Consider the following 72,089-nt stretch of genomic DNA (forward strand, 5'->3'; position numbering starts at 1 on the left):
TGTCTAAAAGAAGGTATAAGGTAGTGAGAAGGAGGGGAAGAGAGGAGAGGGGTGGTGGCAGTTTACCTCCTGGGTAAAGCAGGGCAATGGAGGTGGACTCTTAGACATATCAGTTCATTCGTTAGAGTGACAGCTATAAGGTGACTAGTCGGCCATCTTGAGTCAGATTGTCTCAGGAGACATCGTTCCCACTTCCCAGGAAATCACTGTCAAATAACTTCAACCCCCCTTTCCTCCCGCTCTCTCTCCCTCCCTCAGCCCTCTTCATCTCCCTTTCTTCCCTCTCTCTCGCCACTAGTGTAATATGTCTTTAAGCCCCACGCCAGAATGCAATATCTTTCTTTCTTTCTTTCTTTCTTTCTGTCTGTCTGTCTGTCTGTCTGTCTGTCTGTCTGTCTGTCTGTCTGTCTGTCTGTCTGTCTCTATCTTTCTCTCACTCTCCCTCTCTGACCCATTTCAGTTGAAGGCATTCAGTTGTACAACTGACTAGGTATCCCCCCTTCTCTCTCTCTCTCTCTCTCTCAATTCAATTTAAGGGGCTTTATTGGCATGGGAAATATATGTTTACATTGCCAAAGCAAGTGAAATAGAAAATAAACAAAAGTGAAATAAACAATAAAAATGTACCTTAAACATTACACTCACAAAAGTTCCAAAATAATAAAGATATTTCAAATGTCATATTATGTCTATATACAGTGTTGTAATGATGTGCAAAATTTGACATTTGAAATATAGGTTGTATTTACAATGGTGTTTGTTCTTTACTTGTTGCCCTTTTCTTGTGGCAACAGGTCAAGAGGTTACTGCTGTGATGGCACACTGTTGTATTTCACCCAATAGACATGTGAGTTTATCTCGCTCTCTCTCTCTCTCTCTCTCTCGCTGTCTGCTTTGTGATATTTTTTAAGTTGAAAGTCAAACACTGCAACTGCCACAGGATTACAAAGGATACTTTACATGTCATCATATAATTGGCTGTGTATGACCCAGGCCATTGCATTGTTATTTGGCTGCGTTTACACAGGCAGCCCAAATCTGATCTTTTTTTTCCACAAACTGGTCTTTTGTCCAATCACATCAGATCTTTTCACCTCAGATCTTTTTCAGAGCTGATCTGATTGGTCAAAAGACCAATGTCACAAGCGTCGTTGTAGGGAGCGGACCAAACTGCAGCAGGTATGTGAATGCTCATCTTCCTTTTATTGAAGAAAAACCAAACAAAACACTTACACAAGAACAAACGACGAAAACAGTCCTGTAAGGTGCTCAGACTATACACGGAAACAACCACCCACAAACACAAGAGAAAATAAACCCACTTACATATGGCCTCCAATTAGAAGCAACAACAACCTCTAATTGGAGGTCGTTCCCAAAACTAACATAGATATAGAAAAACTAGAAAACCCACATAGAAATAGAAAACATAGAACATAAACCAAAACCCCTGAAATACACTAAACAAACACCCCCTGCCACGCCCTGACCACACTACAATAACAAACAACCCCTTTTACTGGTCAGGACGTGACAACCAATTAGTGAAAAAAGTACCAGAATTGGGCTGCCTGTCTAAATGCAGCCTTACTTTCTCTCTCTCTTTTTCTCTCTGTTTCCTATATACGCTGAGTGCACAAAACATTCGGAACACATTCCTAATATTGAGTTGCACCCCCTTTCACCCTCAGAACAGCATTCAATTCATCGGGGCATAGACTCCACAAGGTGTCGAAAGCAATCCACAGGGATGCTGGCCCTTGTTGACGCCAATGCTTCCCACAGTTCTGTCAAGTTGGCTGAATGTCCTTTGGGTGGTGGACCATTCTTGATACACACGGGAAACTGTTGAGCGTGAAAAACTCAGCAACGTTGCAGTTCTTGACATACTCAAACCGGTGCACCTGGCATCTACTACCATACCCCGTTCAAAGACACTACAATCTTTTTTATTGTCCATTCAACCTCTGAATGGCACACATATACAATCCAAGTCTCACTTAAAAATCCTTCTTTAACCTGGCCAGTCATGGAAAGAGCAGGTGTTCCTAATGTTTTGTACACTTAGTGTAGTTTTCCATATAATAAAAATAACCCAAGGGCATACTAAACAATAACACAAGGCAATGCTAAAACACAGGAAAATACAAAAACACTTCCCAGTAGCATAGGCAGGAAGTTGAGGGATGAGTCAAATATATAAACCGGGTTCTCATGGTACTGTTCCTGCCAAATCCAGATATATGAACATAATTAGTACAACTTTGGCCACATGGGATTGATAGATAGGCAATACTTAAACAAGTAATGGAGGGTACAGGTCAGTGTTTCCCAATCCCAGTCCTCTGAGAGAAGAAGAGGGAGAAGGGGAAGGAACAAAGGAGGAGCGAGGAGTTGGAAAAAACATGTTTTGTTTTGGAGTTCCTTGACATTGCTGTTGTTTGTGTTTTGCATTGTGTGTGTTTTGTGTTTCTGTTGTAGATTTTCTGTTGTTGTTGGTGACTGTCATACATTTAAATTATAGAAGTAAAATCTTTGAAAAGAAGGATAATCACATTCATGTGCTATGCCAATAAAAATGCAGTCTGAGTGCCAGTCTGTTTGTGCTATCATGCCAACTCATTGTCACTCAATGGCTGCATTTACACAGGCAGCCCAATTCTGATCTCTTTTCCACTAATTGGTGTTTTGACCAGTCACATCAAATCTTTTCACTTCAGATCTTTTTCAGATCTGATCTTATTGGTCAAAAGACCAGTTAGTGAAAATAAGATCAGAATTGGGAGGCCTACATGAAAGCAGCCATTAAGTCACATATATAAACCAGTTTTTCATGGTACTCTTCCTAACATTTCCATTGTCGGTTCACCACAGAGGTTTGAAGTAAATCCAGACATATGAATATAATCAGTAAAACTTTGGCCACAAGGGGCCACAAGCATAAATCAACTGATGGGGGCTAAAGGTCAGTGCTTCCCAATCCTGGTCCCGGCCATGAGGACCATAAGGGGTGAATATTTTTGTTTTTACCATTGCACTAACACATTGAAACAAGTAATCAACTCATCATAAAGCCTTTTATCATGTCATAAAAGGCTGTGTTGGTGATAGGGCAAAAACTAAAATGTGCACCCCATTGGTTCCCCGGGACCAGAGTTTGTAATTTCAGAAACAACTGGTGCATGTGCTTTATAAGGATTTCAACTTGTATGTGACTTGTCTAGGCCCAACTGCAGCAGACAGTAGTGGTTGTACCAAGATGGATAATCTGTGGTTGTGGTTATTTCCCCTGGAAGGGCTGGATACTGTATGTCTTCCAGGGGAAACTTGATAGGTTTCTGTGCATCTGGATCCCCGTGGTTCAGTATATGGGAAAGGATGCAGTGTTGAGAGGGGTTGGCTAGACCGTAAGAGAAGAAGACGAGGGACAAGGGAAGGAAAGGAAGAAAGAGTGATGAGTTCAAACATAGTGACAATGCTGGATTTTTCTTCTTCTTCTTTTTCTAGTAGGTTTTTGGAGTTCCTTGACATTGTTGCTGTTGTGTTGTGTTGTACATTGTGTTTGTGTTGTATGTTTTCTGTTGTTGTTGGTGACTGTCACGTGTTTAAATTATAAAAGTAAAATGTTTGAAAGGAAGGATAATCTCACATTCATGTGTAAAAAAGTCATACAAATTTAGCATGAGTGTCAATCTGTTTGTGCTGTCATGCCAACTCCTTATCGCTCATTATCATGCCAAACATGTTTGGCTTGACAATGAGCAATGGGGTTTGGACCAGGCCAATGCCCACATTCCACCCTGACAATGATCTCTACTTCGGCCACAAGGGTGTGACAGAGGGCCATAATCAATCATCTAATGGAGGGTATAAATCAGTGTTTCCTAATCCCAGTCGTGTGACCCTATGGGGTGGGTATTTTAGCTTTTGCCTTAGAACTAACACATTTTATTAACTTGATTCAAATCATCATCAAGCCTTTGATTATTTCAATCAGGTGTGTTGGTGATATGGAAAAAATTATAATTTCGGGTTCCCAGGAAAAGGAAATGTAATTTGGGAAACAATTATGTATTTATTTAACTAGGCAAGTCAGTTAAGAACAAATACTTATTTACAATGACAGCCTAGGAACAGTGGGTTAACTGCATTGTTCAGGGGTAGAACAACAGATTTTTCCCTTGTTAGCTCGGGGATTCGATGTAGCAACCTTCCACTTACTAGTCCAATACTCTAACCACTAGGCTACCTGCCACCCCGTGTATGTGCTTAAAGGATATTCAAATGTGTTTGGCTTGACAAGCACACAAACATAACTGGGACCAGGCTAATAAAAATGACTGGAATACATGTCCATGCAATATTGTATGTCTCAAACAAGATGAAACGACCACATGCTGGTAGAGGAATCAATTTTCTATGATCTTAGTTCATTAGTGTCTGACACCCAAACCATACAACCATTCATCTGTCAACATAAAACAACATGAAAGCATTCCTTCCCAGAAATCACAGCCGTGGGTTTATCCTATGGGAGAGAGTCTCAAATAATGAACTCTGTATTAGGAATATAGCCAATATAGTGATATAAACATCTTTCCTCTCAAATGAATGTCTTAGTCCTAGCCTAATAAAAACGTATCCTTTTTAACAAAAGATTTTAAAAAATTAAAAAAGTTAAGACTGATATTTGGAAAGGTGTAAATAAAGTTGATAATGCTAAAAACAGCTGCTGTGCAAAGATTGAATCAGTCAGCTTGGTCTCATAGAATAGACATAACATAGTAAACGAAGATCAGAGAAACTCAATTTGTATGATATGTTACATTTGTTATGGTGACATATATAACGCGAATGTCTAGCACCCCAAAGGTTGCGTGTTCAAATCTCATCACGGATTTTAGCACTTTAGGTAATTAGCAACTTACTAATGAACTACTTACTACTTTTTAGCTACTTTGCAACTACTTAGCATGTTAGCTAACCCTTCCTCTAACTATAACACTTTAACCTAATGCCTAACCTTAACCCTAACCTTAACCACCTAGCTAACGTTAGCAACAACAAATTGGAATTCGTAACATATCATACGCATTGCAAATTCACAACATATTGTACGAATTGCAATTCTTAACATATCATACGAATTGTAATTCATAACATATCATACGAAATTGATGATAGATATCCACAAATGTATAAATACCATACCAAATGTAACATATCATACTAATTTGAACATCCACGATTGTCCTTTAATATGTTACGTCTAACCCTGAGTCCAGGTTGCATCAGTCCTATTGCCTTAGCTTGTGCAACAGGTGAGTACTGTATGTATGGCTTTATGGTGGATCAGTAGCTATTGGTGAGAGACCTGAACAGAAGAATAGTGACGTTGTCACGTTATTGTGATATATAAATACCAGCGCAGCAGCCAGCCTCCCTCTCCAAAAGGACTAGCCGAAAAGCTTCAGATGAATTAACTGCATTCCCACCTTCAAATGAATTCTGCACTCCGCAGAGCTGGAGCTTGCTGTTTTACTTTGCTAACAGTAAACTACCCATTCATCACAATCAAACAAGATACTTTGATTTGATAAGAAAATGTATCTTAGTTTACATAACAATAATGATTAGATTGTAGGCGTTTTGAGATCAGCAAAGATGCAAAAACGGATTATTGAGTGTGTGCCGCTCCCGCTTGGAATTGAGACGAGGACTTGAACGTTGACTTTATCGTTGTGTGACATAGTCAATTTCTTCAAAACATTTCGTTGCTTTGATACAAGTCTTTAACAGCACCACGTCGATAAAGGCACGCGTGTGAAGTGTAAAAAATATGGAAATGCGCACTGCGCGAATGGCTAAACTCGGACGTGCCATGGACAGTGTATGAAACGCTCAGGTAAGTCTTTCAATAGAAATGAATAAAGCGAGCAAATATGTTAGTTTTTTCATGGGAATTATTAAAACAAGATTAAAGTTACATGGTTTAATATGTCCCTAAGCAATGTAATATTAGATTTGAAGGATTGGTGTGCTTGGTGAAAGCAAGACTACTCTAACACTCTTACAGAAGAGCTACTGTACACCTGGATGGCGCGTACCCAAACTGTGAACAGGACGTTAGTGCAGTAATTTTACACGCTACACCAGAGAGGGAAACAGATGCGTGCGTGGAAGCAGAATCAGTAGTACTAGATCTCTTCTGCAAGGAATCTATTGATTTTGGGTCCAATCTGGGTATATGACTATATGACGACAACCATATTTCTCATCACATCAAAAATAAAGTTGAGTAAAAATTCTACAACCATCTGCAGTCAATTCATTAACCTCATTCATTAATCAATAATTGAACAGTTGCTGGCTAGCTGCAGTGGTGGCCTGCCCATTTGGGCGTAAGGGGCAGAGCCCCACATGTGATTGGTCAAATTGTAAATATATATATATATATATATATATATATTATATAATTCATGATTATGTTTTAAATGGTTCATAAAAGTGTGGCAAATGTGTACATTTTCCTGTTTAAAAAATATATTGTTCAAAACAAGGGGTGCAGTTACTTACTACTCTGCCCCTCATTGACTTTGCCAGCAGCAGCAACTCCGTGGGCGTATAGGCTGTGCGAACATTGCTTGGATTGTTTTGCCACCTATTTGATATGAGGGAGAACTGCCCCAATGAAATCACTGAATTTTATAGCATACATTTTTACAGCACTAAGTAAATGGACCACCCTGGAGCGCTCAAATGTTCACTCAGAACTTCTGGGTCTGCTCTAGTCTTCCTCCCAATGAGTCTCTCACACCAGACAGCTTACTTCTGCTTGAGACTAGATCTGCTCTATCAGGTACAGATGATGCTAAAGCAAAAAGCTAATTGTATTTAACTTGTAAATAAATAATCATAATAGTAATGGGAGCTTGGGACCTGATAAACCGTACATCTACATCCAGCAAGTCGAAGGACAGAGGGATACACTAGCTAGAACCTTCTCATCGCAGATCTGGTAGGGCAAAAAAGCATGACTGTGACTGGTCAATTGTATTGTTTCCCCCATGGTGTTTATCAGGCGACATGTTGTGTGTTGACTTACGCAGCATAAATCTGGGTTCATCACAAAGCATGATCAAATTAGTTAGCTAGCCATAGTAACTTTGAGAAACATTGTGAACTAGTTTGGTAGTATCATGACACAAGGCGAGACCCAGATGCAGACACAGGAGGCAGATGGTTGGAGTCGTACAATGTTTATTAATCCAAAAGGAGTAGGCAAGAGAATGGTCATGGACCGGCAAAAGGTCAAAACCAGATCAGTCCAGGAGGTACAGAGTGGCAGACAGGCTTGTGGTCAAGGCAGGTGGGTACAAAGTCCAGAAACAGGCAAGGGTCAAAACCAGGAGGACTAGAAAAAGGAGAACGGGAAAAATGCTGGTTGACTTGGAAACATACAAGACGAACTGGCACGGAGAGACAGGAAACACAGGGATAAATACACTGGGGAAAATCAACAGCACCTGGAAGGGGCGGAGGCAATCACAAGGACAGTTGAAACAGATCAGGGCGTGACAGGTAGATTTTTGGGTCAAATGAACCCTCTATCTACCTTTGATAAGCAGATAGCTAGCTATAGCTAGCTGGTAGCTTGTTAGCTAATTAGCTCCCATGGCAATTTCAAGTCTTTCTAAACTAATATCTGACTAACTCGGAAATAGGAAGTTATTTCAGAATGAAAGTTACCTTGCTAGCGCTTCATGCTTTGTGACATTATGTTAGCCATCCCCAGTTAGATCATGTGTTTTCACTTATAGCATCTGCATGCTTGTTGCATTCTCCCTGGGGCACTTGTTCATTTGTGAGCTGGCTGCTCATTCTAAATAGACCCACACCCCTGGGTTTCAACCAATCACAGCCGCCACTGGCTAACTGTCTGTACTTTGCAGGCCAGAACAAATGCACATCAATTGATTTTGTTGACAAAACATACCTAGTTCTCCGAGGACGGTTGCTACAGCATTCCATGCTTTTTCTTTGGACAAAGCGTCCTTGTATTTGGGGTTGCTGGGGTCGTACAGCAAAGGGTGCTTCTCAACTTCGATGATCAAACGGGTGTCATCCATTTGGCCAACTTTGTCCTGTCAAATCAGAATAACTTCCAAGGAGGGTTGGGGGAGGGGTCTACTCTACAGCATCCTCTGCCTCAAAATATAATATAAGGTAGACCATCAGCTCTGCAACTGCCTTTCTGTTCATCAGCTGGTTTGAATGTTTAAATGTTTCTAAAAAAAAGTATTGCTACTATACATATAACAACCTACCTCCAGTTATGAACTAGGAAGACTACAATCAATCAATCAAATGTATTTATAAAGCCCTTCTTACATCAGCTGATGTCACAAAGTGCTGTACAGAAACCCAGCCTACAACCCCAAACACCAAGCAATGCAGGTGTAGAAGCACCTAAAACTACAGTTTCATTTATATTTGAATTTTATACAGGTAGCCTTCTACTATTGTATTGATGTAGCCCACTATTATTATTCATGTTTCTATTACATTTTCACTATGAAGCTGAGTGAATATGTTTTTAAGTGTCAAAAAAAGATTTAGGCACTTTGTATGGTGTTTACGCATGTGGATCTGAGAAAAATAGACTCCAAACCTAATTTTAGGTTGCTGCTACAGCAGCTGCACAACACCTATGCTTTATGCACGTGCTGATATAGCAAGTAACATTGACAACAGAATGACTCTTATCAACTCCGTATCAAGCAAGTCTCACGGAAATCCACACGTGGCATAGCTGGGCCGTTACATGCTCTTATTATTATTAGTGTGCTTGCTGAAGGCAAGACCACTCTAGATCTCTTACATAATAATATGAATAATATTTTTGGGGGCATAAATTAACGTGGGCTTGAATGAGAACAATTGTAATACATTGGTAGCTATTCAACATTGTCCTGCTCCTCAGCCAATTAAGCAACAAGACCAACTTTAAAATGTTCAGGCTATCCTAACTACAAAATTCTCTAAAACCTTTCTAAACTATATAAATAAATGTATTTGCATAAATGTGAATAACACTTAATGGATTCAATGCCAGCCATAAGAAGACAGTGGTGGACATTTTAAAAGCTACCGCTCTTTAACCATTTCAGCTACAAACATTAAAACAACTTTAAAATTGTAAAAACTGTATAAATTATAACTATTGACATTTGCATAAATTACCATAACATTACCCATCTAAAATAGCAGTAACTCTTGAACCGTTCAAGCTAGAAACAACAAACCAACTTTTACATATTTAGGCTATCAATCAATAAATCAATTAATCAATCAATTAGCCTTCCCTGTAGCTCAGTTGGTAGAGCATGGTGTTTGCAACACCAGGGTTGTGGGTTCGATTCCCACGGGGGGCCAGCACAGGAAAAAAAAAAAAAGTATGAAATGTATGCATTCACTACTGTAAGTCGCTCTGGATAAGAGCGTCTGCTAAATGACGTAAATGTATAAATGTATAAATGTAATCAATCAATCTTTCAATCTACCTACATTTTCAACTGTAACTGGCCACTACCATTACTACTGCAGTCACTAGCACTACCATAAATACTTCATGACAAGCTAGCAAGCACACACATATTTTTTAGGAAATATACTTTTCTAGTATATATGTGTTATTTTTTTCACATGGCTGAACCAACTTTATATGTATTATACAATTGTAAAATGTGAACAATTCAAAGCATGAACATTTTTTGCCTGCAGGCTTTTGCATTGATATGCAGCATTGCCTGTGTCTAGTTTTTTTTATTAGTTCAATGACTGACTGTGAAACTATCTGACTTGACGTTAGGTATCTGCCCAGGGTCACCTATCATAGCATTTTACTGACAGAAGTCACCCGGAGATGAGATGATTTATTGCCAGGACATGCATGTCCTTAAAGATAAGAATGTTCCAATGTGGTTAGCTAAAAATGTCATAAGATAGTTCACAAGGCCATCATCCAGAGTTTCAAATGAACAGATATGCCACTTTTCCAGTTCGTTCTTGTTGCAGGGTGCGTTGACAGGAATTAGAATTTGACTATAGAAAACCATGCCTTTGTTATGTGTGACATGACAATTGGAGAGAAAGAAGATTACACAGGCAGCCAAATTCTGATCTTTTGCCCAATTATTGTCAAAAGACCAATAAGCAGCAAAATATCAGAATTGGGCTGCCTGTGTAAATGCAGCCAAAGAAGAAGTGTGGAAAGAATGTCACCATGCAGGTTTGCAGATAGTTGCCACGTTTCCATCCAACCATTTTTCTGTGTAAAAGGTAAGTGGTATGTAGGAGGGCAACATGATGGTATTCTATTAATAGGCTATTTGCTCCAAAAAAGCATTTTCATCGCCATGTGGATTTACACAAGTGATCACATAACCTTTCACATGTGAAATCATGTGAAACCATGTGGTTTTGGAACACTTCACATGTGATGATATTTCACATTATGTCACGTTCTGACCAGTAAAGGGGTCATTTGTTATTGTAGTTTGGTCAGGACGTGGCAGGGGGGTATTTGTTTTATGTGGTTCGGGGTGTTTGTTTAGAGTATTCCGGGGTTTTTGGGTTATGTTCTATGTGTCGTATTCTAGGTTCTATCTATGTTGTGTATTTCTTTGTGTTGGCCTGGTATGGCTCTCAATCAGGAACAGCTGTACATCGTTGTTGCTGATTGAGAGTCATGCTTTGGTAGACTGTTTTCACCTGTCCCTTCGTGGGAAGTTGTATTCGTGCACGGCTATGTTTAGCCTGCAGTTTTTCGTTTTGTTGTGGTGTTCGTAATAAAATAAATATGAGCATTCACGTACCCGCTGCATTTTGGTCCACTTCCTACGACGGCCGTTACACATTAACCTTCACATGTGAATTAAAATGTTCACATAATGCACTGCAAGCAAAAATTTGTCGTTAGGATGTCCCCGGAACATCCTGAAATAGCCACAGTGTTTTCAACTTACAAATGTGATGTACATGATTACATTGTGTATGTATATTTATACAGTCATTATTATTCAACATGTTCTCACCCGGGATTTGAACTCATAACTTCTTAGTTCCCGGTATTCTGATCCTTCTGCTACGCCACCATGTCTGTGTGAATAACTGAGTTCACCTGTACACTGAGTTCAATTCCTACACTTTGGACTTCAAAGTAAATCTCAGCATTGTATGAAGAAAAATCAAATAGTTTATCATAGTGATTCAGGAGTAGCATTTAAACATAACATTAGACAACTATACAAAAAAAAAGATCTAATTGCTGAAATAAGTAAATAGAATCAATGATGAGAGAATAGTCAGATTAACTGATAACTAAAATAGCAGTGCAGATGGCACTCTTTTGCTAAGTGCAGAGATGTTTTCTAGGTACTGAATGTGATGGGCCTTCTGAGAATGTTACAGACTTTGTGGTGCAGCAGAAACATCAGCATACCCAGGTGGGGTCATATTGAAAAGTCACTACTACGTGATCATGCCAAATGTAATCATATTGTCAATGATACAACATTTGTACACAATTTTAGCTGAACAGCATACCACTTACCTTAAAACCTCCATTTCATTACTTCTCTTACAAAAAAGAAATCACATGAAGAGAATAACATGTTTTCACTCATTTCAATTTTCACATGTGAAAAACTGTCACTTGAAAATCTAATTAGCACTTTAACGGGAAACACTTTCAAAAGTTGTCACATAGTTTCATGGTATTACATGATGACATTTTACATCCCCATGTTGTCACATTTATTTCACATGAGATCATGTTTTCACATGTGTAATTTCATGTTGTCACATGTTTCTTTTACATGTTGTCACATGTTATCACATTAACTTCACATAAGATCACATGAAATTCATATGGTTTTTCCTGTAAGGGTACTGCAGTCACTATCACTACTATAACTTATTTCAAAACTATAAATACTTTAGGACAAGCTATCAAGCACACAAATGTTCTTTAGGAAATGTACTTTTGTAGTTTGTCTATTTATTCCACTCACTCTAGCACTTAAACCGCTTACGCATTCAACACTAAACAAACTATAGAATGGGTAGACAGCCCCGACACGCATTCAACACTAAACAAACTATAGAATGGGTAGACAGCCCCGACACGCATTCAACACTAAACAAACTATAGAATGGGTAGACAGCCCCGACACGCATTCAACACTAAACAAACTATAGAATGGGTAGACAGCCCCAACATTCATTCAACACTAAACAAACTATAGAATGGGTAGACAGCCCCAACACGCATTCAACACTAAACAAACTATAGAATGGGTAGACAGCCCCAACACGCATTCAACACTAAACAAACTATAGAATGGGTAGACAGCCCCAACACGCATTCAACACTAAACAAACTATAGAATGGGTAGCAGCTAAACAAACTATAGAATGGGTAGACAGCCCCAACACGCATTCAACACTAAACAAACTATAGAATGGGTAGACATCCCCAACACGCATTCAACACTAAACAAACTATAGAATGGGTAGACAGCCCCAACACGCATTCAACACTAAACAAACTATAGAATGGGTAGACAGCCCCAACACGCATTCAACACTAAACAAACTATAGAATGGGTAGACAGCCCCAACACGCATTCAACACTAAACAAACTATAGAATGGGTAGACAGCCCCAACACGCATTCAACACTAAACAAACTATAGAATGGGTAGACAGCCCCAACACGCATTCAACACTAAACAAACTATAGAATGGGTAGACAGCCCCAACACGCATTCAACACTAAACAAACTATAGAATGGGTAGACAGCCCCAACACGCATTCAACACTAAACAAACTATAGAATGGGTAGACAGCCCCAACACGCATTCAACACTAAACAAACTATAGAATGGGTAGACAGCCCCAACACGCATTCAACACTAAACAAACTATAGAATGGGTAGACATCCCCAACACGCATTCAACACTAAACAAACTATAGAATGGGTAGACATCCCCAACACGCATTCAACACTAAACAAACTATAGAATGGGTAGACAGCCCCAACACGCATTCAACACTAAACAAACTATAGAATGGGTAGACAGCCCCAACACGCATTCAACACTAAACAAACTATAGAATGGGTAGACAGCCCCAACACGCATTCAACACTAAACAAACTATAGAATGGGTAGACAGCCCCAACACGCATTCAACACTAAACAAACTATAGAATGGGTAGACAGCCCCAACACGCATTCAACACTAAACAAACTATAGAATGGGTAGACAGCCCCAACACGCATTCAACACTAAACAAACTATAGAATGGGTAGACAGCCCCAACACGCATTCAACACTAAACAAACTATAGAATGGGTAGACAGCCCCAACACGCATTCAACACTAAACAAACTATAGAATGGGTAGACAGCCCCAACACGCATTCAACACTAAACAAACTACAGAATGGGTAGACAGCCCCAACACGCATTCAACACTAAACAAACTATAGAATGGGTAGACAGCCCCAACACGCATTCAACACTAAACAAACTATAGAATGGGTAGACAGCCCCAACACGCATTCAACACTAAACAAACTATAGAATGGGTAGACAGCCCCAACACGCATTCAACACTAAACAAACTATAGAATGGGTAGACAGCCCCCAACACGCATTCAACACTAAACAAACTATAGAATGGGTAGACAGCCCCAACACGCATTCAACACTAAACAAACTATAGAATGGGTAGACAGCCCCAACACGCATTCAACACTAAACAAACTATAGAATGGGTAGACAGCCCCAACACGCATTCAACACTAAACAAACTATAGAATGGGTAGACAGCCCCAACACGCATTCAACACTAAACAAACTATAGAATGGGTAGACAGCCCCAACACGCATTCAACACTAAACAAACTATAGAATGGGTAGACAGCCCCAACACGCATTCAACACTAAACAAACTATAGAATGGGTAGACAGCCCCAACACGCATTCAACACTAAACAAACTATAGAATGGGTAGACAGCCCCAACACGCATTCAACACTAAACAAACTATAGAATGGGTAGACAGCCCCAACACGCATTCAACACTAAACAAACTATAGAATGGGTAGACAGCCCCAACACGCATTCAACACTAAACAAACTATAGAATGGGTAGACAGCCCCAACACGCATTCAACACTAAACAAACTATAGAATGGGTAGACAGCCCCAACACGCATTCAACACTAAACAACTATAGAATGGGTAGACAGCCCCAACACGCATTCAACACTAAACATACTATAGAATGGGTAGACAGCCCCAACACGCATTCAACACTAAACAAACTATAGAATGGGTAGACAGCCCCAACACGCATTCAACACTAAACAAACTATAGAATGGGTAGACAGCCCCAACACGCATTCAACACTAAACAAACTATAGAATGGGTAGACAGCCCCAACACGCATTCAACACTAAACAAACTATAGAATGGGTAGACAGCCCCAACACGCATTCAACACTAAACAAACTATAGAATGGGTAGACAGCCCCAACACGCATTCAACACTAAACAAACTATAGAATGGGTAGACAGCCCCAACACGCATTCAACACTAAACAAACTATAGAATGGGTAGACAGCCCCAACACGCATTCAACACTAAACAAACTATAGAATGGGTAGACAGCCCCAACACGCATTCAACACTAAACAAACTATAGAATGGGTAGACATCCCCAACACGCATTCAACACTAAACAAACTATAGAATGGGTAGACAGCCCCAACACGCATTCAACACTAAACAAACTATAGAATGGGTAGACAGCCCCAACACGCATTCAACACTAAACAAACTATAGAATGGGTAGACAGCCCCAACACGCATTCAACACTAAACAAACTATAGAATGGGTAGACAGCCCCAACACGCATTCAACACTAAACAAACTACAGAATGGGTAGACAGCCCCAACACGCATTCAACACTAAACAAACTACAGAATGGGTAGACAGCCCCAACACGCATTCAACACTAAACAAACTACAGAATGGGTAGACAGCCCCAACACGCATTCAACACTAAACAAACTACAGAATGGGTAGACAGCCCCAACACGCATTCAACACTAAACAAACTATAGAATGGGTAGACAGCCCCAACACGCATTCAACACTAAACAAACTATAGAATGGGTAGACAGCCCCAACACGCATTCAACACTAAACAAACTATAGAATGGGTAGACAGCCCCAACACGCATTCAACACTAAACAAACTATAAAATGGGTAGACAGCCCCAACACGCATTCAACACTAAACAAACTATAGAATGGGTAGACAGCCCCAACACGCATTCAACACTAAACAAACTATAGAATGGGTAGACAGCCCCAACACGCATTCAACACTAAACAAACTATAGAATGGGTAGACAGCCCCAACACGCATTCAACACTAAACAAACTATAGAATGGGTAGACAGCCCCAACACGCATTCAACACTAAACAAACTATAGAATGGGTAGACAGCCCCAACACGCATTCAACACTAAACAAACTATAGAATGGGTAGACAGCCCCAACACGCATTCAACACTAAACAAACTATAGAATGGGTAGACAGCCCCAACACGCATTCAACACTAAACAAACTATAGAATGGGTAGACAGCCCCAACACGCATTCAACACTAAACAAACTATAGAATGGGTAGACAGCCCCAACACGCATTCAACACTAAACAAACTATAGAATGGGTAGACAGCCCCAACACGCATTCAACACTAAACAAACTATAGAATGGGTAGACAGCCCCAACACGCATTCAACACTAAACAAACTATAGAATGGGTAGACAGCCCCAACACGCATTCAACACTAAACAAACTATAGAATGGGTAGACAGCCCCAACACGCATTCAACACTAAACAAACTATAGAATGGGTAGACAGCCCCAACACGCATTCAACACTAAACAAACTATAGAATGGGTAGACAGCCCCAACACGAATTCAACACTAAACAAACTATAGAATGGGTAGACAGCCCCAACACGCATTCAACACTAAACAAACTACAGAATGGGTAGACAGCCCCAACACGCATTCAACACTAAACAAACTACAGAATGGGTAGACAGCCCCAACACGCATTCAACACTAAACAAACTACAGAATGGGTAGACAGCCCCAACACGCATTCAACACTAAACAAACTACAGAATGGGTAGACAGCCCCAACACGCATTCAACACTAAACAAACTATAGAATGGGTAGACAGCCCCAACACGCATTCAACACTAAACAAACTATAGAATGGGTAGACAGCCCCAACACGCATTCAACACTAAACAAACTATAGAATGGGTAGACAGCCCCAACACGCATTCAACACTAAACAAACTATAGAATGGGTAGACAGCCCCAACACGCATTCAACACTAAACAAACTATAGAATGGGTAGACAGCCCCAACACGCATTCAACACTAAACAAACTATAGAATGGGTAGACAGCCCCAACACGCATTCAACACTAAACAAACTATAGAATGGGTAGACAGCCCCAACACGCATTCAACACTAAACAAACTATAGAATGGGTAGACAGCCCCAACACGCATTCAACACTAAACAAACTATAGAATGGGTAGACAGCCCCAACACGCATTCAACACTAAACAAACTATAGAATGGGTAGACAGCCCCAACACGCATTCAACACTAAACAAACTATAGAATGGGTAGACAGCCCCAACACGCATTCAACACTAAACAAACTATAGAATGGGTAGACAGCCCCAACACGCATTCAACACTAAACAAACTATAGAATGGGTAGACAGCCCCAACACGCATTCAACACTAAACAAACTATAGAATGGGTAGACAGCCCCAACACGCATTCAACACTAAACAAACTATAGAATGGGTAGACAGCCCCAACACGCATTCAACACTAAACAAACTACAGAATGGGTAGACAGCCCCAACACGCATTCAACACTAAACAAACTACAGAATGGGTAGACAGCCCCAACACGCATTCAACACTAAACAAACTACAGAATGGGTAGACAGCCCCAACACGCATTCAACACTAAACAAACTACAGAATGGGTAGACAGCCCCAACACGCATTCAACACTAAACAAACTACAGAATGGGTAGACAGCCCCAACACGCATTCAACACTAAACAAACTACAGAATGGGTAGACAGCCCCAACACGCATTCAACACTAAACAAACTACAGAATGGGTAGACAGCCCCAACACGCATTCAACACTAAACAAACTACAGAATGGGTAGACAGCCCCAACACGCATTCAACACTAAACAAACTACAGAATGGGTAGACAGCCCCAACACGCATTCAACACTAAACAAACTACAGAATGGGTAGACAGCCCCAACACGCATTCAACACTAAACAAACTATAGAATGGGTAGACAGCCCCAACACGCATTCAACACTAAACAAACTATAGAATGGGTAGACAGCCCCAACACGCATTCAACACTAAACAAACTATAGAATGGGTAGACAGCCCCAACACGCATTCAACACTAAACAAACTACAGAATGGGTAGACAGCCCCAACACGCATTCAACACTAAACAAACTATAGAATGGGTAGACAGCCCCAACACGCATTCAACACTAAACAAACTATAGAATGGGTAGACAGCCCCAACACGCATTCAACACTAAACAAACTATAGAATGGGTAGACAGCCCCAACACGCATTCAACACTAAACAAACTATAGAATGGGTAGACAGCCCCAACACGCATTCAACACTAAACAAACTATAGAATGGGTAGACAGCCCCAACACGCATTCAACACTAAACAAACTATAGAATGGGTAGACAGCCCCAACACGCATTCAACACTAAACAAACTATAGAATGGGTAGACAGCCCCAACACGCATTCAACACTAAACAAACTATAGAATGGGTAGACAGCCCCAACACGCATTCAACACTAAACAAACTATAGAATGGGTAGACAGCCCCAACACGCATTCAACACTAAACAAACTATAGAATGGGTAGACAGCCCCAACACGCATTCAACACTAAACAAACTATAGAATGGGTAGACAGCCCCAACACGCATTCAACACTAAACAAACTATAGAATGGGTAGACAGCCCCAACACGCATTCAACACTAAACAAACTATAGAATGGGTAGACAGCCCCAACACGCATTCAACACTAAACAAACTATAGAATGGGTAGACAGCCCCAACACGCATTCAACACTAAACAAACTATAGAATGGGTAGACAGCCCCAACACGCATTCAACACTAAACAAACTATAGAATGGGTAGACAGCCCCAACACGCATTCAACACTAAACAAACTATAGAATGGGTAGACAGCCCCAACACGCATTCAACACTAAACAAACTATAGAATGGGTAGACAGCCCCAACACGCATTCAACACTAAACAAACTATAGAATGGGTAGACAGCCCCAACACGCATTCAACACTAAACAAACTATAGAATGGGTAGACAGCCCCAACACGCATTCAACACTAAACAAACTATAGAATGGGTAGACAGCCCCAACACGCATTCAACACTAAACAAACTATAGAATGGGTAGACAGCCCCAACACGCATTCAACACTAAACAAACTATAGAATGGGTAGACAGCCCCAACACGCATTCAACACTAAACAAACTATAGAATGGGTAGACAGCCCCAACACGCATTCAACACTAAACAAACTATAGAATGGGTAGACAGCCCCAACACGCATTCAACACTAAACAAACTATAGAATGGGTAGACAGCCCCAACACGCATTCAACACTAAACAAACTATAGAATGGGTAGACAGCCCCAACACGCATTCAACACTAAACAAACTATAGAATGGGTAGACAGCCCCAACACGCATTCAACACTAAACAAACTATAGAATGGGTAGACAGCCCCAACACGCATTCAACACTAAACAAACTATAGAATGGGTAGACAGCCCCAACACGCATTCAACACTAAACAAACTACAGAATGGGTAGACAGCCCCAACACGCATTCAACACTAAACAAACTACAGAATGGGTAGACAGCCCCAACACGCATTCAACACTAAACAAACTACAGAATGGGTAGACAGCCCCAACACGCATTCAACACTAAACAAACTACAGAATGGGTAGACAGCCCCAACACGCATTCAACACTAAACAAACTATAGAATGGGTAGACAGCCCCAACACGCATTCAACACTAAACAAACTACAGAATGGGTAGACAGCCCCAACACGCATTCAACACTAAACAAACTACAGAATGGGTAGACAGCCCCAACACGCATTCAACACTAAACAAACTACAGAATGGGTAGACAGCCCCAACACGCATTCAACACTAAACAAACTACAGAATGGGTAGACAGCCCCAACACGCATTCAACACTAAACAAACTACAGAATGGGTAGACAGCCCCAACACGCATTCAACACTAAACAAACTATAGAATGGGTAGACAGCCCCAACACGCATTCAACACTAAACAAACTACAGAATGGGTAGACAGCCCCAACACGCATTCAACACTAAACAAACTATAGAATGGGTAGACAGCCCCAACACGCATTCAACACTAAACAAACTACAGAATGGGTAGACAGCCCCAACACGCATTCAACACTAAACAAACTACAGAATGGGTAGACAGCCCCAACACGCATTCAACACTAAACAAACTACAGAATGGGTAGACAGCCCCAACACGCATTCAACACTAAACAAACTACAGAATGGGTAGACAGCCCCAACACGCATTCAACACTAAACAAACTACAGAATGGGTAGACAGCCCCAACACGCATTCAACACTAAACAAACTATAGAATGGGTAGACAGCCCCAACACGCATTCAACACTAAACAAACTATAGAATGGGTAGACAGCCCCAACACGCATTCAACACTAAACAAACTATAGAATGGGTAGACAGCCCCAACACGCATTCAACACTAAACAAACTATAGAATGGGTAGACAGCCCCAACACGCATTCAACACTAAACAAACTATAGAATGGGTAGACAGCCCCAACACGCATTCAACACTAAACAAACTATAGAATGGGTAGACAGCCCCAACACGCATTCAACACTAAACAAACTATAGAATGGGTAGACAGCCCCAACACGCATTCAACACTAAACAAACTATAGAATGGGTAGACAGCCCCAACACGCATTCAACACTAAACAAACTATAGAATGGGTAGACAGCCCCAACACGCATTCAACACTAAACAAACTATAGAATGGGTAGACAGCCCCAACACGCATTCAACACTAAACAAACTATAGAATGGGTAGACAGCCCCAACACGCATTCAACACTAAACAAACTATAGAATGGGTAGACAGCCCCAACACGCATTCAACACTAAACAAACTATAGAATGGGTAGACAGCCCCAACACGCATTCAACACTAAACAAACTATAGAATGGGTAGACAGCCCCAACACGCATTCAACACTAAACAAACTATAGAATGGGTAGACAGCCCCAACACGCATTCAACACTAAACAAACTATAGAATGGGTAGACAGCCCCAACACGCATTCAACACTAAACAAACTATAGAATGGGTAGACAGCCCCAACACGCATTCAACACTAAACAAACTATAGAATGGGTAGACAGCCCCAACACGCATTCAACACTAAACAAACTATAGAATGGGTAGACAGCCCCAACACGCATTCAACACTAAACAAACTATAGAATGGGTAGACAGCCCCAACACGCATTCAACACTAAACAAACTATAGAATGGGTAGACAGCCCCAACACGCATTCAACACTAAACAAACTATAGAATGGGTAGACAGCCCCAACACGCATTCAACACTAAACAAACTATAGAATGGGTAGACAGCCCCGACACGCATTCAACACTAAACAAACTATAGAATGGGTAGACAGCCCCAACACGCATTCAACACTAAACAAACTATAGAATGGGTAGACAGCCCCAACACGCATTCAACACTAAACAAACTATAGAATGGGTAGACAGCCCCAACACGCATTCAACACTAAACAAACTATAGAATGGGTAGACAGCCCCAACACGCATTCAACACTAAACAAACTATAGAATGGGTAGACAGCCCCAACACGCATTCAACACTAAACAAACTATAGAATGGGTAGACAGCCCCAACACGCATTCAACACTAAACAAACTATAGAATGGGTAGACAGCCCCAACACGCATTCAACACTAAACAAACTATAGAATGGGTAGACAGCCCCAACACGCATTCAACACTAAACAAACTATAGAATGGGTAGACAGCCCCAACACGCATTCAACACTAAACAAACTATAGAATGGGTAGACAGCCCCAACACGCATTCAACACTAAACAAACTATAGAATGGGTAGACAGCCCCAACACGCATTCAACACTAAACAAACTATAGAATGGGTAGACAGCCCCAACACGCATTCAACACTAAACAAACTATAGAATGGGTAGACAGCCCCAACACGCATTCAACACTAAACAAACTATAGAATGGGTAGACAGCCCCAACACGCATTCAACACTAAACAAACTATAGAATGGGTAGACAGCCCCAACACGCATTCAACACTAAACAAACTATAGAATGGGTAGACAGCCCCAACACGCATTCAACACTAAACAAACTATAGAATGGGTAGACAGCCCCAACACGCATTCAACACTAAACAAACTATAGAATGGGTAGACATCCCCAACACGCATTCAACACTAAACAAACTATAGAATGGGTAGACAGCCCCAACACACATTCAACACTAAACAAACTATAGAATGGGTAGACAGCCCCAACACGCATTCAACACTAAACAAACTATAGAATGGGTAGACAGCCCCAACACACATTCAACACTAAACAAACTATAGAATGGGTAGACAGCCCCAACACGCATTCAACACTAAACAAACTATAGAATGGGTAGACAGCCCCAACACGCATTCAACACTAAACAAACTATAGAATGGGTAGACAGCCCCAACACGCATTCAACACTAAACAAACTATAGAATGGGTAGACAGCCCCAACACGCATTCAACACTAAACAAACTATAAAATGGGTAGACAGCCCCAACACGCATTCAACACTAAACAAACTATAGAATGGGTAGACAGCCCCAACACGCATTCAACACTAAACAAACTATAGAATGGGTAGACAGCCCCAACACGCATTCAACACTAAACAAACTATAGAATGGGTAGACAGCCCCAACACGCATTCAACACTAAACAAACTATAGAATGGGTAGACAGCCCCAACACGCATTCAACACTAATCAAACTATAAAATGGGTAGACAGCCCCAACTTCGATTGCTTGAGATTTTTTCCCCTTCTATTTATACCTTTTCTACTACAACAATTCTTAAATGCATTTCACCAAATGCATTTCAATGGCAATAAAAGTGCCTGTAACACTTTATTTTAAGGGTCCATAATGAACCATTTATAAGGCATTTGCTCACCATGTATTAATCATTACTCGCACATTTGTAAACGTTAGTAAGATAATTATTCACACGTATATATATTTCCTTCAACATCCTGTGTTGTGTGCTTATTCTTTTACCAGGTACTACTGGAATGTCTACCAATGGCATGCCCATCTTTTTTTTTACACTGGTCACTCAAAACATTTATGGAATATTTATATACATAGCACTCACTTTAGATGAAAGAATGCAAAAATACTTCACTTGATTAGTAAATGGTTTATTCATGTGGGAGTAATGCTTAATAAATGGTGAACAAACAATTTATAAATGGCTAATAAATGGTTTATTACAGACCCTTGAAATACCACTTGAATGGTCAAAATTTAACGCTACTCCTCTCAAACCGTTTAAGCTATCAAAACCAAACAAATGTTGAAATATGCAGACTGAAACAATACAATAATTGCGCACAGCTTTTTGATACTATTTATACTTTTCGAACCATAAACATTTTAAATGTGCATTACAATGGTAAAATTAAGACGCTAGCATACATCCAAATGAGTAAAAAATGTATTACCCTTCAGAAATACTTGTAATAGGCCTTTGATTATTGATATAAACATTTTTTTTAAATGGGCAGATTGCATCATCTGTGGATCTATTGAGGGGGTATGCAAATTGGAGTGAGTCTAGCGTTTCCGGGATGATGGAGTTGATATGAGCCATCACTAGCCTTTCAACGCAGTAGTCATTTAGGCAGATTACCTTCGCTTTCTTGGGCACAGGGACTTTGGTGGTTTTGTCTGAAATGGAAAAATGTATCAACTTGACCAATCCGCATTTTGTATTTTGCCCTCAAAAACATACAATTTTTAAAAGATCAACTGTTTTGTGGATTTTCTATGTAACTTTATTTTAGTAATATTTTGTTGTCCTTTATGGTTTAACTTGGAGACATACCTGTAACGGTTGTCGTCGGGAATAGAGGACCAAAAAGCAGCAGGAATGTGGATGCTCATCTTGATATTTATTTTAAATAAAGAGAACACCAAAACAACAAAAACGAAAACGCACGAACAACAAAACAGTCTTGTCAGGCTCACACAGGCAAAACAAGAAACAATCTCCCACAACACGTCACCCCGCTCCTCCGCTCTCTCCACTGGCTTCCAGTTGAAGCTCGCATCCGCTACAAGACCTTGGTGCTTGCCTATGGAGCCGTGAGGGGAACGGCACCTCCGTACCTTCAGGCTCTGATCAGTCCCTACACCCAAACGAGGGCACTGCGCTCATCCACCTCTGGCCTGCTGGCCCCCCTACCTCTGAGGAAGCACAGTTCCCGCTCAGCCCAGTCAAAACTGTTCGCTCTTCTGGCACCCCTATGGTGGAACAAGCTCCCTCATGACACCAGGACAGCGGAGTAAATCACCACCTTCCGGAGACACCTGAAACCCCACCTCTAAGGAATACCTGGGATAGGATAAAGTAATCCTTCTAACCCCCCCCTAAAAGATTTAGATGCACTATTGTAAAGTGGTTGTTCCACTGGATATCATAAGGTGAATGCACCAATTTGTAAGTCGCTCTGGATAAGAGCATCTGCTAAATGACTTAAATGTAAAACACTACACCAAACAATTACCCATATATAGGACTCTCAATCAGAGGCAACGAGAAAGCACCTGCCTCCAATTGAGAGTCCAACCCCCCATTAACCTACACATAGAAATACCACAAACCAGAAAGAACATAGAAATACAAAACATAAACATAGACCAAAACCCGGAAATAATAAATCAAACACCCTACTACATAAATCACCACCCCGAACCACATAAACAAAATACCCTCTGCCACGTCCTGACCAAACTACAATAACAAATAACCCTTATACTGGTCAGGACGTGACAGTACCCCCCCCCCTAAAGGTGCAGACCCCGGATGCACCTCATAAATAAAATTAAAAAAACAAAACAACAACAACAAAAAATCCCCCTAAACTAAAGGGAGGGAAGGGAGGGTGGCTGCCGTCACCGACGGCATTTGTGCTACACCCCCCCTCCACAACCCACCTATACAGGAAGTGGTTCTGGCTCCGGCCTACTGTCCTCCAGAATGCAGACAGACTTGCTCAGTTTCGGGCCGTAGGCAGACTCCCATCGTTCCGGATCGTAGGCAGACCTCTTCCGTTCCACACAAAGGGCAGACTCATTTGATACACAGTTAATCATCTTAAGCTCCGGTTTGTCAACAGACTTACTCAGTTCCGGGTTGCTGATCGACTCCCTTGGTTCCGGGTCACAGGCAGACTCCTTCGGTTGCGGGTCGCAGGCAGACCCCTTCGGTTCTGGGTCGCAGGCAGACCCCCTCGGTTCCGGGTCGCAGGCAGACCCCCTCGGTTACGGGTCGCAGGCAGACCCCCTCGGTTACGGGTCGCAGGCAGACCCCCTCGGTTACGGGTCGCAGGCAGACCCCCTCGGTTCCGGGTCGCAGGCAGACCCCCTCGGTTCCGGGTCGCAGGCAGACTCCCTCGGTTCCGGGCTAGACACTGTTGCCGGATACTCTGGACTGCACACTGTTGCCGGATACTCTGGACTGCACACTGTTGCCGGATACTCTGGACTGCACACTGTTGCCGGATACTCTGGACTGCACTATTGCCGAACTCTCGAGGCTGGGCTGATGCACTGGAAGCCTGATGCGTGGTACTGGATGTGCCAGTCTGGGGACACGCACCTCAGGGCTAGTGCGGGGAGCGGGAACAGGCCGAGTTGGACTGGGTTGACGCACTGGAAGCCTGATGCATGGTGCTGGTACTGGAGGTATCAGCCTGTGAGCACGCACCTCAGGGCTAGTGCGGGGAGCGGGAACAGGCCGAGTCGGATTGGGTTGACGCACTGGAAGCCTGATGCGTGGTGCTGGTACTGGAGGTATCAGCCTGGGAACATGCACCTCAGGGCTAGTGCGGGGAGCGGGAACAGGACGAGTCGGAATGGCTGACGCACTGGACCGTAGAGGCTTACTGGCGGTCTCGAGCGCAGAACTGGCATCGCTCTTACTGGCTGGATGCCCACTTCCCCCTGGCAAATGCGGGGCGCTGGTATTGCGCGTACCGGCCTAAAAATAGTTGGCCTCGCCACAGTACCCATTACCCCGAAGCACGGGACCTGTCCAGTCACTGGTTGCCCAAAAAAGGTACAGGGATTTGGCCTGGGGCTCACTCCTCGCCCAGCCAAACTACCCGTGTGCCCCTCCCAAAAAAATCTTGGGGCTGCCTCTCGGTGTCACAGGATCCAATGAAGTGGCGCCCCTCCTCGGTCGGGCGGCGCTCAGCAGTCGTCGTCGCCGGCCTATTAGCTGCCACCGATCGTTGTTTCTGTGTCTTTTAGTTTTGTCTGTCCGTTCCGCACCTGTTTTGTGTATGTCATTAGTGGGGGCTTATTTAAGGTGTGTTTTCAGTTGGGATTTTGTGCGGGATTGTTAATTGTCCACGTTGTGTTACCGACAATTATTATCGAAAGATTTACCGGGCTGCGCTCCTTGCCTTTTTGTGCCTTGGAATTATATTCTGTGTTTTGTGGGAAAGTGTTCCTCCCAGGCGAACTTTGTATAGCGCCCTGTGCTTTTCGGCGTTTGTGTGTGTCCGTTTTATTAAAAGACACTCACCTCCAGCACCTCTGTCTCCTGCATTTGATTCCGCCTATCCGCCAGTCCAAATCAGACGTGACACTCGGGCTCCCTTAAATCCTCCACAGCCCTGGAAATGCCTCTCCTCAACTCTGCCCATGTCTCCTTTTCCCGACAGTCCATATCATATTCCCATCGCTGACCTTCTCCGCTGCTTGGTCCTATTGTGGTGGGAGATTCTGTAACGTTTGTCGTTGGGAATAGAGGACCAAAACGCAGCAGGAATGTGGATGCTCATCTTTATATTTATTTTAAATAAAGAGAACACCAAAACAACAAAACGAAGAACACATGAACAACAAAACAGTCTTGTCATACTCACACAGGCAAAACAAGAAAAAATCTCCCACAACACTACACCAAACAATTACCCATATATAGGACTCTCAATCAGAGGCAACGAGAAAGCACCTGCCTCCAATTGAGAGTCCAACCCCCCATTAACCTACACATAGAAATACCACAAACCAGAAAGAACATAGACCAAAACCCGGAAATAATAAATCAAACACCCTACTACATAAATCACCACCCCGAACCACATAAACAAAATACCCTCAGCCACGTCCTGACCAAACTACAATAACAAATAACCCTTATACTGGTCAGGACGTGACAGTACCAGGGTTTAAATTGGACCCGGTCTGCCAGGTAACACTCCAAATGAATGGCTCAGAAATAAGAAATAATAATTTTTAACACACTAATTATTATACTCAGATAGGCTAAGTTGCCTTTTTACAGAATGGCATTACAGAATTTACAATTCCATATGTAGAAACATTGCTACTGCAACATGTTAACAACACTTTTTCAGATGTGAAGAGAATAACACTATTTCACCATCACCATTTTCCCAGTACGGGAAAAAAAATTATGTATGAAATGAATTGAAATGTATGAAATGTATGCATTCACTACTGTAAGTTGCTCTGGATAAGAGCGTCTGCTAAATGACTAAAATGTAAAATGTAAAAAAAATCACACGTGAAAGGGAGATTTTCACCTGTGGAGTTTTCGTACATGTGAAAATGCAAATGTGATTTTTACGTGGTTGTTTTTTTAAATGTCTTGGTGTGGGCTCCGGAGTGGAGCAGCGGTCTAATGCACTGCATCTCAGTACTAGAGGTGTCATTACAGACCCTGGTTTGATTCCAGGCTGTATACCAACCGGCAGTGATTGCATGTTTTTTTGTAAGGGGAGTAAGCAACAGCAAAATCAAAGAATCCCACTGTAGAATAGTTGAACTATTCAATTGTTCAGCCTATAATATATTACTCTCAAAGGCGTATTCAAATTGCGAGTGCTGTACAGGGAGAGAAATATGTATGCCCTGTCACTCACTGTACAACATTCTTAATGCAGTCGCAGGAAAACACACCTTTGAAAGCAGTTTTGATGGTCACTGTTAAAAGAGGAGGATCACTTGTCTTTCTAGTGTTACTACAGATGGAGGATCTTCATTTCACCTGTATTGTCGCAGCAAAATAATCCTGCAGCAACAGGATTTGAACATTTAGTCCATTGGCTGTGTGCCAATGGAATGTTTTTTTTTGGGGGGGCATTCAAGTCATTAATGTGCTGCTAACTAGCAACAAGATATCCTAATGTTTATACTTTATAGTTTGTGATGTAGCTAATGATTAGCCAAATGGGGTAAATGCAGATGGGTAACCCTCAGCCTATTTATTTATAGACACTATGTTGCATCATATGGGCTACATCAGGCGATAATGATAACCCCTGCCTGATAATATTGTCCAATATGTTATTGGGCTCATTTCTGGAGGGGGAAAGTATATTTTAAATATCAGCATAATTTTATTTTCATTCATTTTGGAGTAGAATGTCCTTTTAAAAAGTAACCAGAACTGACTTTCTCACAGTTACTGACTTTCTCCACAAAAAGTGTAGGTCCCCCGATAACCTGTAGTATGATGTGATAAGTGCTGCTGTCAGTATTGTTGTCAGGAGGTTTAGGCACCTCCTAAATCCCAATTTGACCTTACTTCTTTAACATGAAATGAATGGATGTAATGGCAGTATTCTGACCTTATAAACCACATTCTTTTGTTGTTTTTGAAATATATACATTTGAGTTATTTTGATGTTGGAAGGTAAACAATCTCTCTAACTTGTCTATCATATATGAATGTGGCCCTTATGTCTCAGTTTGGCAACCCTTTAAGCCCAATGTTGCATTTTTGCAGCACTTACAAATCTAACTCTAGCTCTGGCTCAGAATGTTTGTTTCTGAATTTTATTTTTTTAACATAATCACTACATCTTAGAGAAGATAGGAAAAAATATTTCATGTCATGTACTTGCATGGATGGCTTACAACATATGCTTGTTTGGTGGACTGGTGTAGTCTTAGACGAGTGGACAGGTTTCTGATGTTTCAGAGTCTACTGATGCCACAATAATCATACAGACACACAACACATACTGCTCAGAGATACATCTGGGTGTAAGGAGATGCACTAGGTAGTGTCATGATGTTTTCGTTTAGGACCTGTACATAATGCAATGTTTTTTGGAAGCAATGCATTTGTGCAACCATGGGACTTACAGGGTTAAGCTATGAACTTCAAACCAATGTTGAAATGTGCAGACTGACTCAACTTAGATGGCTTGCATACGGCTTGTTGATACTATTTATACTTTTTGGATTTATAACCATTTAACATACACATAAATTAACATGGGTTTGAATGGGAAGCATAAGAATACAGTGGTAGCTATTCAAAACGGTCCTGCTCCTTGGCTTTTAGACCAACTTTAAGATGCTTAGCCTGTCCTAGCTTCAAGTTCTCTAAAACCTTTAGAAACTATAATGACATAATATTAGGAAACACGCAATTTCCATGACATAGACTGATCAGCTGAATCCAAGTGAAAGCTATGATAGTTTATTGATGTCACTTGTTAAATCCACTTCAATCAGTGTAGATGAAGAGGAGTAGATGGGTTAAAGAAGTATTTTTAAGCCTTGAGTCAATCGACACGTGGATTGTGTGTGTGTGCCATTCAGCGGGTGAATGGGCAAGACAAAAGATTGAAGTGCCTTTGCACGGGGTATGGTAGTAGGTGCCAGGAGCACCGATTTGTGTCAAGAACTGTAACGCTGCTGGGTATTTCATGCTCAACATTTTCCCATGTGTATCCAAGAATGGTCCACCACCCAAAGGACATCAAGCCAACCACAACTGTTGTGGGGGGTTGGGGGGGGTGCAACTCAATATTAGGAAGGTGTTCCTACTGTTTGGTATACTCTATGTATATAGACATAATGCTAATAAACTTTAACCACTTCAGCTACAAATATTAAAACCACTTTAAAATGTTAAAAACGTTAAATTATACAGAGTGGCTACGCTAAAGATACTGAGATTTTTGCGCATGTGCAGGATCGTCATTTCAGCTGTTGCCTTAGTGCTCACTCATTTCGTGACTCCCCTGCTGCTTGTTCAAACAAACTTAGTTCATTGTCTGTTGTAACAGTAATCAAAGCAAACATGAGAACGACACAACAGGCAGTCTAGCAATTTCGTGTTCTTTTTTTCAGGAGGGGAGTTGGCCTACATGCAGCTATTTAGGCAAGCTAGATGTACACAGCATATCAAAAAGCAAGCCACAGACAGGCAGTAAGTAGCGATTCGATGTGCAAGCATTGGCTATAGGGAGACAGAGTTCTTATTTTAGCAACTGGCTATATGGCAGCATAACTATAAAGATTACATCATCACAAAAAACGCTGTTCGTTTTTCCCCAATGCAATGTGTAGACTGCGTCTTGCTTGTGCAACGGCAATATCCGTTACAACAGACAGATAGCCTTCATATATACACTGCTCAAAAAAATAAAGGGAACACTTAAACAACACATCCTAGATCTGAATGAAAGAAATAATCTTATTAAATACTTTTTTCTTTACATAGTTGAATGTGCTGACAACAAAATCACACAAAAATAATCAATGGAAATCCAATTTATCAACCCATGGAGGTCTGGATTTGGAGTCACACTCAAAGTTAAAGTGGAAAACCACACTACAGGCTGATCCAACTTTGATGTAATGTCCTTAAAACAAGTCAAAATGAGGCTCAGTAGTGTGTGTGGCCTCCACGTGCCTGTATGACCTCCCTACAATGCCTGGGCATGCTCCTGATGAGGTGGCGGATGGTCTCCTGAGGGATCTCCTCCCAGACCTGGACTAAAGCATCCGCCAACTCCTGGACAGTCTGTGGTGCAACGTGGCGTTAGTGGATGGAGCGAGACATGATGTCCCAGATGTGCTCAATTGGATTCAGGTCTGGGGAACGGGCGGGCCAGTCCATAGCATCAATGCCTTCCTCTTGCAGGAACTGCTGACACACTCCAGCCACATGAGGTCTAGCATTGTCTTGCATTAGGAGGAACCCAGGGTCAACCGCACCAGCATATGGTCTCACAAGGGGTCTGAGGATCTCATCTCGGTACCTAATGGCAGTCAGGCTACCTCTGGCGAGCACATGGAGGGCTGTGCGGCCCCCCAAAGAAATTCCACCCCACACCATGACTGACCCACCGCCAAACCGGTCATGCTGGAGGATGTTGCAGGCAGCAGAATGTTCTCCACGGCGTCTCCAGACTCTGTCACGTCTGTCACATGTGCTCAGTGTGAACCTGCTTTCATCTGTGAAGAGCACAGGGCGCCAGTGGCGAATTTGCCAATCTTGGTGTTCTCTGGCAAATGCCAAACGTCCTGCACGGTGTTGGGCTGTAAGCACAACCCCCACCTGTGGACGCCGGGCCCTCATACCACCCTCATGGAGTCTGTTTCTGACCGTTTGAGCAGACACATGCACATTTGTGGCCTGCTGGAGGTCATTTTGCAGGGCTCTGGCAGTGCTTCTCCTGCTCCTCCTTGCACAAAGGCGGAGGTAGCGGTCCTGCTGCTGGGTTGTTGCCCTCTTACGGCCTCCTCCACGTCTCCTGATGTACTGGCCTGTCTCCTGGTAGCGCCTCCATGCTCTGGACACTACGCTGACAGACACAGCAAACCTTCTTGCCACAGCTCGCATTGATGTGCCATCCTGGATGAGCTGCACTACCTGAGCCACTTGTGTGGGTTGTAGACTCCGTCTCATGCTACCACTAGAGTGAAAGCACTGCCAGCATTCAAAAGTGACCAAAACATCAGCCAGGAAGCATAGGAACTGAGAAGGGGTCTGTGGTCACCACCTGCAGAACCACTCCTTTATTGGGGGTGTCTTGCTAATTGCCTATTATTTCAACCTGTTGTCTATTCCATTTGCACAACAGCATGTGACATTTATTGTCAATCAGTGTTGCTTCCTAAGTGGACAGTTCGATTTCACAGAAGTGTTACATTGTGTTACATTGTGTTGTTTAAGTGTTCCCTTTATTTTTTTGAGTAGTGTATAATTAATAGAACTTGAAATTTTAAACTTGAACCGTACAAGCTAGACACCAAACCAACTTTCACATTTTCAGGCTATCCTATCACCCATAAATACATCAAGACAAGCTAGAAAGCACACACATTGTCTTAGGAAGAGTCCTTTTCTATTTCTTTTAACTACAATAATGAGTTTTTCACTACTGTGGGCTTATGCCAATCATGGACACTTCATAGCTGTTTCCAACATCTTAATGTGGGAATGACTGTCACTGTATAATATACTGTTATTAATCTGCATAAGAAATTAGGTTTATAAGAAATTAAAATCAACCTACTGGCAGTTTATCTTCAATGTGTCCTTTATTAATCTTTTATGGACAGACTATGTAAACATAAAAAAAACGAATTACGTGAGATTTTAGGTCTGGGTTAACCGAGATTGGTCCTTTATAGATAGCAAAGTGTAGTTTGAAGGGGCAATCTGCAGTTCAAAATATTACAAAGCACTCACCCCGCTACTTGTATTGGTAAACAGCTGAGGGGTGGGGCTTGAGTAATATAACCACTCACAAATTCATAGACAAAGCTATGGATGCAAGGATTTACCCTCCATGAGATTGAAATGATAGTTTCACCATGTTTTAAAGCTATAGTGGTTGTTTACATTGACTTTGTTTACAAACATTGGAGTAAAACGAGCTTATATTTTGGCTTCTGATGAGCTCCTACAGTTGAACTAAGCTCATGAGGCATTGATAAAGTATATTATTCAAGAATCAATGCCTATATATCAATCATTTAATGGTCCAAAAATGGATGTAGTAACTGCGGATTGCCTCTGTAAATGGCACAAACATGAGTTATTAAAGTCATGTTATGTTTTCTTTATTTTCTGTATAAATTAGAATATTATATAACCAATTTTTAGGTACTGGAAAGTGCAATTTTTCATGAGTAAAAATAGAAACTGTCATGATTTTGCGCTAATAGAGTCAGACAATTATGTCCTTACAATAGTTTTGATTTAGATTGACAGAAATGTCAAACCGATTTATGCAACTTCGCCTCCATGCCACATGCAATTGTTTATAGTCACAACACTAGGCTGTTGAATGGACGTCATTCCAATGTTTTGGACTGCGGTTCAATGAATCCCCACATCAGACCACTTATTGGCGCAACAGGTTTCAGCAGCTAGGGCTAGGGGTTTTCTCAGAAACACTGACCCATCTTGAACAAGAACATGTCAACCCTTGACCTAGCCTTGACCGAGTCTTCAATCAGATACAACCAGCATTGTCCAGGACTTGCACGCCATTGATAGACTAGCCAGCCTACTAAGATTGTGCTGATTGGAACCTGCTTGTCCATTTCTGTCTTAACCTAAAGTAGGGGCAATCTGCGATTGTTACGTCCATTTTTGGACTTAGAATTCATCATATAAACCCATTGAAGAGTATAAGAGTTTAGTTCCACTGTCTTACCCCATCAGAACCAAACAGAACCCCATCAGAACCCAAATATAACCATGTTTTACCCCTTTGTTTGTAAACAATGCAATTGTAAACAAACACTGTATAGCCTCAAAATGGTTAAAAGTATAATTTGGATATCTTGGATGGTCAGTCCTTGCATCCATAGCTCTGTCTATGAACTTCAGAGTGGTTACATTTCTCCATCAGCTATTTACCAGGTCAGTGGCAGGGTGAAAACTTTGGTTACATTTCTCCAGCCCCATCCGTCAGCTATTTACCAGGTCAGTGGCAGGGTGACCACTTTGGTTACATTTTTCCAGCCCCATCCTTCAGCTATTTACCAGGTCAGTGGCAGGGTGACCACTTTGGTTACATTTCTCCAGCCCCATCCTTCAGCTATTTACCAAGTCAGTGGCAGGGTGACTGCTTTGTAGTAAAGCGGCATGGGGAATACGTGGAAGAAGCGCATGGATGTATGCCTGCCTGAGGTAGTCCATGGAAATTTGCTGTTTTTCTGATGAAGTACACAGTGAACAGTGTCAATATGGGCCCCCTGCCCAGAGAATGTCCATGTGCTGTTGTGGGTGAACAAAGTGGAGTAGTGAAGCAGTATAGTGGAAAAGGAGAAATAACACACTATTACATAACAAAAACATTGAAACTTCATCCATAAGATGGTTTTCATAGACAAATGTCAGAATGACTAATGATGTTAAATTCTATTCTAATTTATTCTATATTCTTCTTCTATTCTGTTCTTTTCAAAATGTCCATTACTTTAGGCTACTAGAATGTCTATTTTCCATTCTCAATAACTGACAGTTCTATTTTTATTTTCAGCTTTATGGGCCATTTCCTGATTCATCTTCCTGACCTCCAACCCCACCCCCACCTTCCCGCTATGAATCCCCAAGACTGCACCTCCATCCCTGGGGATTTCAACCTCTCCTCCTCCTCCAGGGGCTACTCCACGGTCACCAACCTCTTCATGAACGAGTCCGGCGAGAGCGCTCCCTTCCAGGACAGCAGCACCGTTATCACTGCAGTAATCTCTATGACTGTATTCATGGTGGGCCTTCTGGGCAACACGCTGGCCATCTACGTGGTCCTGCGCTATGCCAAGATGAAGACTGTCACCAACATGTACCTTCTGAACTTAGCCCTGGCAGATGAATTGTACATCCTAGGACTTCCCTTCCTGACCACCCAGAACGTGCTCTCTTATTGGCCGTTCGGGCAGTTTCTGTGCCGCGTGGTCATGACGGTAGACTCCATCAACCAGTTCACCAGCACCTTCTGCCTGACCGTGATGAGCATTGACCGCTACCTGGCCGTGGTGCACCCCATTCGTAGCGTCAAGTGGCGGCAGCCGAAGGTGGCTAAGATCATCAACGGGCTGGTGTGGGTGGTGTCGTTCGTGGTGGTACTGCCGGTCACCATCTACTCAGATGTTCAGGACCGCTTCAACTCGTGCAACATGAGCTGGCCTGATCCCCAGGACCTGTGGTCAACAGTCTTCATCCTGTACACGGCCATCTTGGGCTTCTTCGGCCCCCTGCTGATCATCTGCCTCTGCTACCTGCTCATCATCATCAAGGTATAGTTGGGTTGTACTATAACCCACATCTTCTTTAGTCTTATGTTGTTCATTGTTTGTTCATTGTTTAAGGCCCCTTTCATTTGTTTGAGACCCAATTCCATTTGTTTGAGACCCCATTCCATTTGTTTGAGGATCCATTCCTTTGTTTGAGACCCTATTCCATTTGTTTGAGACCCCATTCCATTTGTTTGAGGATCCATTCCATTTGTTTGAGACCCCATTCCATTTGTTTGAGACCCCATTCCATTTGTTTGAGGATCCAGTCCATTTGTTTGAGACCCCATTCCATTTGTTTGAGACCCCATTCCATTTGTTTGAGACCCCATTCCATTTGTTTGAAGCCCCCTTCCATTTGTTTGAGGCCGCCTTCCATTTGTTTGAGGCCCCAATCCATTTGTTTGAGGCCCCATTCCATTTGAGTCCTTAATCCCTTCTTCTCACTGTCCCAAACGGAATTCTAATGGTTCTTAGGTTTGTTTCTATTTCCAAACCCAATGGACCAGTGCCTTAGACCCTGGCCTGGGCCTAAAACCTCTCCAAACCACTATAAAACCTCTCAATATAGTGATCTTCAAAGGTGTCCATGTCCAAAGGTATTCCTTCACAAAGTCACAGACCAAAACCTCCCATTCATTACAGGTGAAGTCTGCCGGGGCCAGGGCGGGCCTGACCAGGCGACGCCGCTCCGAACGCAAAGTCACCCGCATGGTGGTCATCATCGTGGTGGTCTTCGTCATCTGCTGGCTGCCCTTCTTCACCACCAACATAGTCAACCTCGTCTTCATCATACCAGAGAACAGTGTCACCGCCGGCGTCTACTTCTTCCTGGTCATCATGACCTACGTCAACTCCTGTGCCAACCCGCTCCTCTATGGCTTCCTGTCTGACAACTTCAAGCAGAGCTTCAGGAAGGTCCTGTGTCTCCACAAGGCGAACGGGGTTGGAGTGGGGGACGGAGGAGACATGGGGAGTGGAGGGGGACGTCCCATATCCCCTAGGCTGGAGAGGGTGGAGACGACGCAGCAGCATGACCCGCTCTTCACCCCCCGGATCATGGACTTCAACAATGGACACATGCAGAACAACCAAGTAGGTAAATCTATAGAAATGAAACGACTAGAACGGACATTCGCAATAAAGTGAACGTTCTGTGATGGGTGGACTACTAATTCTATGGGTCAATATTCTACCCAAGAACTGTGAATGGCTGTCAGGTATCAATTATTTTGGTCAGTCTGCCAAAGATAATCTTGAAGGCTGTCAGTTTCATTCATTGGTAGTCAACCGCAGCATACAATATAACTAGATTCACAGCCAATTTATATGTAATTTATATTCATCTAAGATAGTACTTGATAGTTTTGTTCACCTGCAGAGCATCTTAAGAAGTAGAATAGATTAATAAGCACTTACTACACAGGGCGTTTACCCTTCTCCTTGGCCCACAACTGCTTTAAAGCATAGAGGGTGAGAGGAGCTGAAAAATCACTCTGGAAGCCTAACATAGTAAACCCTCCTGATCAGAAGCTATGACACTGAGGGGATCCAGTGTACTGTGTGCTGGTAGTTAGTTACACCCACTAGTACTGTAAATGGGTACCACTGATTTCTCCTCTACGGTTGATGCCTCCAGCGTATTTCATTTTTTTGAGTGCTGTGCATTTCGCTAGTATTTTTGCATCACAACATTGAAGTGTAAGGGGACTCCAGTTTTTTAGATAGACTGGGTCTTTATATTTGCCATCTGGGTCTTTGTTTTCATAATAGAGAAATCAGACCTTCCTGCTGAGTACCTGACAGACTACCATTTCTATAGGAGTAGTTAAAGCAATCTAGCAATGGCGCTTTTAGTATTTAAAAAAAAGGCTTGATATACCTCCACCGGTATGCCATCAAGCCCTGGGGTTTTTCCAGACTGAAAGGATTTAATAGCATCAAAAAGTTCTTCCTCTGTAATTTGGCCTTCGCACTGATCTTTCTTTACATTTGTTAATTTTAAATTTTTTATATTATTTGGAAAGAATTCCTTACTATAATCTTCATTCAGTGGGAGAGGATGACGGAAAAGAGAACATCTGCCTAAAATAATTAGCTTCCTCTTTTAAAATACCATTCGGAGAATCATAGATGACTGTCTTCAGTGACAAGTTTCTGCAAATTATTTTTGTTAGTGTTCCTGTATTGGAGATTCAGGAAGAATTTTGTGCATTTTTCTCCATATTCCATAAAGTTTGCTTAATTTTTGAAATAGATTACATTATATCATTCTTGAATAAGTTCCTCAAGTTCTTTTTGTTTTTTCTCTAACTTATTTTGTATTTCTGTAGTATTGTTTTTATTGCTATCTACCTGTACTATTAGTTAATGTATATCCCTTGTTAGTCTTGTCTCTTTAGCCAGAAACTGTTTTTTTTAAATGATTGATGAATATTGAATTGAATGTATCCCATTTAAAGGTATCCCAAACAATAAGGGGATTTGCTGAACCTATACTATACTGGAAAAATTCAGTTATAAATGATTTTGTCTTAGTTAAAAATAAGTTGTCCTCCTGTAAACTTTGATTACATTTCCAATATCCCCATCCACGTGGAAAATATGTAAGAGTTATGTGAATGCCAATTAGATGATGATCCGATCACATTCTGTTTCCTATTAAAACTTTTTTGCAAGAGAGAAAGAGACAAGAAAGTAGTCAAGACGACTAGCTTGATTAAGTCTCCTCCATGTATATCTCACTAGGTCGGGGTTTTTTAGTCTCCAAATATCCACTATTTCTAATGCGTCCATAATATTTGTGATTTCCTTAGGGGCATGGTGATGACAGTTTGTAGAGTGATTACCTTTACGGTCTATTGAGATATTTAAAAGGATCCACCTTCCTTGCGAATCATTCCTGACTATTTGCACATTCAGATCAACATTTTTGTTAATTTATATCATCACACCTTTTGAGTAGCTTTGTCCATGACAGAAAAGTATTTGACCATCCCATTCCTTTTTCCACACAACTTCATCTAAGGATGTAGAGAGTTTCCTGTAAACAGTATATGTTATATTCCTTTTCTTTTAGCCATGAAAAGACTGATCTTCTTTTTTTTATCTGCTAAACCGTTACAATTATATATTTTTTATTTTATGTATTTATTTCACCTTTATTTAACCAGGTTGACTAGCTGAGAACAAGTTCTCATTTACAACTGCGACCTGGCCAAGATAAAGCAAAGCAGTGTGACACAAACAACAACACAGAGTTACACATGGAATAAACAAACATACAGTCAATTATACAATAGAAAAAGTCTATATACAGTGTGTGTAAATGAGGTAGGATAAGGGAGGTAAGGCAATAAATAGGCCATAGTGGTGAAATAATTACAATTATAGCAATTAAACACTGGAGTGATAGATGTGCAGAAGATGAGTGTGCAAGTAGGGGGTGCAAAGGAGCAAAATAAATAAAATAAATAACAATATGGGGATGAGGTAGTTGGATGGGCTATTTACGGATGGGCTATTTACAGATGGGCTATGTACAGGTGCAGTGATCTGTGAGCTGCTCTGACAGCTGGTGCTTAAAGTTAGTGAGGGAGATATGAGTCACCAGCTTCAGTGATTTTTGCAGTTCGTTCCAGTCATTGGCAGCAGAGAACTGGAAGGAGAGGCGGCCGAAGGAGGAATTGGCTTTGTGGGTGACCAGTGAAATATACCTGCTGGAGCGCGTGCTACGGGTGGGTGCTGCTATGGTGACCAGTGAGCTGAGATAAGGCGGGGCTTTAACTAGCAGAGACTTATAGATGATCTGGAGCCAGTGGGTTTGGCGACGAATATGAAGCGAGGGCCAGCCAACGAGAGCATACAGGTCGCAGTGGTGGGTAGTATATGGGGCTTTGGTGACAAAACGGATGGTACTGTGATAGACTGCATCCAATTTGCTGAGTAGAGTGTTGGAGGCTATTTTGTAAATGACATCGCCGAAGTCAAGGATCGGTACGATAGTCAGTTTTACGAGGGTATGTTTGGCATCATGAGTGAAGGATGCTTTGTTTTGGATTGGAGATGTTTAATGTGAGTCTGGAAGGAGAGGTTACAGTCTAACCAGACACCTAGGTGTTTGTAGTTGTCCACATATTCTAAGTCAGAACTGTCCACAGTAGTGATGCTGGACGGGTGGGCAGGTTTGGCATTGAAGAGCATGCATTTAGTTTTACTTGCATTTAAGAGCAGTTGGAAGTTGGAGGCCACGGAAGGAGAGTCGTATGCATTGAAGGTCGTCTGGAGGTTAGTTAGCACAGTGTCCAAAGAAGGGCCAGAAGTATACAGAATGGTACCGCCTGCCTAGAGGTGGATCAGAGAATCACCAGCAGCAAGAGCGACATGATTGATGTATACAGAGAAAAGAGTCTGCCCGAGAATTGAACCCTGTGGCACCCCCATAGAGACTGCCAGAGGTCCAGACAACAGGCCCTCCGATTTTACACACTGAACTCTGTCTGAGAAGTAGTTGGTGAACCAGGCGAGGCAGTCATTTGAGAAACCAAGGCTGTTGAGTCTGCCAAGGTGATTGACAGAGTCGAAAGCTTTGGCCAGGTCGACGAATACAGCTGCACAGTATTGTCTCTTATCGATGGCGGTTATGATATCGTTTAGGACCTTGAGCGTGGCTGAATTATAACTATACTTATTTCACCCCTTACCATAACTAGATACTATTCTCAGTCTAAATTGACCATATTTTAGTGCTTGTAAAATTACTGCCATCCGAGGTATTATGACGGCCAAAACTAGAGCTTTCAAATGTCTGATATTTACAATTCAAGAAATAGGTTCTACCAATATTTGTTTTATTCCCTTGCCTGTTTGCATGTGCCACAGATGTTAGAAAATTGAGACAAGAGATTATGTGTGTAGTAAATCTGAGTAGGTTGATGTGTGATATTGGATGGGATTTAGTGAGAGTGTGTACAATGTCTGTATAAGAGTAAGACTATAATGTGTGATGTCCAAATAAATGATAACTCCACCAATTTGCATATTTGAGTGTCTATGTGTGCAACATGTAGTGCGTATAGCCTTAATATTCATGATGATAACTGTAATCCATATCGTATCACCGTCATAGTTGAACCATAATTACCTTTAACATCATTGAAAAACACATCCCAGCATTTCCATAGCAATTAACGTTTCACATGATCATGAAAGGGTCCTTGCATTACTCTAGAGACGGCTTCACTACAGTACAAATGTATTCCGTACAATATGTTATTATTCCCCAATGCCCCTATTCTGATATCTTCCCCTTGCTTGTTGTAAATATATATAAACTTGTCGACAAATACATAAAAAAGATAGACCTACAATAAATACATTAAATTATAAAACAGTTCTCAACAAAAGAGAGAGAGGGAGAGAAGAGAAGAGAAAAGAGAGAGAAAGAGAGAGTGAAAGAAGAGAGTGAGATCAGGTGTGTGTATGTATAAGTCCGTATGTGTAAGCGAGCATGTAATTGAGCGCGTGTGTGTTCATACCCATTTCATAATGTTCAGATATTTCTACAGTTCCCATGCTTTCTTTTTTTCGTAACTTGAAGTCCCTGTAGAATTTAGTACAGCCATGGTATCATCCATGTCCTTATCAGTCGTATATACACTACCGGTCAAAAGTTTTCTTTATTATGACTATGTTCTACATTGTAAAATAATAGTGAAGACATCAAAACTATGAAATAACACAAAGCATGTTATATTTGAGATTCTTCAAATAGCCACCCTTTGCCTTGATAACAGATTTGCACACTCTTGGCATTCTCTCAACCAGCTTCATGAGGTACCCACCTGGAATGCATTTCAATTAACAGGTGTGCCTTCTTAAAAGTTAATTTGTGGAATTTATTTCCTTCTTAATGCGTTTTAGCCAATCAGATGTGTTGTGACAGGGTAGGGGGTTACACAGAAGATAGCCCTATTTGGTAATAGACCAAGTCCATATTATGGAAAGTTTAGCTCAAAAAAGCTAAGAGAAATGACAGTCCATCATTACTTTAAGACACTAATGTCAATCAATCTGGAAAATGTCAAGAACTTTCAAAGTTTCTTGAAGTTCAGTCGCAAAAAAAAAAGTTACCAGCCTCAGGCATTGCAGCCCAAATAAAGTTTGAGTAATAGTAATAGACGCATCAAAGAAACCACTACTAAAGGACACCAATAATAAGAAGAGACTTGCTTGAACCAAGAAACACAAGCAATGGACATTTGACCGGTGGAAATGTTGAGATTTTTGGTTCCAACCGCCATGTCTTTGTGAGACGCAGTGTGGATGAACGGATGATCTCTGCATGTGTATTTCCCACCGTAAAACATGGAGGAGGAGGTGTTATAGTGTGGGGGTGGTTTGCTGGTGACACTGTCTGTGATTTATTTAGAATTCAAGGCACACATAACCAGCATGGCTACCACAGCATTCTGCAGCGATACACCATCCCAGCTGGTTTGGGCTTAGTGGGACTATAATTTGTTTTTCAACAGGACAATGACCCAACACACCTCCAGGCTGTGTAAGGGCTATTTGACCAAGAAGGAGCGTGATGGAGTGCTGCATCAGATGACCTGGCCTCCACAATCCTCCGACCTCAACCAAATTGAGATGGTTTGGGATGAGTTGGACCGCAGAGTGAAGGAAAAGCAGCCAACAAGTGCTCACCATATGTGGGAACTCCTTCAAGACTATTGGACAAGCATTCCAGGTGAAGCTGGTTGAGAGAATGCCAAGAGTGTGCAAAGCTGTCATCAAGGCAAAGGGTAGCTATTTGAAGAATGTTAAATATAATACTTCTGTGGTTACTACGTGATTCCATTTGTGTTATTTCATAGTTTTGATGTCTTCACTATTATTCCATAATGTAGAAAATAGTAAAAATAAAGAAAAACCCTTGAGTGAGTAGGTATTTTAAAACTTTTGACCGGTAGTGTACATCTAGCTGTCTTTTGTAGGCACAGAACGGCAGCTGCGGGTAGGGTTAAGGGGGAAGAGGTGTGTGTCTCTTTCTTAAAACCTGTTAGGGACCTCTTGGGGATAGAATCCCACTGACGGGATTGCTAGCATGGCGGGAAATTCAAAACAGCAAAAATCTAATAATTTCAATTTCTCAAACAATCAACTATTTTACACCATTTGAAAGATAAACATCTCCTTAATCAAACCACATTGTCCGATTTCAACGAGGCTTTACGGCGAAAGCATAAAGTTAGATTATGTTAGGAGAGTACATAGCCAAAAAAGTACACACATCCATTTTCAATTCAAGGACAGGCGTCACCAAAAGCAGAAAACCAGCTAAAATTATACACTAACCTTTGACAATCTTCATCAGATGACACTTCTAGGACATTATGTTAGACAATACATGCATTTTTTGTTCTATCAAGTTCATATTTATATCCAAGAACAGCATTTTACATCAGCGCGTGTCGTTGAGAAAATGTGTCTCCCCCAAAACTGCCAGTGAATTTACAAAAAATACTCATTATAAAAAGTGGTTAAAGTATTAAACTGTTACTCAAAGAATTATAGATGAACATCTCCTGAATGCAACCGCATTGACAGATTTCAAAATAACTTTACTGGGAAAGCACACTTTGCAATAATCTGAAATCATAAATAACATTAGAAATATTCCCTTACCTTTAATAATCTTCATCAGAAGAAGGTCCACAACAAATGTTGTTTTTTCGATGAAGTTCATAATTTATGTCCAAATAACTAGCGCATTCGGTAGGCTACTCAAAATGTAGGGCGCGGGAGGGAAAAGTCAAGATGAAAAGTAAAAAAATAAATCTATTTATGTTCGTTCAAACATGTCAAACGTTGTTTAGCATCAATCTTTAGGGCCATTTTTAACGTGAAACATCAGTAATATTTCAACCGGACCTTTCATGTGTCTTGAAAAACGTTTTGAAAAAGGTCTCATCTCACATGAACGCGCATGAACGCGCAATAATGAAGTGACAACATCCCAGGGACATCAACTTCCCTTCCTTCTCATCCGGTCTTTGTTCATCATAGACGCTTCAAACAACTTTATAAAGACTGTTGACATCTAGTGGAAGCCATAGGAAGTGCAAAATGAATCCTTTGTCACTGTGTGTTTTATTGGCAATGATTTGAATATAGTACAGCCACAAGATTTTCATTTCCTGCTTGTATTTTTTCTCAGGTTTTTGCCTGCCATATGAGTTATGTTATAATTAGAGACACCATTCAAACAGTTTTAGAAACTTCAGAGTGTTTTCTATCCAAATCTACTAATAATATGCATATTCTATTTTCTGGGCCAGAGTAGTAACCTGTTAAAATTGGGTACGTTTTTCATCCGGCCGTGAAAATACTGCCCCCACACTCTCTAATGCTAATAAGGAAGTCTTGAGGTTTCGCTTGACGGAGTTAGAATACCTCATGATAAACTGCAGACCATATTATTATATTTTTCGTACATGTCTATTTATCACCACAAACCGAGGCTGGCACTAAGACCGGGCTCAACAAGAAAATACACATCCAGAGGCTTCGCTCCTAGCGACCAGTGATTTGAATGTAGGGAAACTCCAATCTGTCTTACCTCCTTTTTAACAGCATGTCAGCTGTGCAACTAGATGCGAAAAAACTCTAGATTATTATTACTCCACACACAAAAACGCATACAAAGCTCTCCCTTGCCCTCCATTTGGCAACTCTAACCATAACTCTATCGTCCTGATTCCTACTTACAAGCAAAAACTCAAAAAGTAAGTACCAGTAATGTGCTCAATATGGAAGTGGTCCGATGAAGTGGATGCTAAGCTACAGGACTGTTATGCTGGCACATTCAATAACATTGAGGAGTTTACCACATCAGTCACCAGCTTCATTAATAAGTGCATTAACAACGTTGTCACCAAAGTAACTATAAATACATATCCCAACCAGAAGCCATGGATTACAGGCAACATCCAAAATGAGCTAAAGGCTAGATCTGCCGCTTTCAAGGAGCGGGACACTAATCGGGGCGCTTATATAAAAAATCCTGCTATGACCTCCAGCAAGCCATCAAACATTCAAATCTTCCATACAGGACTAAGATCGAATCCTACTATGCTGGCTCTGATGCTTGTCGGATGTGGCAGGGCTTGCAAACTATCAACGATTAAAAAGGGAAACCTGCCCAGTGACTTGAGCCTACCAGACGAGCTAAATTCCTTCTATGCTCATTTCGAGGCAAGCAACACTGAGCCATGCATGAGAGCACCAGCAGTTCCAGACGACTGTGTGATATTGCTCTCCATAGCAGATGTGAGTAAGACCTTTAAGCACGTTAACATTCACAAGGCCGCGGGGCCAGACGGATTACCAGAATGCGTACTTAGAGTATCCACTGGCCAGCTTGCAAATGTCTTCACTGACACTTTCAACCTCTCCCTGACCCAGTCTGTAATACCTACATGTTTCAAGCAGACTAAATCAAATCAAATCAAATCAAATTTATTTATATAGCCCTTCGTATATCAGCTGAAATCTCAAAGTGCTGTACAGAAACCCAGCCTAAAACCCCAAACAGCAAGCAATGCATGTGAAAGAAGCACGGTGGCTAGGAAAAACTCTCTAGGAAAAACTCCCTAGAAAGGCCAAAAACCTATGAAGAAACCTAGAGAGGAACCAGGCTATGAGGGGTGGCCAGTCCTCTTCTGACTGTGCCGGGTGGATATTATAACAGAACATGGTCAAGATGTTAAAATGTTCATAAATGACCAGCATGGTCAAATAATAATAATCATAGTAGTTGTCGAGGGTGCAACAAGCACGTCCGGTGAACAGGTCAGGGTTCCGTAGCCGCAGGCAGAACAGTTGAAACTGGAGCAGCAGCATGGCCAGGTGGACTGGGGACAGCAAGGAGTCATCATGCCAGGTAGTCCCAAGGCATGGTCCTAGGGCTCAGGTCCTCCGAGAGAAAGAAAGAAAGAGAGAAAGAGAGAATTAGAGAGAGCATATTTAAATTCACACAGGACACCGGATAAGACAAGAGAATACTCCAGATGTAACAGACTGACCCTAGCCCCCCGACACATAAACTACTGCAGCATAAATACTGGAGGCTGAGACAGGAGGGACCAGAAGACACTGTGGCCCCATCCGATGATACCCCCGGACAGGGCCAAACAGGCAGGATATAACCCCACCCACTTTGCCAAAGCACAGCCCCCACACCACTAGAGGGATGTCTACAACCACCAACTTACCGTCCGAAGACAAGGCCGAGTATAGCCCACAAAGATCTCCGCCATGGCACAACCCAAGGGGGGGCGCCAACTCAGACAGGAAGACCACGTCAGTGACTCAACCCACTCAAGTGATGCACCCCTCCCATGGACGGCATGGAAGAACACCAGTAAGTCAGTGACTCAGCCCCTGTAATAGGGTTAGAGGCAGAGAATCCCAGTGGAAAGAGGGGAACCGGCAAGGCAGAGACAGCAAGGGCGGTTCGTTGCTCCAGCCTTTCCGTTCACCTTCACACTCCTGGGCCAGACTATACTTAATCATAGGACCTACTGAAGAGATAAGTCTTCAGTAAAGACTTAAAGGTTGAGACTGAGTCTGCGTCTCTCACATGGGTAGGCAGACCATTCCATAAAAATGGAGCTCTATAGGAGAAAGCCCTACCTCCAGCCGTTTGCTTAGAAATTCTAGGGACAATTAGGAGGCCTGCGTCTTGTGACCGTAGCGTACGTGTAGGTATGTACAGCAGGACCAAATCAGAAAGATAGGTAGGAGCAAGCCCATGTAATGCTTTGTAGGTTAGCAGTAAAACCTTGAAATCAGCCCTTGCCTTAACAGGAAGCCAGTGTAGGGAGGCTAGTACTGGAGTAATATGATCACATTTTTTGGTTCTAGTCAGGATTCTAGCAGCCGTATTTAGCACTAACTGAAGTTTGTTTAGTGCTTTATCCGGGTAGCCGGAAAGTAGAGCATTGCAGTAGTCCAGCCTAGAAGTAACAAAAGCATGGATAAATTTTTCTGCGTCATTTTTGGACAGAAAGTTTCTGATTTTTGCAATGTTACGTAGATGGAAAAAAGCTGTCCTTGAAACAGTCTTGATATGTTCTTCAAAAGAGAGATCAGGGTCCAGAGTAACGCCGAGGTCCTTCACAGTTTTATTTGAGACGACTGTACAACCATCCAGATTAATTGTCAGATTCAACAGAAGATCTCTTTGTTTCTTGGGACCTAGAACAAGCATCTCTGTTTTGTCCGAGTTTAAAAGTAGAAAGTTTGCAGCCATCCACTTCCTTATGTCTGAAACACAGGCTTCTAGCGAGGGCAATTTTGGGGCTTCACCATGTTTCATTGAAATGTACAGCTGTGTGTCGTCCGCATAGCAGTGAAATTTAACATTATGTTTTCGAATGACATCCCCAAGAGGTAAAATATATAGTGAAAACAATAGTGGTCCTAAAACGGAACCTTGAGGAACACCGAAATTTACAATTGATTTGTCAGAGGACAAACCATTCACAGAGACAAACTGATATCTTTCCGACAGATAAGATCTAAACCAGGCCAGAACTTGTCCATGTAGACCAATTTGGGTTTCCAATCTCTCCAAAAGAATGTGGTGATCGATGGTATCAAAAGCGGCACTAAGATCTAGGAGCACGAGGACAGATGCAGAGCCTCGGTCTGACGTCATTAAAAGGTCATTTATCACCTTCACAAGTGCAGTCTCAGTGCTATGATGGGGTCTAAAACCAGACTGAAGCGTTTCGTATACATTGTTTGTCTTCAGGAAGGCAGTGAGTTGCTGTGCAACAGCTTTTTCAAAAATTTTTGAGAGGAATGGAAGATTCGATATAGGCCGATAGTTTTTTATAATTTCTGGGTCAAGATTCGGCTTTTTCAAGAGAGGCTTTATTACTGCCACTTTTAGTGAGCTTGGTACACATCCGGTGGATAGAGAGCCGTTTATTATGTTCAACATAGGAGGGCCAAGCACAGGAAGCAGCTCTTTCAGTAGTTTAGTTGGAATAGGGTCCAGTATGCAGCTTGAGGGTTTGGAGGCCATGATTATTTTCATCATTGTGTCAAGAGATATAGTACTAAAACACTTTAGTATCTCCCTTGATCCTAGGTCCTGGCAGAGTTGTGCAGACTCAGGACAATGGAGCTTTGGAGGAATACCCAGATTTAAAGAGGAATCTGTAATTTGCTTTTTAATGATCATGATCTTTTCCTCAAAGAAGTTCATACATTTATTACTGCTGAAGTGAAAGCCATCCTCCATTTGCGAATGCTGCTTTTTAGTTAGCTTTGCGACAGTATCAAAAATAAATTTCGGATTGTTCTTATTTTCCTCAATTAAGTTGGAAAAATAGGATGATCGAGCAGCAGTGAGGGCTCTTCGATACTGCACGGTACTGTCTTTCCAAGCTAGTCGGAAGACTTCCAGTTTGGTGTGGCGCCATTTCCGTTCCAATTTTCTGGAAGCTTGCTTCAGAGCTCGTGTATTTTCTGTATACCAGGGAGCTAGTTTCTTATGACAGATGTTTTTATTTTTTAGGGGTGCAACTGCATCTAGGGTATTGCGCAAGGTTAAATTGAGTTCCTCGGTTAGGTGGTTAACTGATTTTTGTCCTCTGACGTCCTTGGGTAGGCAGAGGGAGTCTGGAAGGGCATCAAGGAATCTTTGGGTTGTCTGAGAATTTATAGCACGACTTTTAATGCTCCTTGGTTGGGGTCTGAGCAGATTATTTGTTGCAATTGTAAACGCAATAAAATGGTGGTCCGATAATCCAGGATTATGAGGAAAAACATTAAGATCCACAACATTTATTCCATGGGACAAAACTAGGTCCAGAGTATGACTGTGGCAGTGAGTAGGTCCAGAGACATGTTGGACAAAACCCACTGAGTCGATGATGGCTCCGAAAGCCTTTTGGATTGGGTCTGTGGACTTTTCCATGTGAATGTTAAAGTCACCAAAAATTTGAATATTATCTGCTATGACTACAAGATCCGATAGGAATTCAGGGAACTCAGTGAGGAACACTGCATATGGCCCAGGAGGCCTGTAAACAGTAGCTATAAAAAGTGAGTGAGTAGGCTGCATAGATTTCATGACTAGAAGCTCAAAAGACGAAAACGTCATTGTTTTTTTTTTTGTAAATTGAAATTTGCTATCGTAGATGTTAGCAACACCTCCGCCTTTGCCGGATGCACGGGGGGTATGGTCACTAGTGTAACCAGGGGGTGAGGCCTCATTTAACACAGTAAATTCATCAGGCTTAAGCCATATTTCAGTCAGGCCAATCACATGAAGATTATGATCAGTGATTAGTTCATTGACTATAACTGCCATGGAAGTGAGGGATCTAACATTAAGTAACCCAATTTTGAGATGTGAAGTATCACAATCTCTTTCAATAATGGCAGGAATGGAGGAGGTCTTTATACTAGTGAGATTACTATTTTTAATTTTGCCCAACCTAGATCGAGGCACAGACACGGTCTCAATGGGGAAAGCTGAGCTGACTACGCTGACTGTGCTAGTGGCAGACTCCACTAAGCTGGCAGGCTGGCTAACAGCCTGCTGCCTGGCCTGCGCCCTATTTCATTGTGGAGCTAGAGGAGTTAGAGCCCTGTCTATGTTCGTAGATAAGATGAGAGCACCCCTCCAGCTAGGATGGAGTCCATCACTCCTCAACAGGCCAGGCTTGGTCCTGTTTGTGGGTGAGTCCCAGAAAGAGGGCCAGTTATCTACAAATTCTATCTTTTGGGAGGGGCAGAACACAGTTTTCAACCAGCGATTGAGTTGTGAGACTCTGCTTTAGAGCTCATCACTCCCCCTAACTGTGCCAGGAACGCCAAGGTAACCTGTCTAGATGACTATCGCCCAGTAGCGCTTACATCGATAGCCATGAAATGCTTTAAAAGGCTGGTCATGGCAAAGACCATCCTTTCAGACACCCTGGACCCACTCCAATTCGCAACAACACATCCTCCACACTGACCCTTAACATGGGGGCCCCTCAGGGGTGCATGCCTAGTCCCCTCCTGTACTTCCTGTTCACCCACGACTGCGTGGCCGCACACAACTCCAACACTATCATTCAGTTTGCTGAAGACACAACGATGGTTTGCCTGATAACCAACAATGATGAGACAGCCTATAGGGTGGAGTTCAGTGACCTGTCAGTGCTGTGCCAGGACAATAACCTCTCCCTATACATTAGCAAGACAAAGGACCTGATCATGTACTACCGGAACTAAAGAGCCAAGCATTCCCCCATCCACATCGACGGGGCTGTTGTAGAGTGGGTCGAGAGCTTCAAGTTCCTCGGTGTCCACATCACTAAGGAATTATCATGGTCCACACACACCAACACAGGCGCAAAGAAGGCACGACAATACTTCTTCCCCCTCAGGAGGCTGAAAAGATTTGGCCATGGGCCCTTAGAAAGTTCTACAGCTGCAGCACTGAGAGCATCTTAACTGGCTGCACCCCCACTTGGTATGGCAACTACTTGACATCTGACCGCAAGGCGCTACAGAGGGTACATCACTGGGACCAAACTCCCTGCCATCCAGGACCTCTATAGCAGGCGGTGTCAGAAGAAGGCCTTAAAAATGGTCAAGGACTCCAGCTACCCAAGTCATAGACTGTTCTCTCTGCTACCACATGGGAAGCGATACTGATGCACCAAGTCTGGTACAAAAAGGACCCATAACAGCTTCTACCCCCAAGCCATAACACTACTAAATAGTTAGTCCGGGTAGCTATTGGTTAACTATTGAACTATCTGCATTGACCCTTTTTAGCACTAACTCTTGCATTTACGTTGCTTTTACTGTTTATTATCTATCCTGTTGCCTAGTCACTTTACCCCTATAAATATGTACACATCTACTTCAATTACCTCATACCCCTGTACATCGACTTGGTTCTGGTACCCCGTGTATATAGCCAAGTTATCGTTACTCATTGTGTATTTATTCCTCGTGTTATTATTTATCTTTTTTTCTCCCAGCATTGTTGGGAAGGGGCCGTAAGTAATCATTTCACTGTTAGTCTACACCTGTTGTTTACGATGCATGTGGCAAATACATTTTCATTGGATTTGATTCAACACCAAGCTCAGAGCCTTGGGTCTGGACACCACCTCTGCAACTGGATCCTGGACATCCTGACGGGCAGACGACAAGTTGCCAGGATTGACAAGCCAATCTCCACCACACTGACTCTTAACACAAGGGCCCCCCAGGGGTGTGTCCTGAGCCCTCTGCTGTGGGTCTAATAACCAACAACGGTGAATCAGCCTATAAGGAGGAAGTAAGTGAACTGGCATTGTGATGCCAGGACAACAACCTTTCCTCAACATCAGCAAAACAAAGGAGTTGATTGTTGACTTCAGGAAGCAGAGGGGGGAACATGTCTGATCCACATCAATGGGATTACAGTAGAGTCATGTTCCTCGCTGTCCACATCACCAAGGACATGACATGGACCAACAACACCACCACAACACCGTCTCTACTTCCTAAGGCGGCTGAAGAAATTCCAAATAGTACTGCTGACCTGTTGCATCACGGCCTGGCACGGGAATTGCTCCATCCACGACCGTAAGGCCCTCCAGCTGTTGGTGAAGAAGGCCCAGTACATCACTGGGACCGTGTTCCCACCCATCCAGGACATCTACTCAAAACGTTGCCTGGGGGCGGGCGGCAGCATCACCAAGAAACCCACACACCCCAGTCACTCCTTTACTGTCGGGCAGATGGTATCGGAGCATGAGGTCTGATAGCAACAGCCTCAGAGACAGTTTCTATCTACAAGCCATCAGACTGCTGAACAACTGGTCTGACCACCTCCACTGACTCTCCACACCTTAGCACATATGCACTCACTTACTCACTCACACAACCTCCCAGATATGCAGTCATCCACACACACACGCACACACAATCACACACATTCATGCTACACACACATTACAACTGCTGCTACCAGACTCTTATTATCATTGTTAAATACTGCACAGTTTATACACTTGCCCACCAATCGCCCCTTCCCAAAACACGTGTAAATACTACAAACTGGGCCTTCCTATATTATACTTATGCAAAAAGAAAAAATATATTCTATTGAGCCATTTACTTTATATTTGAATTCTTATCTTTTATTATGTCTTACTGTTGTTGCGTTGTCAAGAAGGAACCTGCAAGTAAGCATTTCGTTGGATGATGTATACCATGTGTGTCCTGTACATAAGACTAATAAAACATAAAACTTTACTTGTTTGTGCGTGTGTGATAGATTTTTGGTGATCTCCATGGAGTGACATGTCTCCATCTGAGAGCTGTGTCTGTGTCTAGTACTCCCTGTCAGTGTGATTGTGTATCTTTGATGCCATAATGTGAGAATACACAACAAATCATCAAAGCAGCGCTGTGTGACATATCAGACAGAAGATGCTCAGAGAGATGTCCTCTTTTCTATTATATCTTAGAAGAGATTTATTGTCTCTTTTACAGTTTGAAGATTAAAAACAAATCGTGACTGACGGGGGGGGGGGGGGGGCAGACGAGGGGGGACGGATGGACGGACGGGGGGAGGAGGGGGATGGGGGTGTATGTCATAAGCTTTGTCCATCCAAGCAGTCCATGATAGAGTGTGCTGGTCATTGTTTGTAATGTCTAAAATGTATCTCTTGCTGTCTTTGCAGTGTGTTCAAATTGAGACTTGTGGCAACATGACGACGGAGCTTCTGCCCTTAGAGAGCCCAGTGATTGATCAGTCTACTCTATGATGAGGCCTGATTGGTCAGTCTACTCTATGATGAGGCCTGATTGGTCAGTCTATGCTATGATGAGGCCTGATTGGTCAGTCTACGCCATGATGAGGCCTGATTGGTCAGTCTACGCTATGATGAGCCCTGATTGGTCAGTCTACGCTTTGATAAGCCCTGATTGGTTAGTCTATGCTTTGATGAGCCAAGCCACCTCCTTCTCCATCACAACAAACAATCCATCATCTGGAGTCCTCCCATTGTCAACCCATGTAGCTCTTGACCAATGACCTCTCTCGGACGATACAGGAAGAAGAGGTACATGGGACTTCAAAGAACACTTCCTGTTCTGACACTACACTGAACAATTTCTGCCATGACACCTCTCCTGTTTGTCAGTATAAACCTCAGACATTTACAGCACATTGCACTACTGGAAGGGGCTGAGGGGAGGACGGCTCATAATAATGGCTGGAACGGCGCGAATGGAATGACATCAAACACATGGAAACCATGTTTTCAATGTATTTTATACCATTCCACTGATTCCGCTCCAGCCATTACCACAAGCCCGTCCTCCTCAATGAAGGTGCCACCAACCGCCTGTGCATTGCACCAGCTTGGTGTCATGGAACCAGCAAGAGCATTATCTTCCATGTACTTTATAGATTCCTTACATATACTATAAGGAAAGACTATTTTTTAGACTGTGAATGGGCAAAAACTTGCCTTAGATTAAAATGCCCTAGAAAATGAACCTGAGTATTCCATTCACTTTATATGAACTGGATCATTTGATTTCATCAGAAATGTTGTGAATTGAAATGGATTGTCCTCTTTGTGAGCTTGGAACTTTCTGTATGTATTCCATCACTATGTAGGTAAATGACAGGAACGTACTACACAGACTGTCTATGACCCTTGTCCATTTGTCACTATGATCACCTGTAACAAGTCCCAACGGCTCATAATGCCCACCTATGGACTCATGGATGGTTTCAGCTCTGGGCAAAGTTAGTTCAAGCTGGGATGACCAATGAAATGGTACTAGAGGAAACCTGCATTCTGGAAAACGAACACTGTCCCCGAACAGAGAGAGTGATGATAATGAGGATGTCAATCAAATAGATGAATCTGGCTTACAGTACTCACTGTATCTATGGCATAATGTTATAACTGAGGAACCTATTCATATTATTGATGAATTATTGTTATTTTTGGGGTATTATTGCTATAAACTTGGGTAGTTGTTCCAAGTGTTTTGGTTATTTTAATGCGTTTATTTGAGATTAATGTATCCCCTTGACCTTTTATTGGAGATTGAAGCACTGGTGCAACTTCATTGTGCTTGGCCTTACCTGGGGTCGTTCTTTAGGCACCATACGGAATAGAACTGACTGAAACAGGGAGGGACTACCTCCTAGACTAATGTCCAGTAAGATACACATATTTTAATTTCCCATTTTGAAATGTTTTCCCTTGCATGCCCTACTGAACAATCTGCATAGTCGTCGCTGTCTGATGAAAAGCACTAATCTCCAAAACAGATTTCTTTTAGGAAATGGAAGAAATTACCATATTGTCCCGTTAATGAACACACAATTTTAAAATTTCAGGAGCTATTTTGAATACATTTTCTTGGTCCTAGAGTCATTAAATGTTCAGAGTACATCGAGGGGAGTTACTGCTTTCAATAAATAAATACAAATGTAAATGGAAAAAATGGAGTTACAAGGTTTTCATCAGACAGCGACGCAATGATTAATCTGCTGTACACACATGCAGTATTTTATGGATTAGCTTTAACTGTATTGATTTCAATGAGCACACAATCCACACTGACTGTTTTACAGTCATGTATGACAGGTTCAAGATTTATACAGTAAGTTATTATCTGTGTATTCTACTCTGGGATTACACCGTGGTCAAGTACATTTAAAAAAAGTTGCTGTTACTTATGCTAATTATTTTAGATAATACCATAGCATTATTGCTAATGTGCACCATCTGGACATGTGTTCAAAATGTTTCATTTCAGTGTTATTGTTTTAATAAAATGACAAAAACACAATGGGTTCAATCAATATGCATGTAGTCTGAGTAGCAGTCTTTTTAGCTAACATTCCACTCCTTGCCACTCCTTTGGAAAACGACAGGAGTGGCAAGGAGTAGAATGTAAAAGCTGAACAGATACTGCGACCATGCATGCTCTTTGGATGGATGTCGCTCCCCCTGTCTCTGTCTCTCTGTCTGTATTTCTTTCTTTCTCTCTATATGCCCTTCTTTCATCTCCTATCCTCCCATGATCCCTCCCTCTCACCAACCGCCTTGGTGCTTTCTCTTTCTCTTTCTCTTCACCCCTATCTCCAGTGTGTTTACAGGCAACGTGTCCCAGTAGCTTACTACTGCAGGTGTATGGGTGAAAATAACAAGCTCCCTTTTAAACCTCTAGGCCCTAGGCTACACCTAACCGTTTGACTGGCTTGTTTTCCACCCCTCAATGTCAGGGGAAAGGACAGAAGGAGAGCAGTAGGGTATTTGAAGGTCTGTTCTCTAATCTTCCTATATACATTAGCTAGCCATCACATGGACCGTTGAAGGAAGCTCACGGTGTGTTGACGAGCTTTGCTGTGTAGTTTTACTTCATATCTGTTGGTAACAATGGCTATGTTTTGAGACTTATCTCAATTAGGTCAACGTTATAGCTTCAAGAAAAGGTCCAATGCGGCACACACTGCCATAGCGCTGCAGTTTTAACGTTCTCCAATTATACAAACAAATGGTGGATTTTAAAACCTTTTAACAATACAATAATAATAAAAATGATTTAAGTTTAAATATACCAAGTAGGCAACAGTTCCATCAATTTCTGCTTACAGGAGAGCAAGGGATTAGTTATAACTGTGTTATTGTCCGACACAGGCCCCGTGGGTCTTAAGAGGTCGCAGGTGTGGGGGGAATTGCTTTTTCCACCCATAAATGTTTATTCAATAGGAAATAAACAAACCTGCAATTACATTGGTGCTTGCGGTGGTGTCAAGCACGGCTTGCCTCTAGTGATAAATCTGTAGCCTCCATACTCTGGCTTGAACAGTGATGAGACTATGAGGTCTCAGAGGAAGATGTAACGTTGTGGAGAAGAGGAGAGAAGAAGACCTAACACACATTGCTCTTTTTCACTAATGTAATGGACCCCCATCCTTGATGCACCAAACGTCATGACAACCCTTCAGCAGCCCACTAGCAAGCAACCCACTGCTTTATGGGGTGGCTCTGATGCTTATTGATGCCCAGTGTTGACTAGACTAAATGACTGAGATGCCGTCGCCCAGCTTCCCCAGGCTCCACAGCCCATTCCTAGGTTGAGGAGCGGATTGTTTCCCTCGGCCTGACAGGCTAGCCTGGGTGGAAGGTGTTGTGATGGGGATGGCTGCTGACTTTTCAAGCCTTCAGACTCTCTCATCAGCGGCACAACGCTATCCTGCAGAACTGGGTTTTCTTTCAAATACTTTAGCAACGCTTGACAGTATTTGAACCCACGACTGCTATCCTGAAGGTGTTCAAGGCAGCTGTACTGTAGTCAGACAATTGTTTCCAAAATATAACATATACCTATAAGTATCGTCTGACAGGCATAGGACTTCCTCCTCCTATAGAGGAAATACGCATGGAGGATATTTAATTTGGTGCACGATATCCGATCTGTTTTACCAATTGAGATGTCGTGATTGTGTGTTCTTGTATCCTCCAAGCTGCAACAACCGTTCTGCCTCAATATTAACATTTAATAAATTGCTTTTCCAAGGCCACAATTCTTTGCTTCAAACAAAGCTCTTGTCTAAAAGTTTGCGTCTGAGGTGACTACCTGTAAAGCACCCTCCCTGTAACTGAACGTGTCGTGTGTACTCAGCTCTCCAAATGATTTATTTCCGGGTTTTGCAGAGAAATGCGAGTGGTAAGCAAGGTCACTATAGGAGAGTTCAAAAGATTTCCTCAATCTGATTTAAAGGCTACAGCAAGGCTTTGCTATATATTGGTCTGTTAACTCAAAGGAATTGAGCTTGAGGTCTTTGACCTTGACCCACTAGAATTACTGCAGTGTAATCTTACGAAAGAAGTGAAACAGAGTGAGCCTACTCTGCAGCCATTAGAAAACACAGGAAGAAAAGTTGAAATGGTTTAATTTGTTACCGTTTTTTTCTCCACTATACAGGCATAGTTGTTATCTCCACATGGCTGCTTAAGAAAGGTGAAGCCTTAACCCATTACCAGTGTCTTCAAGTAGACACCCTGAGAGTCAAGTGAACATTTCTGGTTTTGTCCTTTTTTACTCACTCTGGAGGGGGCGGGGGGCAGCCCACTTTTCGTCTGTGGCAATCTAGGAGTATGAGCACCACCACTTCTCAATTATGTGGAGAAACGTTTTCCATGGGGTGAAAAGAAGGGGAAGAACAGAGGGGATGGAAGTAGGAATGAGAAGGAGGACAGAAGGAGAGACGAGATAAGGCAGACAAGGAGGAGGTATAAGGTTTCTGTTCTACACATTCTCAGGACCGAAAGCCTTCTATCGTTCGCTCCGGTGTTCCTCCCCACAGGTGTTTCTGTGATGGACAGATGGGTCCAGAGGGCTCGATGGGGACGTGTGGCTGAATAATAATTTAGTGATTTGTCTAATGACGGAATGGATGACTGTTTAACAGAGGTGATAAGTAACCTTGCCTGTGGCCTGTAGATTTGAGTTTGTCCTCAAGTTAATGCTAAAGCTTAAAGATGGAATCTGGTGAAACTGCCACATCTGTTTGGGCTATTACAACAACAAAGAAGGTACTGCAAAAAACAAATACTGTTTTTTCCCCCTCAGACAAAACTGCACGCGAGGTAGAACAGAACAATATGTACTGAATGTTTTTTTACCACGCTCCTCCTCTCCGTTTGGAAGCTCCTCACCTCCGTTTAGTCAACAAAACAAAAACCATAACAAAGGCGCTGGGGTGAACAGTGACACTGTTTCCCCTAATGCAGATTCCATCTTTAATTGTTGAAACTGCCATGTCCGTTTGGGATAGTACAACAACAAAGAAGTCACTACAAAACCATAAACACTGTTTTTTTCTCCTCAGACATCACTGCCTGATCTAACTTTTTTTTTACCACACTGTGAGGACGGACGCTCCTCTTTTCAGTTTTCCCTCCATTTCATGAACAAAACAAAAACAATAACAAAGGCTGTGGGGCGAAGAGTGGTGCAGTTTCCTTTAATGCAGATTCCAGATTTAAGCTTCACTGGCTGTAATGTGGTTTACTGTGTTAGCCTGCTGAGTTTAAAGCGCAACTGAAGGCAATAAACAACTTATCTGATAGAAAACGGCCTATTGTTATTATTCAGAAACATTTATTCTAGTGTCAAAATTGACTACAAAGTGTAAATAGGATAAAATGTTTAATAAAGTCAGTCTCGTCCAAAACTGAGTTTCGTACGTGAGTTTGTCATTACTAACTTGAGTGCTGGGTTTTGATTTCGACAATGCTCACTTGCCCACTAACACAGGATACACATCTGCATTGATTGCTCTCTATCCAATCCTACGACAGAACACACAGACAATGAGACAAACCTGCCCAGCAGTGCAGCGGATCTTACTTTGTTTACATAAGACAACACATTGCTAGATGTACAATTGGGTGACTAAAACCTCCTCAGTAAAAACTTCAAAATGAATTACAGATTTCTTGAGTTATCTTAGATTCCTTCTGACTATTTTGGGGAAATAACACTATTTCACCACCACATGTGAAATTGTAATTCCACATGTAAAAGTGAGATTTCAACATGCGGAGTTTATCATATGTGAAACTGCATATCTGATTTTCATATGTGAAAACGCAAGTTTGACAGGTAGTTTTTTTGTAAGGGAGTACTGACTTTGTTCCTATGGTGTGTCATGGGAGACAAACATCAGTAACTGCCACATCAAATCATATCCCCAAGACTGAAATATTTTTTGTTTAATGAGCAACAGAGTAGCACTGCATCTCAGTGCTAGAGGCATCACTACAGACCCAGGTTCGATTCCAGGCTGTATCACAACCGGTGGAGATTGGGAGTCCCATAGGGCTGCGCACAACTGGCCCAGCATCATCCGGGTTAGGGTTTGGCCGGGGTAGGCTGTCATTGTAAATAAGAATTTGTTCTTAACTGACTTGCCTAGTTAAATAAAGGTTAAATTAAAAAATGTAAAAACACATGCGGAATTGGTGCGTTCAGTCACTCTTTAAGCCCAGGCATTAGCTTGCTCAGGGAGCTTATGCAAGTCTTCAGGTCTCTAATTTTGGATGGGTAGGCCTATGTGTTACGGAGGTGATTCGGTGAACCACACTTGCTTGATGAGTCACCTTGTCTGAGACCTGGAGACTTGAGTAAGCTCCCCAAGCTAGCTAATGGCTAGGCTTTAGCTCGGCGGCTACTGCAGTCTTGTGGCATGCAGGAGACTCGGATTCGAACCCAGTCACAGGGAAGTATTTGAGTAATTAAACTCATTGGTTACTGTATAACTGATGAAGACCATGGGGTTTCAAACATCAACATTAACACACTGTCTGGTTTGGTAAATAGAAATGTGATTTTTATTTTCTACACATCCAAGAACAGGCTGTGAGGTCTAAAGTAAGTGAGAGACATGTCAATAGTAATCTGATGTCTATTCATTTTCTGTCTACAAACATGTTTAATATTCAGATGTGTTTGACCCTGAGTCAAAGCAAATGTAGCAATGTCTAATTTAACAGAGATTAGCATGTTATTTTCAATGGTAATTTAGAGCTTCTGTTTCGGTTTAACAACTTGGAAGTATTTAGAGATGTCAGGTTTTAAATAGCATAGATGAGCTAATGATCATACATGCATCCAATGTGTTCCAATCAATCAAAAATGGATAACAGGCTGCTCGAGATGAGGAAGGATGTTTTTAAATTAGAATTGTTCTTTGCGATGGAACAGACCGTGAGGTCGTGCTGAACTTTCCAGGTTAGCTGCTAGTTAGCAGGAGAGAATAAATGTGGTTTGTTTAAATTGGTAAATGGTACATACAATAGCCTACCAACACACTGCTATACAATGACAGGAATGGAAAGTGTGGTCTTCTTGGATAGAACAAAGAGGGGGAGGATGTTATGGACGAAATATGGAAGAGATCAGGTGAGGAAATAGGAGGTGTGGGGGGGCACAGTATTAGGGATGATGGGAAAAAGCTGATAATAGAGAGAAAAAGATAAGAGTTGTTGGGGAAAAAGGAGAGGAGAGAAGGGAAGTAAAAAAATAAAAAACACCGGTGGTACAGTATGCTCTTGCTTCTGTTGCACGCTACACTTGAATAAAGTAGCATTTTAAATTAAAGTAATTTATTAGATTTGTTTATGTGGTAATTAAGGTATTTTTTTTACACTTCAGAAACAGCTAATAGCATCAATGTAATGGATCAACTCATGATTAAATCTCTTCAGCCTGGTTCTTCGAAAGCAACTGATTTAATGGTTCCTGGTTTTCCAAGTAATTCTCTGTTTTTCCCACTGCCCTCACTGTCTGTGTTTCAAACATGAGCTTGTCCGAGGTGTCGTGTCACACTCGACGACAGTTGCTATCCATTGGAGCTCTGCGATTGGTTGCCCAAAATTCTGCGTCGGGGCTTAGTGAAGGGTCCATTCAACTCACAGGTAACTGTATAACTGAAAAGGCCATGGGGTTTCAAACATCATCAACATTAACACAATGTCTGTTCTGGTGAATAGAAATTTGATTTTGATTTTCTACTCATCCAAGAACAGGCTGTGTCTAAAGAACGTGAGAGACGTGTCAATAGCAATCTGATGTCTATTAATTTCCTTTCTACGAACATGTTGTTGCCTCAGTTACGTGATACATTTGAATGAAGTAACGTTTTAAATGAACATAAAAAAAAAGAAAAAATGTAAGTTGCAATAAAATATCTAAGTGATATTAAAAAAGATTATTGCATGAAATTAGGCAATTCTTTCCCTGGACAGGCAAATGATAGTTTCCAGGTTCCCACCTCATTGCTTTCACCAATCTAACCATGTCAGGATCAGATCGGTCATCAAAAGAAGGAAGTAGCACTATCACACATGCGCCCAATTTGTTCCAATCACTCTCAAAATGGCTGACGGGCTGCTTGAGATGATGAAGGATGATTTGAAATTGTTCTTTGTGACGGAGCAGACCGTGAGGTCGTGATTAACTTTTCAAGTTAGCTGTTAGTTAGCAGGAGAGGGTATGTAGTTTTTTTTATTGGAAATTGAATATACAATAGCCTACATAGACATTGCTACACATAATCAAGAATGGGAATGTATTTTGGGAGAGATAAGAGAGGGTAGGGTATGTGATGGAGGAAATATGGTGTGCGTGTGTGTGTGTGTGTGTGTGTGTGTGTGTGTGTGTGTGTGTGTGTGTGTGTGTGTGTGTGTGTGTGTGTGTGTGTGTGTGTGTGTGTGTGGTGTCAATATTTTCTAGGTGTGTGTGTTCCATGTAGAACCCTTTTTGTTTCCAGGTAGAACTATTTTGGGTTCCACGTACAACCCTCTGAGTAAAGGGTTCAACATAACTCAAAAGGGTTCTACCTGGAACTAAAAAGGGTTATTCAAAGGTTTATCCTATGGGGACAGCTGAAGAACCCTTTTAGGATTAGATTAGATTATGTTATTAGTCACAGGGTCACAGATGTAGTCGCAGGGTACAGGGAAATTCTTATGCTCCAACAGTGCATGTCAAAAAAAGAGAAGTGTATGAATGAAAACAATTATATATATATATATATATATATATATATATATATATATATATATACAGTACCAGTCAAATGTTTGGACACACCTACTCATTCAAGGCCTTTTCTTTATTTTTTTACATTTTCTGCAGTGTAGAATAATAGTGAAGACATCAACACAAAACTATGAAATAACACATATGGAATCATGTAGTAACCAAAAAAGTGTTAAACAAATCAAAATATATTTTATATTTGAGATTCTTCAAAATAGCCACCCTTTGCCTTGATGACAGCTTTGCACTCTTGGCATTCTCTCAACCAGCTTCACCTGGAATGCTTTTCCAACAGTCTTGAAGGAGTTCCAACATAGGCTGAGCACTTGTTGCCTGCTTTTCCTTCACTCTGTGGTCCAACTCATCCCAAACAATCTCAATTGGGTTGAGGTCAGGTGATTGTGGAGGCCAGGTCATCTGATGCAGCACTCCATCACTCTCCTTCTTGGTCAAATAGCCCCTACACAGCCTGGAGGTGTGTTGGGTCATTGTCCTATTGAAAAACAAATTATAGTTCTACTAAGCGCAAACTATATGGAATGGCGTATCACTGCAGAATGATGTAGTAGCCATGCTGGTTATGTTTGCCTTGAATTCTAAATAAATCACAGACAGTGTCACCAGCAAAGCACCCCCACACCATCACACCTCCTCCTCCATGCATCATGTTGGGAGCCACACATGCACAGATCATCTGTTCACCTACTCTGCGTCTCACAAAGACACGGTGGTTGGAACCAAAAATCTCAAATTTGGACTCAGATCAAAGGACAGATTTCCACAAGTCTAATGTCCATTACTCGTGTTTCTTGGACCAAGCAAATCTCTTCTTCTTATTCTGTATTAACTGCCCTTCATGTCTTAAAGTAATGATGGACTGTCTTTTCTCTTTGCTTATTTGACCTGTTCTTGCCATAATATGGACTTGATCTTTTACCAAATAGGGCTATCTTCTGTATACCACCCCTACCTTGTCACAACACAACTGATTGGCTAAAACACATTAAGAAGGAAATAAATTCCACAAATTAATTTTAACAAGGCACACCTGTTAATTGAAATGCATTCCAGGTGAAGCTGGTTGAGAGAATGCTAAGAGTGTGCAAAGCTGTCATCAAGGCAGGGTGGCTACTTTGAAGAAGTGTATTTTCATTTGTTTATCAATTTTTTGCTTACTACATGATTCCATATGTGTTATTTCATAGTTTTGATGTCTTCACTATTATTCTAAAATGTAGAAAATAGTAAAAATAAAGAAAAACCTTGGAATGAGTAGTTGTGTCCAAACTTTTGACTGGCACTTTATATATTTACAACTGTAGCAATACTAAATGTCCATTGGGGAGGGTGGAGGCAGGGTAAGTGTCCGTTGGGGGGGGAGTGTCAGAAGTGTATATAAACAATAATAATACATAAAAAAATATTTACATTGAGCTCCAAATGGATTGGGACAGTGACCATTTTGTGGTTGTTTTGGATCTGTACTCCAGCACTTTGGATTTGAAATGATACAATGACTATGAGGTTAAAGTGCAGACTGTCAGGTCTAATTTGAGGGTATTTTCATCCATATCAGGTTAACCATAAAGAAATCTGGGGGGAGAAGAGTGCAGCAAATCAAACATGCTAATTTAGTGGTTAAACTACATGACACTACTCTGGGTGATACTACTGTAAGGTGGACAAACGATACTGTCCACCTTGCAGAGACTGAGAATGATTTGCAATGTATGTTGAACACTGTCAATCTCTGGTGTACAAAGTGGAGATTATTGATCAACCAAGATAAAACCCAGATAAACACTTCATAAAAAAGGGTACAGTAAGGAGTATTCATCACTATCCGTTTGGAGCAATACTTTTCTCCCCACTCTGCTGACGAGTATTTTCTCATCTCATACAAGAGTAATGAAGACCTAGTGCATTATTTTGCAGATTTTTTTTATATTTATTTTATATTCTTTTATATTGTGATTTATCAGAGGGTTCTGCAGCACCCTCAGCACCCCAAATTTCCGTGGCTATGAATATATGACCTTTGGAGTGTATAAAGTCCTAATCTGATTCTGCAGGTTAAGCGTTGGAGTCCGTTGCTAGATAATAGAAAATCTGTAAAGACTTTGGTTATTGTACATGTTCACAGCGCTATAATTCTTGTGTGTGTCCATATTGAACCTGGAGTTCTGGAGTAAGGAAGACAAAACAGCAAACTCTATTTAAAACAAATGTTTCCTTGGGGTGTATAAGTTTGCTCCAAGCCGGGCTATTCAAGGAGACATTGGGATGGGAGCCCAATGAAATAAGGTTATGGAACCATCTTATCGACCTGCCAGAGGACAGAATAACTCAAAAGGCTTTCAACTGGGATAAAACACACAATTACCCATGGACAAAGGAACTCAATGACATAAGGAAGCTGATCTACAACACATATTTTGAAACAAGTTGTGATGCAATCACAGGAGGTTGGTGGCACTTTAATTGGGGAGGACGGGCTCGTTGTAATGGCTGGAGTGGAAAAGGTGGTATGGTATCAAATACATTCCAGCTGTGCCCATTCCAGACATTTATATAAGCCGTCCTCCCCTCAGCAGCCTCCACTGGATGCAATGTCAACATGAGCAAACACAAGTTAACCCTTAGCAACAAAGAAAAATGTTGATATATGACTAAAACCAAAGCTCAGAACGTAAAACCAGATAAAGAACACCTACAGTTTGATCCATAACCCTATGTCACCTATCACCTAACAAGAAGTCAAAGATCCTTGTGTACCCAGTTGAGAACTGGGACACTCCCTCTGGCAATTGAAGTAGGAAGGCTTAATGCCATAGATGAAGAAGAGCAGTCTGCAATTTAAGGAAGATGGAGAATGAACTGCACTTTTGATTTTACTGTACTTTATATGATGATTGAAGAGTAACCTTGTTTTAAAAAATGCAACAGCAGAAACCAGAACTATATGACCTACAATTTGTATTTTATGTTCCGAATTTGCTAAACGTATGACAAATTCTATCTAGGTGACTAGGTGGCTAACGTTAGCTTGGCTAGGGGTTAGGGTTAGGTGTCAGGGTTAAGTTAAAGAGTTATTAGAGGACCACAATGGAAATAAGTCCCAGACTTTATTGTGTGTTATCCTCAATGATTTTATTCATGTGCATGTATGGCATTTAAGTTTTATGTGTGCTTGTTTTTTAAAATGGTCGAATTAATAAACTAAACTAAACTAAAAAGTTAAGTTTAGGAGTTAGTTTAAACGGTTAAGGTTGGGGTTAGCTAAAAGGGTTAAGGTTAGGGTTAGTGACAGGGTTAGCTAAAAAAAAGTAGCTAATTAGCTAAAATGCTAAAGTTATCAGTGATGAGATTTGAACTCGTAACTTTTGCTTTGCTAGACGTTCTTGTTAAATGCAGACCAACCTTCCTGCTTTAGTTTTTGCATTTATTAATTATCTGTCTCCTGTAACCATACCAAATGTAACATATCATACTAATTTGCGTGTCCCGGATTTACATTTACTATGTTACACGTAGTCTATGAGACCAGGCTGGGAAAAGGGATGAAGGAAAACGTGAATGGCTATTCAGAGAAGAAGCGTTCCTGGTTGCACATTTTATATCAAAAGCTTGGAAGATGGGACAACATAAGTTGTAGAACTGAAAGGTTTTTGTTCGATTAAAATATTTTTAATTTCAGTAGGAATGCAAATTGGTGTGTATGTGTTTGTATGTGTGTGTGTATGTATGCATGTTGTATGTATGTAGTTAAGTATGTACAGTATGTGTGGACGTGTATGCATATGTAAGTATGTTCATTTTATTTGGATACAGCAAATACAGTGTCCATTTGGGATGGGCATCATGAAGATGAATGACACTATAATAAATTAAATAAAACATCTAATCAAATACAAACACAATAAATACATTGCTAGAGACAAAAGGAGGAACAAACAATGAATGAGGACGATGAGCCATGGTGAGAGAAGGAAGAGAATGGATAGAAGAATTCAGAAGACTAAAAGAACATATTGGCAGTCCAACAACCTTTGATAGGTTGTGGCAGCCACCTGCCCTCTGTCACAATCTATGCTCATCATTAATCATCGTCTTTCCTGAGGTCTGTTATGACAGCAGAGGGCTACAGAGTCCTCCTCCTGGGGTAGCTTTGTTCCCATTTACAATGTGAACAATGTGCTTCCCGTTCAACATGTTAATGATGCCCTTGAGGAGCGGTGCATGTGTGTGTGTGTGTGTGTGTGTGTGTGTGTGTGTGTGTGTGTGTGTGTGTGTGTGTGTGTGTGTGTGTGAGAGAAAAATAGAGAGAGAGTGAGTCAAATTGTGGACATATTTAAAAGAGATCCTAAAACACACATATTTAGCTTGGCTTTTCCTCAGGGTGCATTTTTTAGTCTTTCAGTTTTTGTTATTATTTTGTTTTTCCATCCTCTTATGTTTGTTGTGTGGTAAATATATATATATTTTTTTTCCCAATGTTTTTATTTCGTTTTTTTTCCTGTTAAGTGCATTGCTTTGCATTTATGTCTGAAATGTGCTGTATAATTAAAGTTTGATTTGATGTGATAGGGTTACAAAAGTTACCGGAATCTTCAGTAATTTTGGTAATTAACATAAAATCTATGGCAATCTATTGTAACTTTGGCAATTTATACTTTAATAACATTTTTAACATTTATTCATTTTATTAAAGGTTTTAAAAATATAATCTATTTGACAAAAAATGTCATGATCTACAGTAAGGCATTGTTGGCAGAATAGATGGATGCAGTTCGATGCATGATTAATATAATTCACCAATACATTTCTTGGTAGTCCAACAAATACTGCAATCAGGTTGTAAATCACAGCTGGACTGGTACATTGTTTGCTGCCTCCACCCATTCAGGATACACTGTTTGTTTCAATTACTCAATATTTTAAACAAAGAATGGACAGCTACTCAACTACAATACAGTAATGCTGCATTCAACTGCACTGGTGATCCATGCAAAAGAAATGGAAAACATGCTTTTAGTAAAAATGTTCCAACAACCTGTAGCTACGTTTTTGTTATTTGGCATTATTAAATACTTTTATTAGGGTAGCAGCATATTATGCACATCTGCAAGGATAGACGCAAATGCTGGACAAATATGATTTATCTCTTATTTTGTTATAATATGTTAAAATTCTATGTACATCCCCCTATGTACATAAGTCGACAAAGGGCCATATTTTTTCTAATAAAACAATAGGCAGTTTGGGTCGCAATTGCACGTTGAAGAACAAAAAACAAATAGGCTATATCAGGCCCGCACATGTGTTGTGTTTCTCAGTATAGCCTGTGCTCTGATTGAGTTTGACACACCTGGGCTAGCGTATCTATTTAAGTAAGTTAAAAACATGGAGCTTAACTTTAGCTGCTGGGAGAATATCATGTCATTGTAGGAGATGCAGGTGTCATGTAGTTAGCTTTTTTTGACGGCCAACTAGCTGAAAAAGTATCTCTCCCTCGTTAGATTTTAGCTCATCTCGCTCTTGCTAGCATTAGTTGTTGATCTTGTTGTTGTTGACGTGCATAGATACCTGAGGGAGAGAGCCTAACTTTTTATGGTTGTTTGATCAATAGTGAAGTTCCGAAATGTAAGAAGACTCCTTTGGTATTTACATATTTGCAGAAATCCATTCAGGTGTATTTTGTGGCTTTTGGCAAATGCATTCCAATGATCTAAAGTCACGCTGTTGCTACTGCCTGTAAACATTCAGTCCAGTTCAAGGTAAATGATGGCTGGTCCATATAGGCCTACTAGCTCTGATTGGCTATGGCGCACTGGTCTGCGTAGAGTCCAGTCCTGGATAATTGTAACGGGCGTCGAAAGGATTAGACCGAAATGCAGCGGGAACGTGTATACTCACCTTCTTTATTAAATCAAAAGAAGGAAAGAAGAAGGAAAAAAATAATTAAAAAAATAATAAAAAATAAAAATCACATAGACAAAACAACAAACACCACTAACCAGTCCTGTCAGGTGCACAGACACAAAGCAGGAAACAACTACCCACAAATCCCATAGAAAAAAAACACCCCTCTTAAGTAAGACCTTCAATTAGAAGCAACGAGGAGCAGCTGCTTCCAATTGAAGGTCAACCCCATTAACTAAACATAGAAATAGAAAGACTAGAACTAACATAGAAATAAACTAACAAGAACATAGCCCAACAAACCCCGAAACACTTTAAACAAACACCCCTCTTACATAGGAACATAGCCCAACAAACCCCGAACCACATAAAACAAACACCCCCTGCCACGTCCTGACCAAACTGCAATAACAAATAACCCCTTATACTGGTCAGAACGTGACAACAATACCGTTTTTTGGGGGGTTTACTGCAGTGTCATTTAATTGTTCAAACACCGCTTTCCCACTCTATATTGCTATAGAATTTTCACAAATGCTTTACTATACGTAATTCCCAAACATTATATGAATTGATGAACACATGAAAACTCCAATATCTAAGCGCTTGCTTGTCAGAAAATGTCAAAAATGTGTAATATACTTCCTGGGGCTGTATATGAACAGATATGAATAAGATTTAACATTGCTAAAATGCTGTCAGTTCCACTTTAATTTGAGCCAGTTTGCTACAGCAGGAAAATAATCCTGCAGCAACAGGAAATGTGAATTATTATGTGGATTATAATTAATTAACATTTTTTGTAGGAGTTGATACAGTACATTTTTGTAAGGGAAAACCAAGTCTGAAATTTCTATGTGGAAATTACAAACTTCAGAAGCCTTTTTAAACCTCAGATACACTACAAGTTTTACATTTCCTGCATTGCAGGACGGTTTTCCTGCAACCGGGTGATAGAATGAAGATCCTACATCTGTATTATATCTGTGTCCATATTGTCCATGACTTTCTAGTAGATAGACCACATGGTTCAAGAGAAAATAGCCTAATTAATAATTTTTAAAATAATTTAATCAACAATGACATTACTTTCAATTCAGAGTCAAAGATAGCTCAAAAGAAAACCAAGGGTTAAATCTATCTGAGCTCATTCAGATGGGAAATCAGGCCTGGGCCAAAGCAAAGAAAACTGGCTCTATAGTGACTGGCAATCTTTCAGACAATTGAGAAACAGATGTACTATCTCGACTAAGAAAACTAAGTCAAGCTACTTTTTAAGCTCTATCTCTGACTCTACGAATGATCTTTCTACATTTTGGAAAACAGTAAATGCACTGATGCTTGCAAATTCCTCTTCTTCCCTGACTAAGCAAGTTCTCTCTGACTGGCATCATAACTGAGAAGAATGGGATAAGTGAGGCTTTAATCGTCATTTTATTTTGGCAGGCTTTTTATTTGAGAGAAACGGTGGTTTAGTTGACCCTGTTCAGTCAATCAACTGCTCTTCCCTCTGCCAGCCTCTAGCTGTCATGACGTTTAACCCGTCAACTTCTAAGAAATCTTTGTTTTCATTTCAACAATTTACTACTTGTAATGTGCTAAATGCCTTGCTTAATATTGATGTAAAAAAAAATCCATTGGGGCAGATATGCTTGATCCATTTTTGCTGCAGCTCTCTGCCCCCCTGATCCTGAATCATTAACCCATATTTTTAACCAGACTATTATATCTGGTACTATCCCTAAGGTTTGGAAGGCAAACCATGTACAGTACTCCCTCTTCACAAAGGTGGTGACTCTTGTGACCTAAATAATGATCACCCTATTTCTAAGCGTTCTTGTCTAGCTAAATTATTAGCATCCTTGATTCATTCTCAGATAAGTTCTTTCTTATCTTTGAAATGTATATCAGCCAGATTTTAGACCAGGTCATAGCACTATCTCTGCTGCATCCCTAGTTTTTATTTAACAAGACAAGTCAGTTAAGAACAAATTCTTATTTACAATGACGGCCTACACCAGCCAAACCCTGACGATGCTGGGCCAATTGTGCGCCGCCCTATGGGACTACCAACCACAGCCAGGTGTGATAACGCCTGGATTCGAACCAGGTTGCCTGTAGTGACACCTCTAGCACTGAGATTTAAAAAAAAAAAAAATCACCTTTTATTTAACCAGGTAGGCTAGTTGAGAACAAGTTCTCATTTGCAACTGCGATCTGGCCAAGATAAAGCAAAGCAGTTCGACACATACAACAACAGAGTTACACATGGAATAAACAAACATACAATCAATAATGCAGTAGAAAAATCTATAAACAGCACGTGCAAATGAGGTAGGATAAGAGAGGTAAGGCAATAAATAGGCCATGGTGGCGAAGTAATTACAATATAGCAATTAAACACTGGAATGGTAGGGTGTGCAGAAGATGAATGTGCAAGTAGAGATACTGGGGTGCAAAGGAGCAAGATAAATAAATAAATACAGTATGGGGATGAGGTAGATTGGATGGGCTATTTACAGATGAGCTATGTACAGGTGCAGTGATCTGTGAGCTGCTCTGACAGCTGGTGCTTAAAGCTAGTGAGGGAGGTAAGAGTCTCCAGCTTCAGAGATTTTTGCAGTTCGTTACAGTCATTGGCAGCAGAGAACTGGAAGGAGAGGCGGCCAAAGGAGGAATTGGCTTTGGGGTTGACCAGTGAGATATACCTGCTGGAGCACGTGCTACGGGTGGGTGCTGCTATGGTGACCAGTGAGCTGAGATAAGGCGGGGCTTTATCTAGCAGAGACTTGTAGATGACCTGGAGATGCAGGGTTTTAGACCGCTGCACCACTCGGGAGCCCAGTTATAAATGATATGGATAAAAAGCAACATTGTGCTGCCCTCTTCACTGACCTTTGATACTGTTGTTCACGCACTGCTAATTCAGAGGCTTTCATCGATTGGCCTAGACCAGGCCGCATGTAACTGGTTTGAAAATTACTTGACAGATAGAACTCAATGTCAATCTACTGATGGTGTTAAATCATGTTTCCTGGATATTATGAAAGGCTTCCTGAAGGAGTCGGTTCTGGGTCCTGTACTTTTTACTGTTTACATTAACAATATTGACTTGTCTGTAAAAAATTGTAACCTGCACTCGTATGCCGATGATACTGTTGTGTATGCTATTGGTTGACCAGACGCCATCTGAACTATAGTCTGCCTTCATTGTATTACAGAAAAACTTTATTGACCTGAAATGAGTATTGAATGCAGGTTAAACTAAGTATACATTGTTCTCTTGAGTGCATAAAAATAACTCTAAATATTTAAGCATATGTACTTTGGATTGTGTCCATATTGACTGTGTCCCTGCTTACAAATATCAAGGTATCTGGATAAACGAAAAGCTGTCTTTTTTAAAAAGCATATTGATGAGTTAGTTGTGGCTCAGTTGGTAGAGCATGGTGTTTGCAACACCAGGGTTGTGGGTTCAATTCCCATGGGGGACCAGTACGGAGAAAAGAAATGTATGCATTCACTTCTGTAAGTTGCTCTGGATAACAGTGTCTGCTAAATGACTAAAATGTAAGAAGCTGAGAATAAAAATGGGCTCTTCTATAGAAATAGGTCCTGCCTCATGCTAAATAGTAGAAAGCAGATTATTCAGTCAACGAGCCTATCGGTCCTAGACTATTGCGACATCATCTATATGAACGCAGCTGCCATTTAAAGCAACAGTTTTACTCATTAATGCATTCTCAACCAGAAAGTTGGTACGCCCTTTTTGATGTCACATACAGTGAGGGAAAAAAGTATTTGATCCCCTGCTGATTTTGTACGTTTGCCCACTGACAAAGAAATGATCAGTCTATAATTTTAATGGTAGGTTTATTTGAACAGTGAGAGACAGAATAACAACAACAAAAAATCCAGAAAAACACATGTCAAAAATGTTATAAATTGATTTGCATTTTAATGAGGGAAATAAGTATTTGACCCCCTCTCAATCAGAAAGATTTCTGGCTCCCAGGTGTCTTTTATACATGTAACGAGCTGAGATTAGGAGCACACTCTTAAAGGCAAATGGAAGAAACACAAAAGAACTGTCAATCTCCCTCAGCCTGGGGCTCCATGCAAGGTCTCACCTCGTGGAGTTGCAATGATCATGAGAACGGTGAGGAATCAGCCCAGAACTACACGGGAGGATCTTGTCAATGATCTTAAGGCAGCTGGGACCATAGTCACCAAGAAAACAATTGTTAACACACAATTGTTAACACGTGAAGGACTGAAATCCTGCAGCGCCCGCAAGGTCCCCCTGCTCAAGAAAGCACATATACATGCCCGTCTGAAGTTTGCCAATGAACATCTGAATGATTCAGAGGACAACTGGGTGAAAGTGTTGTGGTCAGATGAGACCAAAATGGAGCTCTTTGGCATCAACTCAACTCCCGTATTTGGAGGAGGAGGAATGCTGCCTATGACCCCAAGAACACCATTCCCACCGTCAAACATGGAGGTGGAAACATTATGCTTTGGGGGTGTTTTTCTGCTAAGGGACAGGACAACTTCACCGCATCAAAGGGACGATGGACGGGACCATGTACCGTAAAATCTTGGGTGAGAACCTCCTTCCCTCAGCCAGGGCATTGAAAATGGGTCGTGGATGGGTATTCCTGTATGACAATGACCCAAAACACACGGCCAAGGCAACAAAGGAGTGGCTCAAGAAGAAGCACATTAAGGTCCTGGAGTGGCCTAGCCAGTCTCCAGACCTTAATCCCATTGAAAATCTGTGGAGGGAGCTGAAGGTTCGAGTTGCCAAACGTCAGCCTCGAAACCTTAATGACTTGGAGAAGATCTGCAAAGAGGAGTGGGACAAAATCCCTCCTGAGATGTGTGCAAACCTGGTGGCCAACTACAAGAAAAGTCTGACCTCTGTGATTGCCAACAAGGGTTTTGCCACCAAGTACTAAGTCATGTTTTGCAGAGGGGTCAAATACTTATTTCCCTCATTAAAATGCAAATCAATTTAAAAACAATTTGACATGCGTTTTTCTGCATTTTTTTGTTGTTATTCTGTCTCACTGTTCAAATAAACCTACCATTAAAATTATAGACTGATCATTTCTTTGTCAGTGGGCAAACGTACAAAATCAGCAGGGGATCAAATACTTTTTTCCCTCACTGTATGTTGATACATTGCTATGTTTTCATATACAGTATTAAGCCATTTTAGAAAAAGTCCCACTGTACCTAACATCATTACTAAACTTTAGACATGAGTTACCACAACGGGCTCAGGGATGGCTAACTCTGGAAGTTCCTTTGGTCTCTACTGAGTTATCAGCTTTTAGCGTTCTTGCGCCTTATTTCTGGAACAATCTTCACAATGTTATTACATGTGATGTTTTGGTGCCCGTAGGGTAATTCAGAAAGATGATTGAGGACCTTATTACTGATGAATGGATTTGTTTTTTATGACCATGTTTTTCTTTCTTTCTGCTTGCATTTTGTATTTATATTTTGATATGTGTATTTTCTATAGTTGCTGTAATTCAGGTCTCACCTGTAAAAGAGACTGTCACGCCGTGGCCATAGAGAGGGTTTTGTTCTCTATTTTGGTTAGGCCAGGGTGTGACTAGGGTGGGCATTCTATGTGCCCTTGTCTATGTTTTGTGTATTTCTTTGTTTTGGCCAGGTATGGTTCTCAATCAGGGACAGCTGTCTATCGTTGTCTCTGATTGGGAACCATACTTAGGTAGCATTTTCCCA

The 72,089-nt window shown here is 41.4% G+C and overlaps 1 protein-coding gene across 2 annotated transcripts; it reads left to right on the top strand.

Annotated features, from left to right (window-relative positions):
- The first annotated feature begins 5,303 nt into the window (after positions 1–5,303).
- On the top strand, positions 5,304–53,642 carry LOC115206191 (somatostatin receptor type 5-like). Of its 2 annotated transcripts, none has more exons than XM_029772889.1 (4): positions 5,304–5,905; positions 34,001–34,757; positions 35,400–35,853; positions 51,509–53,642. In XM_029772889.1, exons 2-4 carry the CDS (start codon positions 34,005–34,007, stop codon positions 51,520–51,522), a joined length of 1,221 nt encoding a protein of 406 aa, XP_029628749.1. In that variant the 5' UTR covers positions 5,304–5,905; positions 34,001–34,004; the 3' UTR covers positions 51,523–53,642. The 2 variants fall into 2 exon arrangements, with proteins under 2 accessions (XP_029628749.1, XP_029628745.1); XM_029772885.1 differs by having other exon boundaries at positions 5,306–5,905; positions 35,400–35,849.
- Positions 53,643–72,089: the final 18,447 nt, after the last annotated feature.

This window comes from Salmo trutta, chromosome 1 (genome assembly GCF_901001165.1).
Source record: "Salmo trutta chromosome 1, fSalTru1.1, whole genome shotgun sequence".
Classification (NCBI taxonomy): domain Eukaryota; kingdom Metazoa; phylum Chordata; class Actinopteri; order Salmoniformes; family Salmonidae; genus Salmo; species Salmo trutta.

What these genes read in the sequence shown, in the direction of transcription:
- LOC115206191 (XM_029772885.1), top strand. Translation starts at nt 34,005, where the DNA reads ATGGGCCATTTCCTGATTCATCTTCCTGACCTCCAACCCCACCCCCAC. An exon ending in ACCTGCTCATCATCATCAAG is followed by an intron (nt 34,758 to 35,399) that starts GTATAGTTGGGT and finishes CATTCATTACAG; the next exon opens with GTGAAGTCTGCCGGGGCCAG. An exon ending in GACACATGCAGAACAACCAA is followed by an intron (nt 35,850 to 51,508) that starts GTAGGTAAATCT and finishes CTGTCTTTGCAG; the next exon opens with TGTGTTCAAATTGAGACTTG.